A 68,210-nucleotide genomic window follows, 5' to 3' on the forward strand; every position below is an offset into this window, starting at 1 on the left:
TGGTATGGACTAGGTCTCACAGGTCAAGTCAGAGGGCAAGCTCAAAGCCACAGAGGTAAGAAGCCATGTGGCAAGGAGTACTCGTGGACCAGGACACAGCTGAGGTCTAGGGCCTGAGAGCTTTCATACAGGCGAGAAGTCTGGCCACCCAGGCTCTTGTGCTCAGGGGTTTCACTGTGCTTCTGTCCTGTGCCAAAAGGAAGAGCTTAGGCAGTCAGGAAACCACCAAGAAAAAGAGTTTTATGGAGAAAGCAACCAAAAATCAAGATGTAATTTTTTTAAAAGATTTATTTATTTATTTATTTGACAGAGAGCACAAGTAGGCAGAGAAGCAGTCAGAGAGAGGGGGAAGCAGGCTCCCCACTGAGCAGAGAGCCTGATGTGGGGCTCGATCCCAGGACCCTGGGATCATGACCCGAGCTGAAGGCAGAGGCTTTAACTCACTGAGCCACCCAGGCGCCCCAAGATGTAATTTTCTAAGTAATCAGTGCCTGGCTTGTGGTCTCGGCCAACTCTATGGCTGCTTGTGAACTGGTGTATTCAGGAACTGCTCTCTTGGCACCTCTGAGTCAGCCATTAAGAGCTGGAAGGACCTCAAAAGGCAAAGAAACGGAGGACCCTGGGGCAGCAGGACGTGGGCTGGGGAGTCAGGCCAGCTGGGTGCCACACCCATCTCTACCACACACTGGCACGTGACTCTGGGAGAGTGACACACTGACTCTGCATCCTCAGTTAGGAGGCAGGTAAAGACCATGGGTGGACCAACCCCAAAGCATGGTCAAGAGGACGGAACAAGACAAGGTATGCGGTTAGCAGGATGCCTGACGGAAAGTGCTTACGGATCAGATAAAGCAGAGGTACAGAACAAAAGAAAAAAAGAGGAAAGAAGGGAAGGAGCTAGAGAAGGAAGGAGCCGTACCTTAAACATTTTAATCTTAATTTAGAACACCAAGGGGTCTGCTAATCAGGTGGCAACTTTTTTTTTTACATAAACTTCATTCTTAATGCATTACCCACAATTTCCACTTCATTTTTAAATATTGTATTTATTTAAAGTGAGGCTTGAACTCAGGACCCCAAGATCAAGAGTTGCATGTTCCACTGACTGAGCCAACCAAGCAGTCCTCCAGTTGTTTTTATTTTTTTTTTTAAAGAATTTATTTATTTATTTGACAGACAGAGATCACAAGTAGGCAGAGAGGCAGGCAGAGAGAGAGAGAGGGGGAAGCAGGCTCCCTCCCGAGCAGAGAGCCCGATGCGGGGCTCGATCCCATGACCCTGAGATCATGCCTGAGCGAAGGCAGAGGCTTTAACCCACTGAGCCACCCAGGTGCCCCCCTCCAGTTGTTTTTAAACCAGAGTGAAAAGTCGTAGGTCTTGACAAAGCAATCTATATGCAGAATTCTTCTAAATGTTTACAAGTTTTGCCCCTATCTACAGCTGTTGATATACTATTGTAGAAATGACACTCATTTCAAAGCAACAAGTTGGTGTAATAACATGATAGTGGGCTCTGAAGCCCAGGAGATCCCCGTTCTGGAACTTTTGGTGGGGTTTGTTTGCACCTCTGGATCTGTTTCCTTAGTTCTAAAATGGAGATGCTATCCCTGCCTCGCAGGGCAGTGAGTGAGTGAATAAGCAAGCGTCGCCCACAGGAGACACACAACACTGGTTCCTCTCCCAGCACAGAGCTAATTGAGATCAGCGCTCTGGGGAGAGTTGTGTTGACCTCAGTTTCCTGTACTTACAGAAGTCAGGTTTCTAGCCCCTCTATCGCCACCTCCAGTGCTAACCGCCAGCTGATGATGCTAGAAGGGAAGTCAGGATCCTGCTTTTCTTCTCTGGACTCAAGCATCGACATCCTGAAGAAGAGGGCCCAGGAGCTGATTGAAAACATCAACGAGAGCAGACAGAAGGACCACGCACTCATGACCAACTTCAGGGACAGCCTCAAGATCAAGGTGAGAGATTCTCCCACACACTGCAAAACCCTGGTGGGCAGGGGGAAGGCATCCTCTGTAAAGGGTGAAAGGGGAGGGGATGAGCTGCTGCCACTGAGTGTCTTTGAGGTTCTAGGCCTGATGCTAAGCAAGCTGCAAATAGTACCTCATTTCCCCCTACAACAATCCTGCAAGGAGCTCAGACCTGTTTTATAGATGGTAAAGTAGGGTTTGGAAATAATTTGCCCAAATGAAAGAGCCAGGATGAAGAACAAAGGCCCATCTGCACCCACAGTCCACCCCTCTTATTTCATGCCAGGGCTGATGGCCATGGGAGTAGGGGCTGGGGCATAGCCTACTTTGTCACACACATTTGTCCTCCAGAAGTTGAATGGTTTGTGGGGTTCCCGGCTGGCATGCAACTCTTGATCTCAGGATTGTGAGTTTGAGCCTCACATGGGGTGTAGTAATTACTTAAAAATCTTCCCCCCACACAAAAAGAATGGAATGGTTTGTGATGGGAGGGTAGGGTTCCCTTGACATGGCTGGGCCTTAAAGTGTCTAACAAAGCCTGCTGTTATGTTCAGGTCCAACATTCATGATTGTCCCGGAAGCTTCTTTAGAATGCATCGTGAGTTCTGTGAGTGGGACAGCTTGTTGGTCACATAGGGGACACATGTCATGCATCTCTCAAAGACAGGCTTTTTCTCTTCTCCCTCCTCCCATCCCTACCAGTACATGCCCTGATACATCAGAGAAAACTTAGAAGGTAGAGAAGAGTATAACATAGCAGAAAAAATAGAAAACACTCCTGTGATCTCACTAAGCAGACACTACTTTGTCGCATGTTTTCTTCCAGTTTCCACTGCGTATTTTCTTCCTAACCTGTCTGAGCCTGTACTATATACATAATTTTGCATCTTCCTTTAAAAAAATTTTAAATATACAGGCAATTTCACTTCCAGTCACTGGAATTGTTGTTACCATTTTTATAAGATAAATTGCAGAAATCTTAGCGAGACGCTTAAAAACAAACATCTTGTGATGCCTCTTGTTTGATTTTCTAAAAACATGCTTTATTTTTTAAAAAGGTTTCAGACCTGACAGAGAAGCTCGAGGAGAGGATGTATCAGATTTATAATCACCACAACAAGATCATTCAGGACAAGCTCCAAGAGTTCACCCAGAAAATGGCAAAGATCAGCCATTTGGAAACAGAGCTCAAACAAGTGTGCCACACTGTGGAGACAGTGTACAAAGACCTGTGTGTCCAGCCTGAGGTATGACTAATGGCATATGCCTGTGGGCGCCACCGAGGAAGGCTAAGATGAAGTACATGTCAACACAAACCAAGGATGTCAGCACCGAGCCCAGCCCCAAACCCCACAGGGGCCACTATCACAGCAAAACCCCTGATGCTCTGGCCCCCTCACCCATGGCCCCAGGCTCCCTGAGGTGGTATGTCTGAGCTGAGAAGCTAGACAGTTGTTACTTGCCACCACTGTGTGGTCAGCTCTGTGGTGACAAAAAGGACAGCGGCCCCTCTGTCTACAGTCCTGAGCCCGGGTCAGTGCCTAACCAGGGTTATTACAGCAGAGCCCAAAACTCGGACACGGGCCACACCACTTGAGGGGGAAATCCCTGCATGTCCAACACCTCACAGTCCCCACACTTTTCCTGTGACTGAAATGACTTCTTGGGTGGTTACAATTAAATGTGGCCCAACACCCGGGGGTCACACATGCCGACTTTATTAGTCTTTTACTCTCTTTCTGCTCCAACATCCAGCATTAGGCATTCACCCACAAGATGGGAGGGTCGGAGGGCACACAGTGAACTCCCGGTGTGGGGGGCATTTGCTCAGTCAGACACCAGAGGCTGCCTCCATGCCACTCGCCTTCCCTCTTCCTGCTCCCGTCAAGAGAAGCTTCTGTTCCAAGATAAGTGGAATCCATTCCCGTCCATGGTTAAAAGTGGGTTGAGAAACTTGGTACAGAGAGTCCCATCTTCTTTTTAAGGAACACATTTGAATGACTTCAAAGGGAAAATTTTGATAATTAAGAATCAGTGTCTCTCACTTCCCACTATAAAAATTGGCTCCATCTGCCACCTCCCTGAGTAAGCTCAGAGCTCAGCACTTCCCTGGGAAGGAGCTTGAGACCATCTGGGCTCCCGGGTGAAGTATGTTCACTTGCTGGCCGTGAACGCCTGGATCCCTGTGATCGCCCTTCCAAGGATCAGAGCGTGAATGTCGTGAGTGCCTGGACAAGAGAGATACAGAGTCGGCGTGGAGTCTGAACAGCTCACAACCTCGCTTTAACGTCAGTCTTCATGTCCCTTCTCCCCCTAGGCTACTACTTCGGAAGAACCGGCCCACAGAGATGGCGAATTCTGAGAGCTACTGGGAGCGTCCCCTCTTAGTGACAGCCACCAAGAGAAGGCTGAGGCCACCACTGGCGCCATACTGAAAAATTTTTTTCACAGTTCTGTAATGCATCTTGGCAAAAATAAAAAAAAAAAAAAAAGAAAAAAAAACAACCCAACAAGGGTCCTTGTGCTAGACCCAGAACTTCAAGTCCAGCCCTGGCTGTGGGCCCAGCTTTGGGGCTCCCCACACTTGGCAGAGTCATCCCACCCAACCCTGCCCAGTTGGTTAAATGTTTGATTTTCAACCCATTCATGCTTCTTTCCCTGCGGGATAGGTCAGGCCCTTCCTTATCCACAGAAGCGATGGGAAAGCAAACACCAGATACACTGCTTGTCCCAGCTGATCTCCCCCATCCTACAGCCACGTGCTGCATCCCACATCCCCCTCTCTCCAGGCCGGGTAACATGTCAGAGCCCTCAGTGCTCTCCTTTGCTCTTTCTCAGTTTAACTGGGTGAAGAGATACTGCCTCCCTTTCATGGAGCAAAATATGTTTACTTCCCAAAGTGCCAATCTGACCCCATCCCTCCCCTGCGTAAAACTCCCTGAAGGCCCCCCTCTGCTTGTCCTCAGGGTCATCCCCACACCGGTAGTATCTCCCCCAACCCTCCGTCTTGCTGTTTCTGGAATGTCCCATCCAGAATAGCACCCAGAAGCTGTTTTGCTGTCCCAGGGAGCTACGCTTCCTTTCAGGCCTAACGTGGTCCCACTTTCTCCCCAAATTGAGCATTTGTACCCTTTTACATTTCTCCCTATTTCTGCCTGGCTCATACGAGGTGGTACTATTTTTTCCTTTTTTTTTAAGTTTTAAATTATCTTTTTCCGTGTCAGTTTTCCCATGAGGAAAGGGATTTGGGGCCCCATGCAAGTTACAACCAGTCACCAGGTGCAGACACCCCAGCCTGACTGTGATTTGTCTTTTTTCTCTTAACGTAAAATGGGGTGGTGATTCCTGTGTGTAGCTGCACGTTTGCTCCTGGGCACCCACCAGCTCACCAGGCACCGTCCCCCACGCTGGGGGGCACCCAAAGAGGTTGCAAAGCCCTGAACAGCACCATGGGAGAAAGGGCTGAGAGCATGTCACTGCCACAGTCCCTGTGTGAGCCACTCCAGATGACGAACACAGTGGGACTTGCCCCAGGTCACACTGCTCGTGATGACAGCTGGGAGGACGACTCAGGCCTGCTGTCTCCGCCCTTCTCCTCTAGACAGTGAGGCCCCTGTGACACTCACCGCCCCCCCCTGCCCCCCCGAGACCCAGCACCTACCTTCATAGGTGTTCACGGCCTCCAGGTTCATGGCATGGCGGATGACGTGATACTCATCAGAAATCCCATTCCCCCCTAGTATGTCTCGGGCCTGGCGGGCGACATCCAGAGCCTTCCCACAGTTATTCCTCTTCAGCAGGGAGACCATTTCCGGAGTGGCCCTGGGAATAGCCCAGACATGTCACAAGTCTCGGATTACAAAGAACTGATCCCAGAAGTCCCTAAGCCCTGCCAACCCAGCCAGAGGAGAAGATTCCCCAAGTTCTAGTCACAGCAGCAGACACTGAGCTCCCAGTGAGGGACAGGAAGGCAGCCCTGTCCTATTAAGGCCAAGAGGGAGCGAAGGGACAGGTCCCCAGGGGCCACCAGGGAGGAAAGACCTTTCTCCCCAGTTCCAGCCACCACCACGTCCATCAGGGGCACAGGGTCCCCTCCTTGCTACCTATCCCCTGCTCCCCCAACACAAAGCCCCTACTTGTCTTGATCCTTCAAGCGACCAAGCTGCAGGCAGGCGTGAAGGCCCAGCGTGATCTCAGTAAGCATGTCTGCCAGCTTCTTCTGAATCAGTTGGTTCCTGGCCAGTGGGGCGCCAAACTGGATCCTAAGCGGAGAAGTTCAGGGTTAAGTGTGGGCATGCTCACTCCCCAGTCCAGGAAGCCTTCCCAGGCTGCCTCGGCCCTCACTGAGTTCACCTTGGCCCTGTCACTAATTCAGTGTCACCAACGTCACTGAGCAGTCGGCCCCTCACTGCTCAGAAGGACTTCCCAGACCATTTCAGCCAGTGGGGAACTTAAGTCTGATAAGCAGCAGATGAGGAGTCGCTGGTAGGGTAAGGGATGGAGCCCGCGCCCCCCGTCACGCCCCCCAGGAGATCTCACGGCAGCCCCACACACCTATCCAGGCTGTACTGCCGGGCTGTGTGCAAACAGAATTCGGCGGCTCCGAGCACGCCCCAGGCGATGCCAAACCGGGCATTGTTCAGGCAGCCGAAGGGCCCCTGTAGGGTTGAGAGAGAGGCCTCAGCCCCACCCAGGAGCTCCGAGGCCCCGGGCAGAACTAACTTACGTAGGGGGAAGCCCCCTCCCCAGATGTGCAGTCACTGTAAACAGAGGCTTTCAGGGCAGCCATTTCAATCACACACGGTCCCGGCACCAAAGGTCACGCACACACAGTTCTACCCAGCCCAGGACCCGCGTCTCAGATGCTCAGATCTAGGGGATGATGTAAGGAGACAGAAAAGAGCACACGTATCAAAGGATTAAACTGGTTCAGACCCGTATGTGTCCTTGGCAGAGCCAGTATAAGTGAAATGGTCACCCCAAAAGGGCAATGTCCAAACATCAGTGAGCCAGGCAGAATCTCTCAGAATCACTCGTGTGTGGGTTCCTCAAGGTCTGGTCCCCAGCTGGGTCCCCAGCATGGGGCCTGCCCAAGGAAGCTGCACCAGCAGGTGACCTGATACCAGTTCCCAAGGTGGCCGCTGCTCACCGCCAGACCAGATACATCAGGCAGCACATTCTCCTCTGGCACCTCCACACCGTCCATGATGATCATGCCCGTGGACGAGGCCCGCAGGGAAAACTTGCCCTCAATCTTGGGGGCTGAGAGGCCCCGCATCCCCTTCTCCAGCAGGAAGCCCCGAATGCAGCTGTCTTCACACCGAGCCCATACTACAAACAGGTCGGCCACAGGTGAATTGGTGATCCTGGGGGAGGGATAGGCAGTGAGGGTCTGGCCACCTCCTTCCTGCCCCTGCCCACCTGCCTGAGACACCCAGGCCCCTCACCAGGTCTTGGTCCCACTGAGGGTGTAGCTCCTGTTGGATGGGTTGTGGCAGGCTCTGGTCTCCATGCTGCCAGGGTCACTCCCATGGTTGGGCTCTGTGAGTCCAAAGCAGCCCAGGAGCTCCCCCTTGGCTGCAGGGACAAGATAGGGTCACAAGTCTGCCTGTTCCCCACTCAACTCCTCAAGTGAAAACTGTCAGCCTCCCCATCAAGCCAGGCCAAAGGGAGACCCAACTCTGCCCCCATGGCACTCTCCAGTGGTGTCAGTGTGTGGGGATAGCCTCCCACCCCCCCAAGCCACAGTAACGATGCCATGATCGGGAGGGAGGGGCCCCACAGGAGCCAGGAAAGAACGAACCTGTCTTGAAGGCAGTGAAAAGGAGTTAAGCAGGAAGAGGAAGGGTGGAGAGGAGCAGTTCCACTGAGGGTACAGATATGCAAAGGCCCAGTGGTACATGTGGAGAATGCCAGCTGAGTCTGGCTGAGGAGAAGCAGTCGAATGGCCAGAGATGAGGTGGCATGGTCAGCAGGGGCCTGCCTATTCATGAGGGGCCTGGTGGACCCAGTCAGGAAATTAAGACTTTAAACTTTGGGCTGGGATGGGGACACACAGCGAATCGGGAGAGAGATGATGGTGGTAAGAAGTGGGCAGAGTGAAGACAGACCCAGGAGGAAATATTCAGGATCAAATGCGGGGTGAGGCCCACAGTCTGGCAGGGGATCTGGGTAGCCATTGGAGCTATCCTTGAGGTAGGGACAGAAGGCAGGCTCCGGGGACAGTCCCATCCCTAAGTTCCAGACCACTGAGATGGTCGTCCTTCCACCAGGCTCTACAGGCAACTGCTCACCCAGCCGGGGCAGGTACTTCTCCTGCTGCTCCTTGCTGCCGTAGGCGTAGATGGGATGCATGACAAGGGAAGACTGGACACTCATTGCTGACCTGTAGCCACTATCCACCCGCTCCAGCTCTCGGGCCAAGAGCCCATAGGCCACAGATGACACTCCAGCACAGCCATACCCTGGTGGGGGGGAGGGGGAAAGAAGACAAGGCAATGGGAGACAAAAGTCCCGCCCAGCTGGGACCAGTGTGATTCCCGGGGCCCAAGAGACAGGACTATATAGGGACGCCCCAGGAGGGGGCACCAAGCTGGTCCTAGTTTGGAGGTTTATTCGTTTTTCCTCACAGCCACTTTCAGATGGAGGAGTAACAGCCTCAATTTGCAGACCGGGAAACTCAGGCTCAGGAATAAGAAGCGGCTTTCCAGGGCACAGTAGGGGCTGCAGAGTGTGGAAATAAATCTGTCCCTACCTTTGATGGTGGGCCCCAGCACACCAAGCTCCCCCATTTCTGAGATGATCTCTCGGTGAAAAACTGCAAAACACAGATTCTCAAACTCAGGCCCAGCCTTAGCCCACTGGAGCCCCCATCCCAGGGACAGAGGGGGCCCAGGGCCCAGCTAAAGCAGGCAGAGCTGGTGTGCACAGGGGAGGGTGCTGCCCACCCGCACACCTCAGCACCTTCGTTGCGATTGGCCAGCAGGATTCGGGGCATAAGGCGCTCCTGGCAATAGGTGCGGAAGGTGTCCCTGATGAGGATCTCATCCGCCGTCAGCTGCTCCTCCAGCACCAGCGGGTCCCTCCAGTCAAATAAAGGACGCGAGGCTGGGAGAGGGAGCAGAGAGTGCGAGAGGGCTTGACTCGGCCCAGCCCACCCGACCACCGCACCCTCGTCTCCTGGAAGGCTCAGCCCCACTCCAACGCTCCCAACTAGCTCCTGGTGATGTGGGCAGTAAAGACCACTGGCAAGACGGCATTTCTCCGGGAAACTCACTGTCTCTGGCCCTGGCCACGCCCTGCCTCCCCTACAGGGCAGCCCTCGGATTCTGGGACAGAGCCCATCCTGGGCAGACAGTTGGACTGGGGCCGCAGACGCCCGGCGCAAGGAGGGGTCCTTACACTTAGTCGCTCGGTTCTGTGTCTTCCCGCCCTTTTCTGCAAACACAGGACGAAAAAGTCACTCCGGAAAGTCCCCCGAGCCTCCAGTTCCACCCTCCCCAACTCTGCCCCCGACCGGCACTGACCAGTCTGCGCCGCCGCCGACCCCCACCCGCGCAGGAAGCTCAGGCCTGGTCCCCGGCTCAGCAGCCGCTCGGAGAACCTTCTCAGAGCCATTTGGGCAGCGGACGGGCAAGCAGAGCAACCACGGCCAACCTGGAGGAGCAGGGGCGTCAGGGCGGAGTGGCTCCCACAGGCAGGCGCGGCCCTGGCGCCACTGGCCCCTCTCGCCCCCCTGACCGATGCTTACCTGGCGCCTCTCGCCTCACCCTACAGTCCACAGTACGACAGGCAAACTCATCTGACCTCTGGAGGGGGTGGGAGGGGCGGATGCCGAATGGGGCTTCTCATTGGTCTGTGCTAGGACCCCGCTCCTCCGCGGCTCCGCCTTTTAAAAGGGCCACAGCAGCCTTGCCATGGAATCGTGAACGCCCCGGCCAAGACGCGTTAGCGACTTTAAGAGGCAGAACAGGGAAGGGGCGGAAGGTGAGTGCGCCAAGCCAATTGGCCAGCTGTGTTCCTGTTCTGATTGGCCCTAAGAGGGGGCTCGGCCCACTCTTGATTGGTCAGTTGCAGGGACCTTGTGCCGAAGGATTCTGGAGTTAAACGAAGAAACCGAGGCACCAGAAAAATGAGTCCTGGGAGCCAGGAAGGCAGTCCTTGATGTCTCTCCTCTAATGGCTGCTGTGGGGAGCAGGTGGAGAGGCGGGCTCCTGTGGGCGATCGCAGCCCAACCTACCTGCCAGTCCGTCCTAGGAAGCACGTGTAGCCATGAGCGACCGTGTGTGTGACTTGGGGTGATTTCCGTGCGCTGTTGCTTCTTGCATCTCCGTGTGTGATCCTGCCGAACTGGCTATGTATCTGTACGCGGGTGTACCGACGACGTTGTGGGGCGGTTGACTGTGGCCGGTTGTATGCCACTGTAACTGGCTGTGGCTGTGTGCCTGAATGTCTTTGTGGTTTCTTGTAGTTGTGTGTAGTTGTAAGCTTGTGTATTGGTATTCCGTGTGATCGTCTGTCTGTATGTATGACTCTGTGCTGTGATGGTTTTCTCTCTAGATGTGGCTATTATTTTTGTGACAACATGACTGGATATTTGTGTGTATGTCTGTGTGGTTGTGTGCCCCCCATGTGTCAGTGTGATTTGGTCTATGTGCACTTGGACTGCACTGTGAGTGTGATATGAGTATATGCCTGAGTGAGTGGGTAGGCTCACCTAGGTCACTTTGATGAGCATTTGTGTGATGTGCATTTGAATCTGGGTGCGCTGTGCTTGACCATCTCTATATCTAAAAGGCACATATCTAGCATGACATGGCCTTTTCCCAGGTGGGGAAAGTAAGGCCCTGAAAGCAGAATGATCTTGCTCAAGGTTCCAGTAGGCCAAGTGCAGAGCAGGGATGAGTATTGGGATCTAGCCCGGTTTCCAGGCCGAGCCACTTCCTGCCCACCAGGAACTCATCTCCCCATATCAACATTCTGACTAACTGTGTGTGTATCATGTTCTACCTCACATACCATCTCTGAATGAGTGTGATGGGAGTAACAGTGGGATTGTGTTCTGAATGTGGTCACTGGCCTGCCTGTCCCCAAGTGCCTGGGGCCTGGGTATCCCTAGACCCTCCCACTTTCTGGGCCCTTCTTGCCCTTAACATCCATAAAAACTGGTTTGAGCCCTCCTCCTCACACCATAGGGAGTCCATCAACACCCTGAAATGCCCCTGATTCTGCATGGCTCTCATTCTTCTGGTCATCTCCCTTCTCCCGCAGCCAGTGGCCTCTCTCCCCCACCCCCTTCCTTTCCCCAAATCTCTCTACCCTGAAGCTGGTGTAGGTGTCAGAGGGTGATGTCAGTATCCGTACTGGGAAACCCAAACTGGGGTTCAGGCCTTGACACCCCGGGATGTCTCTCATGCCTCCAGGCCACAGGCTCCTAGGGGACAAATGCTTCCAGCCAAATGCCTCCCTCTCTCTGGACCCTTATCTTCTTTCCTCCCATTTTAGAGCCACACAGGCCTGTTTAGTGCCTTATCCCAAACCAAGGAGATCTCTCCCCAAGAGAGACTCTGCTTTCTTCTCTAGAAACCCACTAATTCCAGCCATTTTATTTTACTGAGGCAAAATTCACATAACATAAATGAACCATTTTAAAGTGAACAATTCACAGGCATTTAGCATTCACGATGCTGGGCAACCACGACCTCTATCTAGTTCCAGAACATTTCTCTCACCCCAAAAGGAGACCCTGTACCCATTAGCGGTCACTCCCCATTCCTCCTCCCCCTGCTTCTGGCAACCACTAATCTTTTGGTCTGCATGGATTTGCCCGGATATTAAATGGACTCATATGTGTGATTGTTTGTGATGGACTTCTTCCACTTAGCATGTTTTTGAGGTTCACCCACGTGATTATATATTTAGAATGTCATTCCTTTTTATGGCTGAAAGATATTTCACTGTATGGACAGACCACATTTTGTTTATCCATTTATCTGTTTGTGGACATCTGGGGTGTTTCTACCTCTTAACTATTGTAACTAATGCTGCTATGAACACAGTGTACAAGTATTCATTTGAATGCCTGTTTTTTTAAAGATTTTATCTATTTATTGATCGGAGAGAGAACACACAAGCAGGGGGAGCGGGAGCCAGAGAGAGAGGGAGAAGCGGGCTCCCCACTGAGCAGGGAGCCCGATGTGGGACTCGATCCCAGGACCCCGGGATCATGACCTGACCCAAAGGTAGACGCTTAACCAACTGAGCCCCCCACGCGTCCCCTGAATACCATTTTCAATTCTTTGATGTATATACCTAAGAGTGCAATTGCTGGGTCATATGGTAACTCTCGTCCAACTTTTTGGTTATTTAACTTTTGGAAGAATCATCAGACTTTCCCGCAGTAGCTACATTTTCCACTCCCCCCAGCGGTTTACGGGGTTCCACTTTCTCTTTCTGTGGCCCTCATAGTGACTGCGTGAGCTGGCTTCTGTATTACTTGCTTCCCCCTCCCCTTATGGCCCATGATAATATTTTGTCTTTTTGTGCAATGTACAACTTTTGCGATGCACCAACTCTGATTGTGCGTCTGTGGTAACATGTGCCTGGGCAGGGTTGTGTGTTTTTCACTATCAGAGTGTTTGATTCCATGTTGGCAGGGTTGTCTGTCTTTGACTGGCTCTGCCCCCTATGGTTGGGCATTGGTAACTATGCAATCGTGTGACCAATGACAAACTGTGACAGTGACAGGGGCGTGAATATGTCAGGTTGTAGGTTTCATATGGTGCCATGAATGGTTGTGTCTGATGTGTAGCTCTGTGTGTGTGTGTGTGTGTGTGTGTGTGTGAGTGGTTGTGTGCTGCTGTGTGTTTCTGGAGCAGTGTGTGATTGTGTCAGTATCCATCTGTGTGATTGTGAATTTTATGTCTGAGAGACTGTGCGACATATCACTGTGTAACCAATGTGGTGTATAGCTGTGTTTTTGTGTCTGGAAATTGGGTGTCTATGCCTGGTCTACATGATATGCAGACATGCAATTCCATGTACAGGGACTATATGGTCTGTGTGACTGGGGGACCAGGAACTGGGTCATTATGTAACCACCAGTTGTGTGTGGATGTGACTGTGAACTTGGTGTCTATGATGTGTCCATAGCATCCACCTGCACTCCCAGGGCACAACAGTGGAGGCCCCTAGAAGCTTGGATTCCTCCCCATGTGTGGCAGCAATCAAACAGCAGCCAGACCCAGAGCAGGGGTTGCTAAGGGTCTCCTGCATATCATCAGGTACTTCCTGTGGCCTGATCCCACCATCTTATTTCACCCAGCAGAGGGGGTCACTTCCCCTGCCCCAGCCCCATCACACCAGAGCAATTGTGGTCATGGCAGCCTCCCCCTCCACAGGGCCTGACTCCTCCCAGCACCACCCAGAGGGTCCATGGTCAACAGCAGCAGCACATTGGGAGGGGCTCCTCCCGGCGCTGGACTCAGACCCTGGGAACTCACAATCCAGGCAATTTCAAACCAACCCAATGTGAAGCCCCAGCCCCCAACCCTCCCACTCATCGGAACAGAGCTTCGGCTGTTCTGGGCCCCCACCTGATAGCAGCCTCCAACATCTGGGGTGTCTGATAATGCTTGGCTTGGCAGGGACTTCATGCCAAGTCCCGCCATCAACATGGTCGCTGCTGTTTATTGGGGAGGGGGAGAGCTACAGGGCCCCAGTCACAGCAAATGGGGTCTCGAAGTCTCTTCCCAGGATCCCCATTCTGCCTATCACCCCTTCTATAGGAAGGTAACTCAGAGGCCCCCCTTAGTCTCTCCTTTTGTGGAGACTTAGTGCCTCGCTTTACCCAACACCTGAACCCTCAACTTCTGAGCCCCCAGCCCCTGAACTTGACTTGGCTTTAGATCCAGGGTCAGTCCTTAAGGCCCAGCCCCTAAACAGGCTGAGATGAGGTCTCTTCCCCAGAAACAGTGACCCCCGCCTTGCCTGCCTCTTATCAGGGGCTGCAGCCAATCAGCTGAGGGCAGAGAGGAGCCCTCCAAGGGGCCATTGGTGTCTCAGAGCCCACGAGGCCACGGAGGGAGAGGAGGCCTGAGGCCCAGGGTGGGCACCAGCCGGCCATGGCCACAGCTGAGACTGCCTTGCCCTCCATCAGCACGCTGACCCCCCTGGGCCCCTTCCTGGAAACACAGGAGGACTTTCTCAAGGTGGGGCCAGGTCGGGTGTAGGTGGGTGGGCTGGGGTCCTGGGCTGTGGTTAGAGCTTGGGAGGGGCCAGGTGGGGTGTAGGTGGGTGGGCTGGGGTCCTGGGCTGTGGTTAGAGCTTCTGGGGTCTAGTCTCCATCTTGCTCTGAATCTTAGCTAAGACTGGGGGTCCTCAGTCCAGGCCAGGGCTCTGAACTTGGTCTAAGGACCTATTCTTGTCATATAAAACTGAGGCTTGGAGGGGCACCTGACTGAGTAGGTAGAACGTGCAACTCTTGATCTCAGGGTCGTGAGTTCAAGCCCCATGTTGGGCATAGAGCTTAGAAAGAAAGAAAGAAAGAAAGAAAGAAAGAAAGAAAGAAAGAGAACCTTGAGGTTTGAAGCCGAACAGTGCAGCAGTCCACAGTAAGACAACCCCAGATACCAGGGGGAAACAGCATTGCAGGAATTTAATCTTGGGAATTAATTTGGGGGGTCAGGGAAGGAGAGGGAGGGTCTGGGGGGAATTGAGGCAAGGCTGCCCCCCACCCAGCCTTCCATGCCTAACTCTGCCACCCCTTCCCCCATGCCTAAGTGTGGCTCCAGATAATGTCAGTCTTATCTTGGGTCTCCAGCCAGACCCATAGACCTCTGTCCCTGGACTTGGAGGGGGGCTGGAGGGAGTGTGCAGTGTAAGGGAGGGGGACAGACTGACATGACAGACAAGCAAACAAGACCCCTTCCCAGAGCCTCTGGCCAGCCTGCCCCCATCAGGGCATCCAGCCCTCTCCATCTCTGGGCAGGGTACCCTGGTGTCCACCGAAGCCTCACGCTACCGGCTCCCTCCCCAGTGGTGGCGCTCTGAGGAGGTGCAGGACTTGGGTCCGGGACCCCCTGATCCCACCGGGTTGCCCCTCCACGTGAGGCCAGAGTCGCAGGACGCACCCAGGGAGGACGAAGACGACGAGAGGGACTCGGCCACCGCCTGGGATCTGGATCTCCTTCTCACCAATTTCTCGTGCCCAGAGCCCGGCGGCGCGCCCCAAACCTGCGCTTTGGCGCCAGGCGAGTGCTCCGGGGTGCAATTCCCGCCGCCGCCGCTGCCACCCGAGACTCCCAGCCCGTATGTGGGCGGCCCAGGGCTGGTGGCTGGGCTCTTGGGTCCCGAGGAGCACCCGGGCTGGGCACGCCCAGCCCCAAGAGCTCCGGCCCCGGATGCCTTCGTGGGCTCAGCCCTGGGCCCAGCCCCCGAGCCCAAGTCACTCCCGCTGCAACCGGTGTACCCCGGGCCAGGTGCGGGCTCCGCCGGCAGCTACTTCTCGCGGACCGGGCTTTCAGTGCCCACGGCGCCAGGCGCCCCCTACGGGCTACTGTCTGGGTACCCAGCGCTGTACCCGGCGCCGCAGTACCAAGGGCACTTCCAGCTCTTCCGCGGGCTCCCGGCGCCCGCGCCCGGCCCCACATCACCCCCTTCTTTCTTGAGTTGTCTGGGACCCGGGACGGCGGGTGCGGGACTCCGGGGAACGGCAGGAGACCCCGGAGGGATCGCGGACGCCGCGCCATCCAAACGCAGCCGGCGATCGTGGGCGCGCAAGAGGCAGGCGGCGCACACGTGCACGCACCCGGGCTGTGGGAAGAGCTACACCAAGAGCTCACACCTAAAGGCTCATCTGCGTACGCACACAGGTGAGGGAGCGGGGCACGGGGGCTGGAGGATGGGTCTCGGGAGCCGCGAGTGGCTGGGGAGCTGGAAAATCCGAGCAGGTGGCGGAACTAAAGCAGAAGTTCGGAGCCACGGGCAGGGCAGAGGGAGCTGGGAGCCAGTCTAGGACCTCGGGAGCCCGAGAGGCAGCATTGCAGGAGGAGGGCGGGGGCAAAGAGACAGCCTGAGGAACCTGAGGAACGTTTCAGGGAACAGACGGGCTAAGACCTGGGCAGCCGAAGGGTTAAAAAGCAGAAAAGCCTGGCAGGTGACAAAGGGGGCAGGCTAGAGGAGGGACTGCGGAGAGGGAACAAGCTTAGAATGCTCAGCGCGAGAGTCAAAGACAGAGGGTTCAGGTGCGGGGCAAGCGGAAAGCCGAATTAGGGGCCAAGAGTATAAAGCAAGGGTTGCTTGTCAGGGAGGCGGAACCGGACTGTAGGGGGCGTGGCGGCACGCAGGAGGAGAGGCAGGGCCAGAGTCAGTTTCCGGAGCCCAGATGCGGAGGCAGGTCCAGAAGGATAGAGGGAATCGCTGGGAAAGGAGGGTGGGTATGGGGGGAGAAGCCGGGTCCCAGGGATCCCAAGACGGCGGCGGGGCTGTGGAATAGAGGATGGGGGGAGGAGGAAGGGTGAGTCTTAAGTTTAGGAGTGCCCAGAGAGGGTAGGGTCTTGTGTGCAGTGCTGTGCGGAGACGCAGGTGGAGAGGCCAGGAGTAGCATAGGGAGAGAACAGTCACCTGGGACATGGCCTGGATTTCGAGGCTCTAGGGCCAAGGCCGGGGCAGGTTGAGGGGCGGGGGGCAGAACTGGGCAGCAGCTGGAGGGTCCTACAAGGGAGGGGCTGGAACACAGGGAGCCAAACCAAAGGACGAAGGTGAGGATGGCTTTAGGACTCAGAGGCAGGATAATAGGGAACAGGAAATAAAGCCGATGGAGTAGGGAACACGACTTGGGTCCAGGAAATGAGAATGGGTTTGGCGCCAAGTGCAGGTACAGAAGAAGGGTCGAGGTCGCAGAGGCCGGACGTGAGTGCAGAGTCAGGGCCTTGCCCTGAGAGTGAGCGCCTCCCTACGTTTTGCGCGGTGGGCGCCTCCTTGCCTCATCCTAGAACCGAACCAAGGCTGAGCAAAGAAGTGCGACCAGACGCAGAGGCAGCCAGGGGAGGGGAGGGGCAGACAGGGGTGTTCAAGGCTTCCACATCCCCCATCCACCCCCCCCAGGGGAGAAGCCCTACGCCTGCACGTGGGACGGCTGTGGCTGGAGGTTCGCGCGCTCAGATGAACTGACCCGCCACTACCGGAAGCACACTGGACAGCGCCCCTTCCGCTGCCAGCTCTGCCCTCGCGCTTTTTCACGCTCCGATCACCTGGCCCTGCACATGAAGCGTCATCTTTGAGACCCGCCCCAACATTTGGACCCTTCCTGGGGGTTGGGGATGGAACAAGAGCCGATCCACACAGGGTGGTTTTCCCTCAGATGGACCCTTTCCTGGATTCGCGCGGCCCCACAGATCCACCCAAAGATCAAGGACTGGCCCATACACAGACCTGGGGGAGCCTCCAACCAAAGGTCCCACACGTCCTCAGTCGCAGGGGCTACACGGAGACATCCAATGGTCCCACAGATACAGCGAGACAGAGACCGCCAAATAAACGGACTCAGTTGGACACTCAAACATTTCGGACAGAGAGACAGACCCTCAGAGAGCTGGACCCTCAGACCAGCTTACAAGAGGCCCTGGGCAGTGGGAGTGGTTGTGGGGTGAAGGTTACCAGAGACTCTGGGCCTAGAAGGGGGGCTTCACACCGTGGCTAATGAAGCCCTGGATAGTGGCTGGATCTGCTGTGAATGGTTATGGGTCCTGTACCAATGCCCCTTCCAGATAAAGCCTTTCAGTGTTGGCCTGACTTTGTGGGTTTTGGGTGCTGGAAGATGGGAGGAAGCTTTACTCTCAGGGATGAGATTGGGGGCCATACACACCTTCACAACATCATGTAAACTTCAGAGACCCCTCTTGGCACTGGAGGCTTGCCTCCCCTCCCCACCACACCCCAAGTTTAGCCTAAATAGTGCTTGTCTCCTGCCTTGAACCCCAGGTACATTCATTGGGACCGTCTTCCTCCCCTCAGCCTTCATCCCGGCCCCAGAGCCCCATCACCCTCCACCGTGACCTGATCCAAAATATTCCCTTGAATATAGGTGCTGCCAAAGCAAGCACAAACTATTCCCTCGAATAGCTAGCTCAGGCGGGCCCCAGGAAAACATGTGGAATGAAAAGGGGGAGGACCAGGAGCACAAGCGCCCCTTAAAAGAGCAAAGATCACAAGAGGTAGACCTCAGGTTGTAAGACAGAAAAGGAAAAAAAAAAAAAAAATCCAAGACCGCTTTTGACCCAGGAGCCGGAGCAGCGCGGTACTAGCGGCGAAGAGCTGTTTGAGACTAACCACAGTAGAAAGAGACGGAGGCGGGGCCTAGCAGAGGGATGTGAGCTATGATTGGCCGGGAAAGGAGTCGAAGGCGGGAGAGGGTGGGGAAACCATGTGGCCGTAGGAGGCGTGGCCTGAGCCTTACCGGTGGGTGGAGTATATCGAGAGTTGTGTCTGCCGGAAGCGGGAGGCGGTGCCTGAGGGGAGTGACTGTCGGAAAAGAAGCCCCGCCCCCGGAGGCCCAGAACTGACTCAAATCTCAGCTTCTCTGTCTCGCGGGCAGTCTCCATCCTCGTGAGGTTCCGGCTGGGGTTCCCACGCCTGTCTGAGGAACTGAAAGTCGTCTAGGGGCCGGCCCGGCCCAGCTCGTGACCTGGCGTCGCGGGCCCCAACACAGATTCCTCTACCCAAGCGCATGGCCATGCTGAGCCCGCTGCTCCTGGCCGCGTTGCTGTGGGTCCCTGTAAGGACCCTAACCTGCTATGGGGACTCGGGGCAGCCTGTGGACTGGTGAGTGCGCAGGCGCCGACCGTCGCCCGGGGTGGGCCTGGGGGCTGCTTCGCAATTGGGTGAAGCCTGGGGTTCCCCGTCTTCCCCTCCCTCCATTTCTCCCATTCCTCAACTCTAAGGTTCGTTGTCTACAAGCTGCCAGCCCAGAGCGGGCCCGGGGATGCCGCGCAGAGCGGACTGCGATACAAGTACATGGATAAGGACTCAGGGGGCTGGCGCGACGGCGCGGGGTCCATCAACAGCTCGGCGGGGGCCGTGGGCCGCAGCTTGCTGCCGCTGTACCGGAACGCCAGCCAGGTGAAAGGGTGCCTGGGCTGAACCTGGAATAAGACTCTAAGACCCAGCTTGGGGGGAAATTTCAAGTTGCCCCATCCATCTCCCCTCAGCTCTCCTTCCTGCTATACAATGACCAGCCACCTAACTCCTGCAGGGCTCAGAACTTGTCTAGCCGGGGGCACACAAAGGGTGAGTCCCGGGTTGGGGTTGGGGAAGGGCTCTGGTGTTCCTATGCATTTTCCCCAGCTAACCCCTGCCCTGCCCAGGGATGGGGTGGTGGAGGAGGTGCTCTGTCAGACTCTGAACATTTGCTTCCTTATTATATTAATATTGTTTCTCTTCTTGGCTGCGGGAATTAACAGCTGCAGAAACTGAGCTCAGCAGTGGTTTTGACACTGCCCACACCTTCTCCAGGTCCCCTGCAAATGGAGGGTGTTCCTGGTGGCACACGTGCTTTTTGGGATGCCTTAAGCAGTCCTCCTGACCCCTGTCTTCTGGTTCAGGTGTGCTGCTCCTGGACCAAGAAGGGGGCTTCTGGCTGGTCCACAGTGTTCCGCGCTTCCCACCACGTGCCCGCTCTGCTGCATACAGCTGGCCTTCTAGCGCCCGAACCTACGGGCAGACCCTGCTCTGTGTGTCTTTTCCCCTCACTCAGTTCGGGAAGATTGGTGAGTGTGAACAGGGAGGCAAAGTGAATCCCTGATTCCCAGGCCAGAATGTGGAACAGTCCCTCATTTTCTCTACCTTTGCCCTCCAGGCACACAGCTGACCTACACCTACCCTCTAGTGTATGACCACAAGCTAGATGCCACCTTCGCTCAGAAAGTCCCCCATCTGGAAGATGTGGTCAAGGGCCACCATGTTCTCCACGGCCCCTGGAACAGCAGTGTAATGCTCACATCCAAGGCAGGGGACACATTCCAGAGCTTTGCCAAATTTGGAAAATTTGGAGATGGTGAGTCCTGAAGTTGAGGGTTGCAAAGCTCTTTTTCTGCAGAGGGGGTGCCTGGTGTGTCCACGGCTAAGGGCAGGTCAGGAATAAGGACTAGGACTCTTTGAGAACCACAGTCGATGAGAGGCAGACAACTAACAGACCTGGGTTCACATATTGGTTTCTGGCTATGTGATGTGTGATTTAACCAGAGCCTCAGTTTAACCCGTCTGAGAAATGGGGACACTAGTATCTACTTTAACGGATTGTTATGAAGTGATGCCTATAAAGCATTTAGTAAGGGCTATTAGTTTTAATGTTGTCATTCCTTGTGTCTCCAGGAATTGGCAACTGAAGAAACTGAGCTCAGAAAGGGGAAGTGGTCCTAGCAATGACCCTGACCCTGTCCATGCCCTTTTTCCATCCTCCACAGACCTGTATTCTGGCTGGTTGGCAGAAGCCCTTGGCAGTAACTTGCAGGTCCAATTCTGGCAAAACTCTCGTGGCATCCTACCCTCCAACTGCTCTGGGCTCCAGCATGTGTTGGATGTGACCCGGATAGCTTTCCCTGGGCCAGGTGGGCCAGCTTTCAGTGCCACAGAAGACCACTCCAAGTGGTGTGTGGCCCCAGAAGGGCCCTGGGCCTGTGTGGGTGACATGAATCGCAACCTCAGAGAGGAGCAGCGGGGTGGGGGCACATTATGTGCCCGGCTGCCAGCCCTGTGGAAGGCCTTCCAGCCTCTGGTGAAGGCCTGGAAGCCCTGTGGGGAGAAGAGAACCTTCTTTCCAGGAATCTGAGCAGAGCACAGAAGAGCTAAGGCTCAGAAACCTCTTGGGACTTCAGCTTGATCCCCAGTTTAATGCCTAATTGTGTGAGCTTAATCACGTGCCTTAACTTGTGACTCCATTTACTCATCTGCCAAATGAGAATCACAGTATGTGATTCAGGACTGTTAGGACTGTTGAGAAATAAAAGGAAATTGGTGGATGGGGCTATTAACCTTTTTCTTCAAGTGGGCACTGGGACTCCAGACAACATTACAGCCCTTCTTCTCCCCCTGAAGGTCTGGCGACGGCTGGTGCATAAGTGAGACCCAAAGTAGGACCACAGGAAGGGTATACCCAAGACTCACCTCCCTTCTCGATGGTATTCAGGCCTCAAGACGCACACAGGCAAGGGGCAGAAACACAATGTCTTGCCCCGCCAGGGGTGGGGTGAGCCCCAGAAAGCTCACACAGCACAGACACACTTTATTTATATGTGTACATATGTATACAGGTGGCTGTACAGAGCAGGGCCAGTGGCCCCCTCGGCTACGGGCCTGGAGGTGTGGGACAGGGGGCACCTTTTTTGGTCAGGCCTGCTGGGGGTATAGTTTCAGCAGGGCACCGGGAGGTCAGCCCCACCTCAGGCTTGGTGGCTGGGACCAAGAGGGAAGTGGGTGGGACTGGGGGCCCTGCACTGCTGGGCGCGTTCTTTGCGGGGGCTGGGGAGGGGGCTTGGGGTTCTGGAGAGAGTTTGGGGGAGGTAGGCTTGGAGCGAGGCCCGCTCAGCGTGGTCCGCTCCTCCACCACCTCCAGCACCCAGCACTCCCGACCCCGGGGAACCTCAGGGGCAGGAGGCGCCAGGGATGTGGATTCCTGCAATCCTTTGGAGTCTGCACCAGGAGGCTGGGGTGCCACGGCCTTGGCCCCCGGACGCACAGGCTCTACGACAATTGGCACTGGGGGTGTGCCTGCCTCACCCGAACTGCTGCGCCTGCCGGTCTCGTGTTCCTGCACTGGGCTCAGCGCGGCCTTTGCCACAGCCCTGGCCACCCCACCCACTCCATCCTCTGTCTGCACGCTCTGGTGCCGTGTGCCACTGGGGTCCCGCTCCAGGGTCCGGCCCCCGGGAGTCGTCGCACGGGGTGGGGTGCAGGCCTCAGCACCACCCGGAGACTCCTTCTCCTTACTGGACACCGGCGGCCTGGGGGCGCCCTCAGGCAGCAGTGGGTCCGCGCCCAAGCTCAGGGGCGACTCTTGGCGGCCCAGGCGACGGACAGCGACCTGCCTAGGTGTGCCAGGGCCCTCGACGGGGGGCGTCTCGCCGTCAGACTCGGCGAGGCTATGCAGTGCCAGCTCGCCGTGGAAGTCCTTGCGGAAATCCGGGTGGCCCACCTCGAGGCTGTGTTTGCGCAGTGCGCCCTTCTTGTCGGCGCCCAGCGAGGCTCCCAGCTTCTCTGCTGACTGCACGCGTTTGAGAAGCGGCGACCGCGGGGGCTCGGCACTCTTGGGGCGCGGGCGCACCACCGGCGGTGACGAGTGCAGCTTCGCAGGGAAGCTCTGCGTCGTGTGCGAGCTGCCCACCGTGTGGCCTGGCAGCGGCGGCGGCGATGCCTGTGTTGGGGACGGCGTGTGTGCCAGCGGCGACAGCGGGATGTTGCCGGCCGACTTGCAGCGCGCAGAGCGGTACTGGCGGTGCAATTTCGGCGACAGGCCGTGCAGCGTGCTGGGCCGGATGTGGTGCGACGCCGACGACGCTGGCGAGTTGGGCGTGCTCGAGGCCGGCGAGCTGCTCTGGGAGGAGGCGCCTGCGGGTGGGCGAGAAGGGCTGTCGCGCGCTGCGGGCACAGCCAGGGCACAGCCCCGCCACCCTGCGCCGCTCGGCCCGCCGCGCGCAGGCGCAGAGCGTACCTAGGTAGGCGGAGTCGGGCGTGGAGCGGTAGCTGTGGGTAGGCGAGCGTGCAGGCAGCCCGTGCGTGGGCGAGCCGGGGAGGCTGTCGCTGGACGACAGCGACCGGTTCAGCGACGACAGCGAGCGGCTAGTGTGCAGCAGGTTTGACTGCTTTGTGATCTTGCGGAAGAGGGAGCTGCGCTTCTTGCTGGGGGACAAAGAGGGGGCCACCTACCCTTCACCAAGTTCCAGAACTCCTGGCTTCCTTCCACTTTAGGGCCGCACGTCCGCCCCTGGGGCCCGCCCACCCTCCTAGCCCCACCCTCTCCAGCTGCCACCCACCTATCAAAACCGAAAGAACTTCCCTTAACGCTGGTCTCATTTCGCTCCTCCCAGCTCAGGCCCCCATTCCTTTCAGGAGGCTCCCAGCCCAAACCAGGAAAACACCCATCCAGGCCGGACCATCCTTTTCTGGCCCCGCCCACCTCTCTAGCCCCTCCCCCTCCAGCTGCCGCCTACCTAAGGAGGGCTGGAAGAAATTCACCTGACTCAAGTTTTGTCTGGCTCCTCTCACTCAAATCCCCACTCAACGACTTTCCAGGCCAAACCGCCAAACCCTCTGATCAAAACACAACAGTCTCCTGGCCCCACCCACCTCTCTTCGCTCCTCCTACCTCAAAGGGAAGAAATGATTTCAGTTGGCCCGGTCTTGCCTAGTGTGCTCATTTCACATGGAAATCCCTTCCCCAGTCCGTCTTTATCTATCCGACAGGTCAGGACCGGCTCCCGAACAGCACCCTCTTTAACTGACAAGTGCTGGCCCTGCCCACCTCCCAAGACACCTCCCACAAGGTTTTTCGCCCAGCCTAGAAACCTGGCACAGCTTCCTTTCCTGACTTCTCCCACTTTCCTAGCCCTTCTCTCTCTGTCCTCTTGTTTTTGCTTGATGGCCCGGCCAGCCACTTATCCTGGGCGCTTCCCTTCGAAGGTTCTCACCACCTCCCACCTTAGCCCCGCCCACTGCTCATACCACACCACCACCACAAAAACACAAGTGTTGGGGCGCCTGGGTGGCTCAGTGGGTTAAGCCTCTGCCTTCGGCTCAGGTCATGATCTCAGGGTCCTGGGATCGAGCCCCACATCGGGCTCTCTGCTCAGCGGGGAGCCTGCTTCCCCCTCTCTCTGCCTGCCTCTCTGCCTACTTGTGATCTCTGTCTATCTGTCAAATAAATAAATAAAATATTAAAAAAAAACACACAAGTGTTCCTCAGCCTGCTGATTATAGGCCTGCCAACTGCATTTGGCCCCACTCACCTCTCCTGACCCTCCTTGGCAGAGGGCCGCTTGTTCCTCCTAGCCATTTTGGCTTTGTAGCTGCTGCGCCGTGCAGGGCCAATGCGAATGGAGGTATTTTCGAAGGGCGTTGTAGTCACTGCTACCTTATTGCCACTCTAGGGGAGGAAAGGAGAGAAATGCTCTGGTGGAGGCTGCTCAGGCAGCTCCAGCTCCCCAGGATGTCTCCAACCCTCCCTGGCCCTCCCCGCAGGGTGCTCCCTCCCCTGCACGCACCTTAAGGATCAGCTCGACGACTTCAGGATGCACCATGCCATGCACAGGCTCCCCGTTCACGTGCGTAATGAGGTCACCAGCACAAAGCCCGGCCTCCTGGGCTGGGCCCCCCTCTTCCACGTGCTGGGGACAAGACACCCCACAGGGGTAGGGTCAGAGGACTAGTAACGAAAAATGCCACCCGCGCTTCTGTGCCAGATGCCGAGCTCTGTATGCACAGCAACCCTCTTAACACCTTATGAACCAGTAATCATTCTCCCCAATTGACAAATGAGGAAACTGAGGCTCAGAAATGGAAGTGAGAGCACAGGTCACAGAGGACTCTTATCTAGGTCCTGGTTCTACAGTTTGAGCTGTCCCTCAACCCTGGGGGACCTTCTTCCCCTCTCGCTCACCCACCCACCCCTCACCTCGGGACATAAGACTCCAAGCGTGTGTGCTCACCCAGACAATGTGATGGACACTGTAGACATCCGAATCACCCATGTAGACCCGAATGGCACGCAGTGTGAAGCCGTACTTCTTGCCAGAGCGTTGGATGGTGATAGGGGAGCGGAGCCCACTGACAGCCGGTGAGTAGTCCCGGCTGGGTGAGGAGTCCCGTGAGGATGGGTTAGAGGAAAGAGATCGTGGGGACATGGGACTGGCCAGGGGTGAGCTTCCATGGGGGTCCACTGCAGACACAGAATCATGGTCAGAGATGGGGCCAACAAGATAAAGCTCTCCCTGTAGCTGCTCCTCATTCCTCCCAAGTCAAAGTCCCAGAGTTCTCATTGGTCCATCCCAGAGCCAATCATTGTGAACAGGGAAAATACAGTGTTCTCATTGGCCTATCCTGGCGCAAATGGAGACAACCCCTCCCCTGCTACTTGGAGCCCGGCGTCACCTGCAGGAATCATGACTGACAAAGCAGTGGCGGAAGCTGACTTGATGACTTTGCCCCCGGTTCGAGAAGGTCTCTTCTCTACTGCGGGGTCTCCTGACAGCTGCTGGTGCCGCGCCCGGCGCAGAACCAGGTCATTGGTGGCCCTTGGACTGGATGAGTCCCCATCCTTCGAGGGTGGACAGAGGTCACCTGGGCGTGGGCGGTCAGCTGCAACAGAGCAGGTGGGTTAGGGGTCAGTCCAAGGCCACGGACTTCCTGCATGCTGTTCCCTCTGCCTGGAATGCTCTTCCCGCTTCTCTCTCTTACTTGTGAGTTTCACGAAAGCAGATAACATATCCATCTAGCACAGCTCCTGATACAGAGGAGTGCTCTAATACATTTGTTGACTGAGCATGGTTTATGGGGTGTTCCCATGTTGATGAGAATCCCCAGGCTGGAGTGTGAAGAGTGGGTGAGCTCTTGCATAAACAGCACCACGCTCACTGAAGTGCTCACTATATGGCCACTGCGGAATTGGGGAAGGCGACAGTAGGGGGCACTCACTGGCGTCCGGGTCCCCAGCGCTGGGGGTGCCATCCCCTTGAGCTGCCTCTTTCGCGGCCCGCGCATCCAGCGAGCCCGGGGGGTCAGAGCTGGGCCGGGGAGGCCTGCGCAACCGGCCCTCATCCTCGTCCTCTTGGGGGGCGCTGAAGCGGCTGGGCTCCAGCAGCGCGGAGAAACGGCGGCGCGCGCCCAGCGGGGGGCTGGCCTCCCCCTCCAGGAAACTGGCCTCGGAAGCCGAGAAACGCTTGCTGCAAGAAGGAGTAGTGATCAGAAGAGACACGCCCCTTTGGGCCCCGCCCCCAAACCCAGTCCTGAACTCGCTCACATCTCCGGGGAGCCCCCTCTCCAGGTTTTCTCGCGCAGGGTCAGGCCTCCCAGGCCCTCCCGCTTGCCGGCCGCCTTCTCCTCTGGGCCTTTGGCGCTCGGCTCCCGCTTGCTGGCCCCCGCTGCCGCCACCGGGGTCTTGGGCTCGTGCTGCGACAGTTGCTCCATGCTGCTATACACCTGAACCAGCCGGCAGGTGGTGGTGGTGGGAGGCAAGCCCGGCCCCAGTTCCCGCCTTCGCTCGCGAACCAATCCGCTCCCCACTACTGGACCCGCCCAAACTACGCTCCACCCCCAAGGCCGGGCCCCGCCCAATTCTGAGAAGTACCACGACCACCTACAATTCTTCAACTCAGGCCCCTCTCCACAACCGCCCATGCCCTCAAGAATATGGTCTCCTTCGTGCCCCACTTCCCCAGGCTTCACCCACCCTGAACCCCCCGCGCGCTGTTCCTCAAAGCGAGACTTCGCCCAGCCTTGCCATGTCTTCCTCCGGTCCCCCGACCCCGCCCCGTCCAGAGCTAGCTCCGCCCCACCGTGGGCCTCCTTTCCACATCTGTCCAGGTTCCCGGCAGATTCCACTCAATGCCACAGGCCAGTCCCAAGAACCCCAGGCTGCCTCTCCCGCAGGCCTTATCACCCCAGATCTCTTATCCCCTCAGTAATTCCCCCGCTTGAGACCTCACGCCTGGGACCCTGCTCTCCTGTCTCCTTAGCCCCGCCCCATTGCGGACCCACCACCCCTCGCCTCCTCGAGCGGTTGTAGGGGGAAGCAAAGACCCGCCTCCGCCCAGGACCCGCCCTCGCTGGCTCTCACCCCACCCCTAGTGCAGCCTTGGCCCACCTTGCTGAAGCGCGGGGAGCAAGAGGAGAACTGGCGTATTTCCACAGGCTCTTCTTCGGTCGTGTCATCCTCATCATAGGAGTTCACGTGGTGATACCTGTCTGAGCGGGCTGAGGATTGGGGGGTGGGCCATAACCGCGGGCACGGGTCCACGCCTCAGATCACATCCCCACCGGAACCGGATCCTCGTTCCAGCCGGGCCCGCAGGTCCCGCCACGCCCCTGCCAGGCCCCGGCCCTACCGCGGGTCAGATTCAGGCCCCGCCCCCAGGCTGGGTCCCCGCCCCACTTTCGGAGGCTCCAGGAAAGCCACACCTCCAGATCCCACCTAGGGCGCTCCATGCCAGGCCAGGCCTCTGAGCAATCCACGCACCACGCACAACCTCAGCCCTCTCCTCCGGCTGGGGCTGGGACGTCCCCTATTCAGCTGGGCCCTAACCGAGGGCCCCTCTCACCGGATCCCGCCCCCCGTCCCTGCTCACTGTCGAAGTAGCTCGTGTCGTCCTCGGACTCCAGGTGGGGGATGAACTCGGCTTTCTGCCTCAGCAGTCCTGTCCAGTCCAGGTCTCGAAAGAAACTGTGCTGCTTCACCTCAAAGGCACCCCCTGGGGAGGGAGTGGTGGAGGGAGGAGGGGAGGAAAGGAGGGGATTCCAGAGACCGCTGAAGGCCAGCCCTGCAGATGGCCTCAGACCACTTGGACTTGGAGTTCTGCTCTCTGGCAATAGCCCCCAGTCCTTAGTTTCTCTGAAAATCAGACCCCTTACCTGCCCCTAGCCGGACCAGGGGGTTGGTCTGCAGGAGGCTGGATATCAGGAGCTGGGCATCGGTGGGCAGGGCCTCGTCCCCCTCTGGCCACAGGATGTCATCTGCAAAAAAGGCAGGGCTGGGGGGTCACTCTTGGAGTCTACAAAACTTTGGGCTGGCCCATGTCCCCGCGCCCCCGCCTGCCCCCCATAGAGGCACGCACCACTGATGACCTGTCCAAACAGTTCTTCAGGCGTGTCGCCAAAGAAGGGTACGCAGCCCACCAGGAACTCATAGAGAATGATGCCCATGGCCCACCAGTCCACCGGCTTGCCGTATCCCTGGCGCAAGATGACCTCGGGTGCGATGTACTCTGGGGTCCCGCACACCTGGGGGCAGGCCATCAGCCTGCGCCCTGGCCGCAGGAGGGGCCTCAAGGGAGAGCCGAGCCCCCCACCAGGCCCTGGGCCCCGCGGTTCTGTCAGGTCACTCCACCCACAGTGACCCCCATGCCCGCACACACACCTGTTTGTCCAGGAACTCCCGGGCATCCTTCTCAATGTGGCCTTCATACAGGTTGGTGGTGAGGCTCATAAGTCCCATCTTGGAAAGGCCAAAATCCGTGAGCTTGATGTGGCCCATAGAGGTGATGAGCAGGCTGCAATGAGCGTGTGTGTTGCGGGGGGTGGGTCTCAGAAGTGAGGCCCACGTCCACTTCCCTCCTGGTCCTCTCAGGCCAGGGCTGCCTGAGGGGTGGGAAGGAGGTGATGGGAAGGGCTCACTTGTCAGGCTTGAGGTCCCGGTGCACGATGCCGTAGTTGTGCAAGTACTCCAGGGCCAGCACCGTCTCCGCGAAGTACATGCGCGCCATCTCCACGGGCAGTGCCCCAATGTTCTTCAGCAGGGTGGCGCAGTCCCCCCCTGTGGGGGAAGGAGTTGGCCCACGTGAAGAGGGAGGCACCCTCGGCCCAGAGCTGGGCACTCACCATGCACCATGTCCTCGCCTCACATGCCTCTCATTTTATAACTACAGAAAACTGATGCTCGGAGAGGGGCCTCCTCTCCCCAGGCCCCATGGGGAGTGCCCTCTACTAGGCTTCTCTCCTCCTCTTAGCCATTCCAGCCAACTTAATCTAATCGGCCAATGTCACACAGGAGGGGATTGAGACCCAGAGAGAGGTTGTTGGATCATGCGGGGAGTCCATGGTGGAGGTGAGATCTGGTCAGGATAAAAGCCTACCTACTTACTGAGTCTGGGAGCATGGCCCTTGATCTCCTGGAGTCTGAATCTTGAGGGTCTGGGGCCTTAAAATGTAGGTTCCTGGCCCCTACCAGGTTTACTATAAACAGCATTCGTATTTTGGTCTCCTAAGATCCATTCCTAACTTCTCTTACAAGGGCCGGAGTTTCTCCCAGGTACAGCAGCTGGGTCAGCATGTAACCCAGGTCGCTTCAGTGAATCAGCCCTCAGAACTTCCCTTCTATTTTCACAAAGATGGCTGAACTCATAGGATGTAAACTACCATCTGCAGGATGACAACTCTGCTATGTCAAGGCCTGTCTAGAGGAAAGTCCACACATGCAAAAGCAGAATCAAGAAATGAAGAGATTCCTGGTGACATGGTTTGAGCACCCAGATACAACCATTCCTGAAAGTGACATGATTTTTTTTTCATGTCAATTCCTTCCTTCCTTCCTTCCTTCCTTCCTTTCCCTCCCCCTTTCTTTCTTTCTTTCTTTCTTTCTTTCTTTCTTTCTTTCTTTCTGCTTCAGCCAGATTTAGCTCAGTGTCAGAAACTGACAAAATCAGACAGACTCCCTAAGGGTGAGGCTCAGGAATCTGCATTTCGCCACAATCCTAGGCAATCCTAACACACACTTATGATGAGAACCAAGCTGGATTGACTTCCAAATGAGACTTTGAGGCTGGGCCACACTCAGGAGGCACATGACCTTAAACGTGTGCTGTCACCTCCATCTTGGTCTCCTTGTCTCCTTGCTTCTGCCCCCTCACTGCAGCAGCTGATTGGATATCCTCAAAACATAAATCAGATCATATCAGCTCTGTTTAAAACATTATAGCTGAGGGGCACCTGGGTGGCTCAGTGGGTTAAAGCCTCTGCCTTCAGCTCAGGTCATGATCCCAGGGTTCTGGGATCGAGCCCCACGTCGGGCTCTCTGCTCCGTGGGGAGCCTGCTTTCTCCTCTCTCTCTGCCTGCCTCTCTGCCTACTTGTGATCTCTGTCAAATAAATAAATAAAATATTTTTAAAAATTATAGTTGATGTCTGTTGCACCAGGAGTAAAATCCGATGCCATTCGGGGCTCCAGAACGCTCGGCCTGCTTGGCCCCATCACCTCTCTATCTTCACCTCCCCCCACTCTCCCTCTGGCTTGCTCACTTGGCTCCGGCTTTATTGGCCTCCTCACTGCTCCTCCAAATCCAGACACCTTCTCACTTAAGAGACTTTGTGCTTGGGATTCCTCTCCCTGACGATGCCATGCTCATATAAGACATCACCTGGTCTCCTTTGGCTTGTTTATTGTCTGACTGCATAGACCAGAATGTAACCTCCACGAGGGAGAGGTGTGTCTGTCTGGGTCCCAACTGTGCCATCAGCACCTAGCACAGCACGTGGCATGAAGAAAACCATGACGGGACATCTGTTGAGTGAATGGATGGTTGACTAAAGGCTTGGGGGAGCATAGTATGACTCCATAGGACCATGTGTGTCTTAGTAACCACAGTATGGGTGTTTGGGGCAATGGATGAATTAATATTTGGGTGAACATAAGCATGGATGGGCGGATAAACAGATAAAAAAATGTACATTGGCGGCTGGCTGGCTGGATAGTAGATGGATGGATGGGTAGGCTGATGGATAAATTGGGGACGAATGGAGGGAGACGGCCAGGTAGGATGAGAGGATGCTAGAACAGAGTTGTGGACGGAGGAATCAAAATATGGATAGTAAATAGAAGGGTGGGTGATGGACTGATAAATGGATACATGGTTGTTGATGGGTGAATGAGTGCTGAGTAGGTGGGTGAACACATGGATGGGTGACTAAATGGCTAGATACATGAGAAGATGGGTAGATAGGGGGCGCCAGGGTGGCTCAGTGGGTTAAAGCCTCCGCTTTTGGCTCTGGTGATCCCAGGGTCCTGGGATCCAGCCCCGCATTAGGCTTTCTGCTCAGTTGGGGAGCCTGCTTCCCCCTCTCTCTCTGCCTGCCTCTCTGCCTACTTGTGATCTCTCTCTCTCTCTCTCTCTTAAATAAATCATCTTTTAAAAAAATAGATGTGCAAAGCAAAGAGTGAAGCCTACTGTAGGGACTTCCGTTAATAATCATGTATCTATATTGGTTCGATGAAAACAAATGTTCCATTATAACAAACACGACATATCAAGAATAGAGGAAACTGTGAGGAAAGGCGGTATGTGGGAAGTCAATGTACTTTCCAGTCAATTTGTTGGGAAATCTAAAATACTCTAAAAAATAATGTCTATTAATTTTTAAAAATAAATGGATAATGGATAACAGATCATCTGAATGGACAAAGGGATGGATAATCAAATGACTGGATGGGTGGGATGGATGGATGGGATATTGGATAGATGGATGGGATGGCTGGATGGCTGGATGGATGGACAAATGGGATGGATTGATGGATGGGATGCATGGATGGACAGGATGAATGGATGGATGGATAGATGGACAGGATGGATGGATGGATGGGAGGATGGATGGGTATTTGGATGGATGTCCTATATTGAATGAAATGCAAACAGATAATCCAATAGACAGCTAGGTTATAAACAGATGAGATGATAATCAATTACTGAATAGTTAAATAGGTAGATAAACATACAGGGGGATAGTCAATATGGTGACTAGGGCTCAGACAGGCTGCTGAGCCAGCATGACCAGCATGCATCCCCCCATCTTCCCTGCGGTCCTATAGGCAGCCACACCTTCCACGTATTCCATGACCATGCAGAGGTGGCGCCGGGTCTCAAAGGAGCAGAACATGCCGACCACAAAGGGGTTCTCAGCAAAGGTGAGTATATCACGCTCCACGAAGGCCTGCTGGATCTGGTTGCGCAAGATCAGGTTCTGTTTGTTGATCTTCTTCATCGCGAAGCGCTGTCTTGTGTCACGGTGCCGCACGAGATAGACAGCACTGCAGGGGGAGAGAGCGAGGACCGGCCATCACCTCCGAGACACCCGGCCTCCGCCACCCTCCCCCCGCCAGAGCCCCGGGTGGCTCACCCGTAGGCACCATTGCTTATGAGCTTGATGGTCTCGAAGTCATTCTCTCCAGGTGGTTTCTTAGCCTTGGTGGTGGTGCTGCGGCCCTGCAGGGGAAAAGTAGAGATGACCACCACCATCATCATAAGATTGGAACTCTTATTATTCCATTTACATGTGAGGAATCTTAGGCACAGGGAAGGGGTAGATGGGTCCTTCACCCAAGTACCACAGTAAGGGAGTAACCAAGTCAGGACTTGAACCCATACTGCCTGACTCTGAAGCCATATTCCTAACTTTTTCCATTAGGAAAGAAGCCTACAAAATAATCACCTTAATATATAAAGAGCTTCCAGAAATCAATAACAAAACGCCTAACAATTGAAGAGAAAATATAGGCAAGCTACATGAACAATTAGAGCTCTTAACCATAGGAAAAGGTGCTGAAGCTCATATATAGTGGCAGAAGAGCAAATTAAACTACCCAAAGACACAATTTTTCACCTAGGAGATTGGCAAAAAAATCCAAAGGGCTTACACACTCTGAGTAAAGCTGTGAAGGAACAGGTACTTCTATACCTTGCTATTGGGAGTATAAATTGGCACAACCCCTTGGAAGGTACTTTGGCATTCAAAAGAATTCCAAGTGCATGTTCCCTTTGATCCAGTAATTTCATTTTTGAATTAATGCTACAGATTTGCATGTGAAAAATGACATATGTATTACCTTGCCCATTGCAAGATTGGAAACAACCCATATGTTCATCTATAGGAAACTGGTTAAATAAACAAACGAGCGGCATCTGTGTAAAGGAATATTGTGCCACTATTAAAAAAAAATAAGGAATCTCTCAGTACCTTGGTTCAGAAGGCCCTCCAAAGTATTTTATTAAGCTGGGGTGGGTAGTAAGGAACGGTATGTACTGTATGTTTTTATGGCAAAATAGAGCTATCTAATCATATTTGGGGGTAGTCAGTAGCACATATACTAATAATATTTGGGGGGATATAGGTCAGTGGGGGACAAGGGTGGGTATAGGATACGTCACCGTATACCTTTTTTGAAAATTATGTTTATTTTTCTTTAGGATGAAGCAATTCATTCCATAAACATTACACAAAAATGTTTGATATAAAAATATTAAATGTCTCTGCTCCTTAGAATGTAGCCTAAAACCATCTGACACCAAAAAATTGATAGAATTACAGGAAGAAATTGCTCAAAACCAGGATTTAACAGTATTTCTCAGAAACTTAGATTAACCAGACAAAAAAGAAAAAGGAATAGGGAGATGGAAGATTTGAATCACTCAATTAACAAGTTTGATTGAATGGAATGAGTAGAATCCTACAAACAACAATTAAAGATAAATACCTTTTTAGAGTTTTAGAGTTTTGAGTGATGTCATTCCATTACCTATTCAAAAAATTAAACAAATGGCATGGGTAGTGAGATTCTGTTAAATATATATATATAAAGGAAAGATGTGTGTGTATATGAGAATTCATAGATAGAGTTTGAAACAAAGGGTCCAAGTTCAAATGCCTTCAGGGGCCAGGCAGGCCAGGTGGGAGTCACTGGGTGGCTGGGAGGCAGGTACCCCTTATCACAGGGTAGCCCCACCTTAGTGCCAGCTGGGTCCACGACGGTGTTATCAGAACCTCTGATTTTTTCAAAAGAAGGCCCCAACCTAGATTTTGAGTCAAAATCTTCTCTTTTCTATATTTTGCTTCAAATTTTTAAAAAACACTGCACAGTTCAGCGAAAACACATGTGTGGCCAATACCTGACATGGGGACCATCTGTCAGAGTGTGACTGACAGAGAGGCGGGACTATGGCAATTTTTACTATGCTGAGCTGTTAACACAGACAATCCAACCTACTCAAAACCCCATGCAGGCCTCCCACAATTACCAGTATGACCAGCAATTCTGCTCTTGGTTATATACTCAAAAGAGTTGAAACAGTTGTCCAAACACTTATACACAAATATTCACAGCAGCACTATTCATACAATTGCCAAAAGATTAAAACATTCCAAATGTCCATCCACGGGTGATGGACAAACAAATATGGCGGATCCCAATAGTGGAATATTATTCAGCCATGAAAAGGAATGAAGCACTGATTCACGTTAAAACATGGATGAACCTTGAAAATGTTATGCCGGATGCAAAAGGCAACAGAGTGAAAATGAATTTATATCAAATACCTGGAAATGTATAGGAAATATACAATTAGGTGAAATATGAAATTTATATGAAATATCCAGAATAGGCAAATCTATAGACAGAATGCAGATCAGTGGTTGCCAGAGGCTGGTGGGGGGAGGGTGAATGGGGACTAATGGCTTAATGGGGACACAGTTTTCTTTGGGGGTAATGAAAATGTTCCAGAACTAGATAGAGGTGATGGCTGCACAATATTGTAATTGTACTAAAACCCAGTGAATCGTTCATTTTAAAGTAGTTAATATGGGGATGCCTGTGTGGTTCAGTCTATTAAGCATCGAACTCTTGGTTTCAGCTCAGGTCATGATCTCAGGGTGGTGATATCAAGCCCCGCATTGGGCTCCACACTCAGCGCCAAGTCTGCTTGTCCCTCTCCCTGTGCTTCTACCCCCACGTCTCTCTCACTCTCTTGAATAAATTTTAAAAATTTTATTTTAAAAAGGTATTTATTTATGTATTTATTTAACAGAGAGAGAGAGACAGGGAGAGAGGGTACACAAGCAGGGGGAGTGGGAGAAGGAGAAGTGGGCTTCCCGCTGAGCAGGGAGCCCAATGCAGGGCTTGATCCCAGGACTCTGGGATCATGACCCAAGGGGAAGGCAGACACTTAACGACTGAGCCACCCAACCGCCCCGTGAATAAATACAAAATCTTTTAAAAATGTTTTAAAACAGGGGCGCCTGGGTGGCTCAGTGGGTTGAAGCCTCTGCCTTCGGCTGGGGTCATGGTCTCGAGCCCCGCATCGGGTTCTCTGCTCAGCGGGGAGCCTGCTTCCCCCTCTCTCTCTGCCTGCCTCTGCCTACTTGTGATCTCTGTCTGTCAAATAAATAAATAAAATCTTTTAAAAAAATGTTTTAAAATGGTCAAAATGGCACATCTTACGTACCATGTGTACACAGGTGTGCATTATGTGTATTTTACCACGAAAAGAAAAAAGCCCATGGAGGAACAGCTATTATTATTAACCCATTTCTCAGACGGGGAAACTGAGGCTGGGAGCAGGGACCAAGAGATCCACTTGGGCTGAAGGCAGAGAGCCAGGCGGCAAGGGCCTCTCCGGGCAGAAAGAGAGCGCTAACAGCTGGACCGCCGGGCCTTACCTCGGACAGGTCGTCCTGCTCAGGGGTGTTGGAGCCGCCGCTATCCTGTTCCTCCAGGTGCACCACATCTGGGAAGAGACCGACAGTGAGCAGAGGCTGGAGTCCGGGCGGGTCCACCCACAGCCCGCTGCGCCCACCAGCCGGCACCTGGAAAGGGGTCACGGGTGAGGCCCAGCTGGCGGATGATGTAGCGCGGGATGTCGGTCTTGACAAGGTGGCCCTCCTTGGCGTGGCCCTCCGCCGCCTCCAGCAGGTGGTAGAACTCCTCCGGGTTGAATTCCTGAGGCAGGGCAGGGACGGGCTGACAGCGGGCTCCAAGGCCGCTGCCCCTGGCCCCTCCCCCTACCCGTGCCCTAGGGCCCTCACCAAGCACTCCAGCAGCCTTGCGGGGCGCGAGATGATGATAAGCAGCTTCTTGACCAGCTGAGTGACGAAGGCCACCTCCATGCTCTCCGAGCGTTCGTAGGCCTGGGGTGGCGGGCACAGTGGGGGTGGGGGTCACAGGCGCCCTGCTTCGGCCCGGCCCCTGTCCCAACCCCACCGGGTACACAATGCTGCTGTTGCCCCATTTTACGGGCGAGAAAACTGAGGACCAGGCCACACTGTAAAAATTATGATGATGGGGGCGCCTGAGTGGACCAGTTGCTTGAGCCTCGGACTCTTGGTTTGGGCTCAGGGCCTGATCTTATGGGTCTTGAGATCGAGCCCCACAATGGGCTCCGTGCTCAGCATCGGAGTCGGCTTGACGATTGATTCCCTCCCTCTGCCCCTCCCCCCACTCACGTGCCTGCGCGCTCTCTCTCTACCTCGCTCAAATATAAATCAATCTTTTTTTTTTTTTAAGATTTTCTTTTTATTTATTTGTCAGAGAGAGAGCACACAGGCAGGCAGAGTGGCAGGCAGAGGCAGAGGGAGAAGCATGCTCCCCAGTGTGCAGGGAGTCTGATGTGGGACTCGATCCCAGAACAATGGGATCATGACCTGAGCCGAAGGCAGCCGCTTAACCGACTGAGCCACCCAGGCGTCCCATAAATCAATCTTTAAAAAAAATAATGAGGGTGCCTGGGTGGCTCAGTCGGTTAAGCAGCTGCCTTCGGCTCAGGTCATGATTCCAGGGTCCTGGGATGGAGCCCCGCATCCCGCTCCCTCCTCAGCAGGGAGACTGCTTCTCTCTCTCCCTCTCCCTGCTGCTCTGCTTACTTGTGCTCTCTCTCTCTGTGTCAAATAAATAAATAAATTCTTAAAAAAAAAAATAAAAAATAAAAAAAATAATGATAGGGACGCCTGTGTGGTTCAGGCAGTTAACTGCCTTCAGCTCAGGTCATGATCCCCAAGGTCCTGGGACCAAGCCCTGCATCAGGCTCCTTCCTCGGTGGGGAGCCTGCTTCTCCCTCTGCCTGTTGCTCCCCCCCTCCTGTGTGTGTTCTCTCTCTTTCTCTCTCTGATAAATAAATAAATAAGTAAAATCTTTCAAAAAATGATGATGATTAGAGTCAGCACTGTCCTAAAACCTTCACTCATTTCATTCATCTTCCAAAACAACCCTATATTCCAGGCCAAGTTCGAATCCCTCTGCCTGGCATGCTCTCCCCTCCAGTCCCTGGGCAGCTCCCTACTTCTGCTCCATGGTCACCTCGCCATGGAGGCCTCCCTTGACCCCAGCCCCACTCTCAAATCACACCCCATGGGATGCCTGGGTGGCTCAGTCTGTTAAGCATCTGCCTTCAGCTCAGGTCATGATCCTGGTGTCCCGGGATCGAGTCCCACATTGGGCTTTTGCTCAGCGGGGAGCCCGCTTCTCCCTCTCACTGCTGCTTGCCGTGTTTGGTCTCTCTCTCTCTCTCACAAATAACTAAAATCTTTTAAAAAATAAAAAATCAAATCAAATCACACCCCAGCTCCTGACTGAGTCCTCAATCACCATTACCCTACTACACTTCTCCGGTTTCCTACCCCACGAAGCCCCTTCTAACAGCCGTATATGAATTTCTCTATCATGCCTCTCAGGGCCAGGACCAGGGTGAGGCAGTGAGACACTCACCTTGACGCCAAAAATCTCAGTCTTCGAGATAATTGATATTTTAATGCAGTATTTGAAAAAAAAATAATGCAAAAACCTCTGACAAGCAAAATAACAGAATTTATACAAGGATAGGACCCAGTAGGGCTGTGTCAAGCCATATTGGAGGTTGAAGCAAAAGGAAAAGTGTATGGCAAACTATACATGGTTTTTCGATGACTAACAGGTTGTTGTTTTTTTTTTTTTAAGATTTATTTATTTATTTGAGAGAGAGTGTTGGAGGAGGGTTAGTGGGAGAGGGAGAGAGAGAATCTCAAGCAGACTCCCCAGTGAGCACAGAGACCAACATGGGGTTTGATCTTACAACCCTGAGATCATGACCTGAACTGAAATCAAGAGCCCAATGCTTAACTGACTGAGCCACCCAGGTGCCCCTCAGTGATCAACAGTTTTAATGAAAATATTATTGATGAGTTTGTTTTCATTAAAACCAGGGAAGTAAAATTCTAACAAATTCTGGTTTGGTTATAAATAAAATACTTAAAATAATGTTAAGTATTAATACACCTACTTTTCTGGGGCGCCTGGGTGGCTCAGTGGGTTAAAGCCTCTGCCTTCGGCTCAGGTCATGATCTCAGGGTCCTGGGATCGAGCCCCACATCGGGCTCTCTGCTCAGTGGGGAGTCTGCTTCCCCCTCTCTCTCTCTGCCTGCCTCTCTGCCTACTTGTGATCTCTGTCAAATAAATAAATAAAATCTTTAAAAAATATATACACCTACTTTTCAACAATTACTTTAATGTTTTGAGGGGGAAAAATCACTTGCCTCATCCTAGTCCCAGCCCTGATGCCTATTAATTATCTTCTGACTCTTCCTATTAGAATGTCAGCTTCCCGAGGGCAGGGACTTTTTGTTTGTTTTATTTCCAGGTAATTTTCCAGCTTCTAGGTCAGTGGGAGGCCCAGAACAGGTGCTTGATGAATATTTGTGGAATTAATGAATGAGCAAATTCCCTTTTTATAGCAGAAGGACTGAGGCACAGAGAGGTTAAGTAACTTTGCAAGGCTGCACAGTAAGTAAGTGATGAGCTAGATACGAATCTAGGCCACTAAGTATCTATGCCCTCAACTAGCGGCAGAACCTAGACTCAGGCCAGGTCTGATGCCAAAACCCATAAAGAGGGGCGCCTGGGTGGCTAAGGCATTAAGCGTCCCAGGGTCCTGGGATCGAGCCCCACATTGGGCTCCCTGCTCAGCAGGAACCCTGCTTCTCCCTCTCCCACTCCCCTGGCTTGTGTTCCCTCTCTCGCTGTGTCTCTGTCAAATTAAAAAAAAAAATCTTCAAAACCTATAAAGAGGGGTGCCTGGGTGGCTCAAATGGTTAAGTGTCTACCTTCAGCTCAGGTCATGATCTCCAGGTCCAGAGATCAAGCCCCACGTCAGGGTTCCCAGCTCAGTGGGGAGTCTGCCTCCTCCCTCTCCCTCTGCCTCTCTCCTTGCCTGTGCTCTTTCTGTCTCTCAAATGAATAAATAAAATCTTAAAAAAAAAGAAAAGAAAAGGGGCACTTGGGTGGCTCAGTCGGTTAGGCGTCTGCCTTTGGCTCAGGTCGTGATCCCGGGGTCCTAGGATGGAGCCCTGCATCGGGCTCCCTGCTTGACGGGAAGCCTGCTTTTCCCTCTCCCTGCCATTTCCCCTGATTGTGCTCTCTTTCTGTCAAATAAATAAATAAAATCAAAATAATAATAATAATAATAATTTTAAAAAATAAAAAGATTAAACCCATATGACACCAATACTGCCCTTCAGGTCTGAATGGGGGCCTGCAGCCCAAAGCTCCATATTCTGGTCCTTGTGCACTTATCCAACTTCATTTCAGGAGGCAGCACGGTCACTTGGGTTCTGTGCCCCTGAAACTTCCCAAACTCCCTTCTCACCTCAGGCTGTTTCCCCTGCTCGGCGCACATTCCCCCTCCCTCACCGGGCATTTCTCATAACTGTCACGTCCTCATTATTCTTGCCCCAATTTCGATGTCACCTCCTCCAGGGAGGCCTCCTGGACATTACAAGGGAGCCCCTGACACTCTGTCTGGGTGCCCTGTTCTATTCACTTCATAGCCCTGAGCATGGGGTGAAATCATGGAATTCCTTGATTTGTCTGTGTCCATGTTTCCTATCCCCCTCCCACATTAGAATATCAGCCCCAAGGGGGCACCTGAATGGCTTAGTCAGTTAAGCGTTGAACTTGATTTCATTTTGGTTCAGGTCATGATCTCTGCGTCATGAGATCAAACCCCGAGTCCAGCTTCCTGCTCAGTGGGGAGTCTGCTTGTTCCTTTCCCTCCATTCATCCCCCTGCTCGCTCTCTCTCTAAAATCGATAAATAAATACAATTTTAAAAAAAGAGAGGCACCTGGGTGGCTCAGTTGGTTAAGCATAGGACTCTTGATTTCCACTCAGGTCATGATCTCAGAGTCCTGAGATCGAGCCCCACATGAGGATCACTGCTCAGCGGGGAGTCTGCCTGAGGTTCTCTCTCTCACTCCCTCTCTCTTGAAGTCTCTCCTTCTCAAATAAATAAATAAAATCTTAAAAAAAAAAAAAAAGAGGGGAGGCTGGGTGGCTCAGTGGGTTAAAGCCTCTGCCTTCGGGTCAGGTCATGATCTCAGGGTCCTGGGATAGAGTGCCCCATCCAGCTCTGCTCAGCAGGGAGCCTGCTTCCCTGTCTCTCTCTGCCTGCCTCTCTGCCTACTTCTGATCTCTCTCTCTCTCAAATAAATAAATAAAATCTTTAAAAAATTTTTTGAGTAAGTGAGGGGCGCCTGGGTGCCTCAGTTGGTTAAGCATCTGCCTTCGGCTCAGGTCCTGGGATCGGAGCCGCGCATCGGGCTTCCTGATCCGTGGGAAGCCTGCTTCTCCCTCTCCCACTGCCCCCGCTTGTGTTCCCTCTCTCGCTGTTTCTCTATCAAATAAATAAATAAAATCTTTAAAAAAAATCGAGTAAGTGAGACAAGAAATAAGACAAATAAAAATATAGATCATGCCAGACGGTGCTAAGTGCCAAGCAGAAAACTAAAGAGACAGTAGGTGGTGAGTTGGAGCAGAGGTTGACATTTTAAATAAGAGGGTCTAGAGGCCACCTGAAAAGGTGACATTTGAGTAACGACGGGAAGAAGGTGAGGGAGGTTAAATTCTTGCCGCCCCCATCAGACCTAGATGAGGACCACAGCCTTCTCCTAAGGACCACGTCCTTCCTGTCCACCCCTGGAATCTCAGCTCCACACCGGCGCCTGGTACGTGGTAGGCGCCCTCCGAACGGAAGTGGGGTGAAGGAAGGCATCGGGCACGAATGAGGCCAGCGGCCCCGTGCACTCACGTCCTGCAGCAGCTTCTCCAGGTTCTCCTGCAATTCGTAGAAGTAGACGGTGGTGATGAGGCCGTCGCGGGACTTGGTCAGGCAGTCCCGGGCCAGCTCGATGATCTGGTGGTGGATGAAGCTGAGCACGCCGTCCGCCAGCGGCAGCACGCTGTCAGGTTCGTAGGCGCGGGCGAAGTCGCGCAGCTTCTCCTCCATCTGCGCGGTGGCCTGCGGGAGGGACAGAGGCGGGGCGGGGGTGCCGGCGCCGGGGGTGCGCCTGGAGGCTGTGGCCGCCAGGAGCCTGCGCTGCGCGCGCCGGCCACCAGGGGGCGCGCGGAGCTAAGGCGAGCGAGGGCTCCCGCCGCCCGGCCTCCCAGCGGCCGCCCCCCGCCCCGTCTCACCTTCGGGAACCTCTCCTTGTAGACATGGTTCATCATCACGATCTCGTTGTCGTAGGAAGAGGGGGAGCGCCCAGGGCTGCGGGGAGAGAAACCCATCCTGTCCAGCCCCCTGCTTCCGAAAACAGCCAGGCATCAGATCCCCTCCACACCCAACCCCGGTAAAACCTCACCCATCGTGTTGCAACCCATTTAATCATGTGGACAGAGGTCTCGCAGTACACAGTCCCCCAGATCATCAACTTGGGTGGGGGTGGAGGGTGTTTGCCCACCTGAGGCTCCGCGAGCGAGGCCGCACGGCAGGAGAGCGGCGGCCACCATCTTCGTCAGTGATGCTCTCCGTGCTGCCGAAGTGTTTGGAGAGGAAGTGGAGCTCATCCACGGTGGGCTGGTAGGGCAGCTGGTGCAGGCGCTCCTGGGAGGAGCAGGAAGACTGGGGGGAGGAGCGGGGCCCGGGTCAGAGCCACCGCGGTCCCCCCAGATCTTGCCACCCTGGGCTGGGATTCCTGGGGCTGATGGGCCACTGGGCAGGGTCGGGATCAGGACCTGTTTTATGATCCTTGGATCCCAGGGTCCAGGTTGGGACTCCTGGAGACAGATAGGGGGACAGGGACAGACACAGATGAGAACTGTGACACTCACACAGATGTGGCCAGTGGGAGCCTGTTAAAACCTGAGTCAAGTCACATCCCTCCTCTGCTCAGAACCCTCCATGGCTCCCACCTTACTCAAGATGGACCCTGAAGTCCTTCCCAGGACTCACAACGTCCTACAAGATTCGGTCCTGTCTCTCTGCCATCACCTCCTTCCACTCTCCCCATCATTTACTCTGCTCCAGCTGCACAGTCCTCCTTGATGGTCTTTGAACAAGCCACAAACACCCCTGCCTCAGGGCCTTTGCACTAACCCTTCCCTCTGCCTGGAGCATATCTACTACTGATTACTTCTCCTTCACACCTTTGCTTAAATATCACCCTTCTGGGTGGCGTTCATCCCTCTGAACACATATCCATCACTCACTACCCCTGCTCTATCTTGTTTCTTCTTGCTACATTTATGTCCTGACTTACTATATCTTTTTTTTTTTTTAAATTTTTTTACTATATCTTTATTACTAATTTTTATTGCTATCTACTCCTTGAGGCGAGGATCTTGGTTCTGCTTGGTCCCTAGTCAGGGCCTGGCATACACACAAACCCACAGATATCAGTGGAGAAAACAAGGATATCCACTCAATTCTACAGGCAGAAGGATCTTTTGAAATACTACATTACTCATTCCCCATCCCATCAGTTATCTACTAAAATAATTTCTTCAATGCACATAACCTATAATCTACAGAACCACAATCTCAAACAGTTCAGGCTGAAATTTTAGTATAATATACAGCAAAAAAGCCTTTGTATGGCTTCACACCACATTAAGAATAAGATCCACTTCTCGGCCCTCGCTGAGAAGCCCCAGTATGACCAAGGGCACTGCCTGCCTCACCCCGGTTCAACCCAGAGCACCAGCCACTCAGAGCTATTTTCAGCTTTCCAAAAGTAACAAGTTGTCTTTTCAGCTTTCCAAAAGTAACAAGTTGTCTCTTGTCTCTGGGAGTTTGCACATGCTGTTCCCTCGTCCCCTTCCTGAAACACACTTCCTTTCCTTCTTCCACCTGCCAAACGCCTGCTGATCTTTTGTCTTGGCTTCAATTCCACCTCTTCCAGGAAGTCTTCCTTGACCCTCCCCCCAGCTAAATCAAGTCCCCCCCACACACACACACTGCTGTCACCTCGCCTGTGGTTACTCCCATAACAGCTCCAACCACCCCGTGTTGTGAATGACTTCTTACTGATCTGTCTCCACTCGTGAGGGCCTCGACAGTCCTTGGATCCTGGCCCAGCTTCTAGAGCCCACCCACCATATGACAGTGACATAAATGTCTGCTGAACATCATACCAATAGATGGATGAGTGAACCAGAGACACAGGTAGAAAAGGGGGCAGGTGAAGAGAGAGACTTAGGGTAGCGCGGTGCAGAGCAAATGTGTTCTGGGTGAAGGGTATGCCGACCTCGGTCAGCTGAGCCCCTTGGGCAAGCAGCCCAACACATGAGCCTTAATATCTTTATCTGTAAAATAAGTCGGTGACAAGTAGGACCCCCAAGAAGATATGTTGAGGGTGGAGAGCAGGGCTATCGAGGGGACCTGTAACTTGCCAATAGATGGACGGGTGACACCTTGGAAAACAAGAGAAACCCCAAACTCTCCTTAAGGCCAGCCTGACTACTGGCCTGGGTGTGGGCCTCCAGGCTGGAGGGCTCCCCAGCATCTCCCACCCACTCGCCCACCTGCCAACTCACCGAGACGGTGGAGCTGGGTGTGTTGGTGCCATAGCCAGACGAAGGAAGCGAAGCCAGAGACCAACGGCGTCCATCCGCCCTGGAACCCAGCCGAGATGCTCAGAGGCTACGAGGCCCCACTGGTCCCCCCACTCCTCAGGATGTGATAGAAGCCACTGGCCACCACCAGGGTAGGGAATGGGAGGGGATATATCTGTGCTCTGTCTGAGATTTCAAAAGGGCCTCAGAGCCAAGGGGGTAAAAAGGAAGTCTTCGAGGCAGGTACCGGGGAATCTCAACAGTTGCTCCCCATGAGAAAGCACTCAGAGTGAGACCACTTGAGTCTTCTCAGAGAAGAAGGTCCCTCCCTCAAACACACACACACACACACACACACACACACACACACACCATCACTCTCATGGCCACAGGTACCAGTGTTATTGCAACTAGTGCGGTCAAGTTCACACACTGACAGTCACACACATTCACACAGGACTCCTCAACACAAACACTCACACACACTCACTGTCCCATCCATGGACCCAAATACCCCACTTTCCTACATTAACTCCCCCGACGCATGCAAAATCAGATACACACTCACACACAAACACATGTACTTAGAGACCCAGTACTCACACTCTGACACAAAGACACGCACTCCCTCACACCCATTCTACATTTCCATGTTCACACAGACGCATTCAGGAAGCCTCACGCACTCAGTCACACATTCGAACTCCCACACAGCCACACATTCATTCACACGCCCACCAGATTGCACACTCACATGGAGACATTCATGGAAGGGCACGCTCCCTCACATATTCACACACGTTTAACAAGGTACAGATAAACCCTCACACCCATGTCCACACCCATGTCCACACCCATGTTCACTGACGCATACCCCCATGGACACATATGGAGGCACAAGCTGCCTCACATTTGCACAGTCTCACAAATTCATACTCACACATCCACATTGGCACACGGATTGTACATCACGGGGACACGCACTCCCGAGCGCGAGACTCGTCCCTTATTCCTCCCTCCAGGGAGTGCCCTCCCACCCAGCCCAGGCAACTGCATCAGCCCCAACCTTAGCCATTTTCTGGCTCCCTATTGCCCTCAGCTGAATTCCACAGCCAAGGGGGTCTTCCCCCACCCACCCCAGGGAGCTATCCTCTGTCCCCCACAGTCCTGTGTGAGTCCCACACGACAGCCTTCACCAGCCTTTGTGGTGACCGAGGTTTTCTGGAGTGCCACCCAAACTCAACTCCGAAGATAGAGACGGGGAGTCATTCACCTCTTATGCTCAATTCCCAGATCACAGCACGTGTTCAGACAACGTTTTCAGAATGAATAAAGTTCAAAGAAAAAGAGAGCCACCCAAACATCCTGGTGACTCCCAGAAGTTTCTCCAAAACACATTGGATGAATCTTTCTGCTTCCCCCAATTTCGCCAAAAGCCCGAGGAAATTCATTAGCGACACTCCAGAAACCCCCAAAGACCCCAGTTAGGAAAACCTGAGATTCCTCCCCTTCGGCGCTCGAGAAATTGCCCCAGGTGCCCTTCCTCTTTCGGGAGACCAAGAGTCCCTCGGTGGGCATCATGCAGGCTGCGCTTGCGCACCTCATCTTCGCTCCCTGTCCTGTTGCTATGGTAACGCTCGGCCGGGAACTAGAGGCTAGGGAGACTGAGACCCTGGGCTCAGAGCGCAGGCGCTTTCTCTCCACTGCAAAGGAAGTCCCACTCCTCCTTGGATTCCGGATAGGAGGTTGGCCCCGCCTCCTCATAGGCCCCGCCCCTATGGCCGGGCGCTTATTCCCGCTGGGACGTGGGGGCACTCTGCGGGTCCCTCTGGCCCTGGCTCAGGTGCAATTAGGCGGGGAACAGATGGTGGCCCAGACGGTGGGTCGGGAGGGTCCGGCCAGGGTTCTAGGGCCCTGGGGAGAGGGACTCACCTTCGGGAGGAGGCAAACGAGAAGTGGGCGGGGGTGTTGGGGGAGAAGTTGCGGGGGCTGTCCAGGGGACTGCTACCTGTGGCGGAAAGAGGGGGATCTTAAGGCTTGGTGTGGGAAACAATCCGACCAGGCCTTCCAATCCTCAAAGAGGGTTGCAAACAATAGCTCCTCCCCTCTTGTGTCTAGTCACAGCTTACCTGAGTGGATCGCGCCCCCTTAGCTGTGGTCCCGCCTCTCTAAGCTGTTTTGATTACCGAGTCAGCCCAGCCCCCCTCCAGTCCGGTTCCGTCTTCATCTGAGATGGCCCCGGTCCTCAGGTATGGTTCCTCCCTTCAGCCCCATCCCTTTTTCAATCTAGCCCCGTTTGGGCCTCTGCCCACCAATGCCTGTCCCTCAGCCGACTGACCAAGGCCACACAAGGATGGTCCCGCCCTTTGCCCAATCCGGGTCCTCCTCTGTCCGGACTCGTCCCAGTCTTGCGGCACGCCCCTTGCCTGTGCCCCCTCCCCTACCCTGTGGCCACGCCCCTACCCTGTGGCCACGCCCCTAACCGGTGGCCACACCCCCTCTGGTCTGGTCCACACCCACCACCTGTCTCACCCAGGTGTCCAGGCAGTGGGGAGTGGGGTCGCGGCAGCGTGGGCGAAGTGCTGGTCAGGATGAGGCTTTTCCGGTTACTGGTGCGGCAGCTGCAGGGAAGGCGAGGCAAGGGGACCGGGCCAGGGCACAGCCCAGTGAGTTTGTGAACCCAACCATCCACCTGCCCATCTCGGATCCCCACCTGTGTCCTATCTGTGGGTGCTTGGAGGTGCCCCCAGAGCATGGCTTAGAGGACATGCTAGAGGTCCCAGCATGTATGACCATGTGAGCACAGTGTCAGTCATGGAATAATAGACATGTTGCCCATGCGACACCATTGGAGATACTGAGTGCCTGTGTGTCTTTGGGGCTGCACATTACATTCTCTGTACGTATACATACACATGTGGTACCCAGAGTGTGAGCTCAGCACTGGGTTGGATTTATCTCATAAGATACAACCTGTACCTTTGTGCGTCTGTGTGACAGTGTGTAATGCCACTTGTCCGTGGCTAGATGTGGCATCGTGGGCTGTACCCCATGAGTGCATGATTTCTGCTACATGTGTCTATGCCTTTGTTCGGCATTCTAAGTCTATGTGATATCCTGCCCTTGTGTTTGTGACATTCACGACGTGTAACCACATGTGGCATCTATTGTGTCCGAGTTTCACACCTTGTGATACTGGGCATGTTTGAACCTGCCACCATGTGTGGCATTCCCTAAATGAGTCTCCCATGTGATAACATGCGACACTGTGTCTATCTCTGCAAGATTCCCTGTGTCGTGTATTCTGCATCCGTGTAACACCGCATGTGAAATGCTTAGGTGATATGATGTGCTGTGACATCGTTAGGTGCATGGATGTCTTTGCCATACATATGTCTGTGTGCATCTTGGATGTCCGAATCGTGTGTGTGTGTGTGTGTGTGTGTATGTATCACCACACATGTAACATCTTACTGGGTGTACACGGCACTGTACCTGTGGGCTTACTCGTCTGTGTGTGACACTGGTGGTCCCCCTGTGTGTCTGGGCATGACTCAGACCTATGGCCACTGCATGCGTGATGGCTCCAGGGTGTATCTGGGCCACTGGGGCTATAGTGTGTGTATGTGTGTGACATCATGTCCTACGTGACGCTGTGTGTCACTATTTTCCTTATGAGGCTGTATTCTTGGTGGGGGGTAGTTTGTGCTTTGATAAAGCCCCCCTTCCCCTCTGCCCCTCAGGGTCCCAGCTTCCGAAGACGGAGCCCCCAGCCCCTCCATTTCCCTCACCCCCCGCCACAGTGACGGAGCATATTAGCGAGGCCAGGAACACGCGGCATGGGGGGCGGGGGGGAGGGCAGGCTGCGGCTATTGTTCCGAGGGTGCCAAGTCCCCCACCCTCCCCTTCTTCCCCTACCCCCACTGGGTTGCCGGAGCCCGCAGCGCCAGTAGACAAAGGCGCGGCAACCCCCCACCCGGCGCAGCCTCCTCCCCCCACCCCGCGGCGGTCCTCTCCCGCATACAGTCTCCCCCAGTCTCGGCCCACACAGTCCCCAATTCAGCCCCCTCCCCCGTAGGAAGGGGCAGCATGGGCACCTCTGGCGCAGCTGGACCGGGTGCAGCATCCCGGGCCCCGCCCTGCGGCAGCGGCCAGAGGGACGGCTTTGGTGGGGAGGGCCGGGTCAAGGTCTGAGGGATGGGGGTTCTACCTCTTGGTGCGGCGGAACATACTGCCGCCAGGGAAGGAGGGCATCGAGAAATTGGAAAGCGCGGTCCAGAGAGAGTCAGACATGACCCGGCGGCGGCGACATGGTGGCAGGTGCGGCAGTGGCGGCGGCAGCGCGGGGAGCGAGCGCGCGGGGCGGAGGCTGGAGCCGCAGCGGGTAGGGGAGGGCGGGGGAAGGGAGGGCCGTGCCACTGCCGCCCGCCGGAAGGGGGCGCTCCTGTGCACCAGTGGGCCAGGCCCCGCCCGCGCGCGCCCCTGGCGCCCCCACCCGGGCTCGCGAAGGGACCGCCAGCCCTGTGCATCTTTCCCCAAGGCTCACCTGCTGCTTTTCCGGGGCAGAGGCAAATCCTTCTGGAAGGCAAAGGGGCAAAAGGATGAGGTCAGCGAGGACCAGCAGGTGCTGTCTGCAAGCCCTATCACCCCCTGGAGGAGCAAATGTTGGGTGGGACGAGCCCCTCATCAGCAGCCTCACCTGCACCCTTCCTTATCCCCGGAAAGCAGGGCTCTTTGGAGGAGAAGGTGCCAGAGTGGTTTCTCTCCCGACCCCAGAGACCAGCCTGTACAAAGCCCCAAACAGGACTCCTGAGTTGACATCTCAATGTGCATTTGTGCAAAGCAAACAAGAGCCTATTTGAAAATGCTTCTTGAACTCCTCTTGTATGCCAGGCCCTGTCCTAGGCACTGCGGACACAGCAGCGAATGAGAGAAAAATTCCTGCTCTTTTGGGACTGACATTTAGAGAAGGGAAGCATACAATACACAAGATTAATATAGAAGTGAACAAGCTAAGCTTAAGCATTCATAAGTGTCATGAATAAAACTAACATGATGTGAGGGGGAAATGGCAGGGAGAAAGACAAGATGCTCAGAGGGCTGCTCTGGGGAAATGACCTTTAAGACAGTTGTTGAAAAAATAAAAGCCAGCCATGGAAGGATCTGTGGAAAGAGCATTCCAGATAAAGGGAACTGCAAAGGTCCCAAGGGAGACAGGAATGAACTTGGCATGCTCAAGCATGAAAGGTTGAATGAATGAATGACTCCACACCCCACCCCAAGGGTTCTATCCCACTCCCAGCCAGATTCAGTGTTGAAGGTGAGGTAGTTAGGATGGCTCAAAACTAAAACTGAAAATGGGAATTAGATGATGGCCAAGAGGTCTTTTTGATCTGTTGTGAGGATAATAATTGCTAAATATTAACTTTTTTTTTAAGATTCTACCCATTTATTTGACAGAGATCACAAGCAGGCAGAGAGGCGGGGTGGAGGGGGGCAGGCTCCCTGCTGAGCAGAGAGCCTGATGCAGGGCTCAATCCCAGGGTCCCGGGATCATGACCTGAGCCAAAGACAGAGGCTCAACCCACTGAGCCACCCAGGTGCCCCGCTAAATACTAACAGTATGTGTCCACACCAGAGGAAGGTTGTGTTCTGTTTGTCAAGCACTCAGGAAGCCACTACAGGGATCAGAAGTTATGGAATTTGGTGCCCTTTCCCGGGAGAGCAGTGGGGAAAGGGAGTGTTACCTTCCAGTCTGTTTTCTGTCCACAGGCCAAAATGAATAAAGGAGGTTGGGTGGAGCCACAGATGGAAAGATTCTAGTGATTCTAGTGAGGGTTTCAAAAGCATTTTGGTGGGCACTCCAACATGGGGAAAATGAGGGACATTCTAGATCCTTTCTAGGATCTCTGACAGCAGAAAGCCCTGGGTTCAAATCCCTGCTTTGCCTCTTATAACCCTGGCAAATGACCTCCCAACAGTCCATTTCTCCTAGAGGATTCTGTGAACTGATTCAGGTGCCTGGCACCTTAGCATGATGCCTGGTACACAGTAAACACTCAATAAATATCAGGTCGTAGGAACCGGAGTTATTGTGAATGGACATGCTCCATGAAAGAGGATGGGCCAAAGGGACCTCCCACTCCCATGTACAGAGGATACACATACGGTTGGAGTCAAAGAGAACGCTGTCCATTTGGGCAGCCCTGCCTTCCTGAGCCACGGATGACCAGAAATCCATTCCATGTTTTCCCTCTGTTTTTGCAGGATCAGTTTGAATGAGCCTCGGCTGGCCGGCTGGGCGGGACGACCGCAATGGCCCAAGCGAAATCTAGACCTGGATTTTCCGGCCACGGAGCCCAGGATTCCAGATCCGGGTACACTCAACCTTCGAGGGTGAGCCCCTGGGGTTCCTTTAAACACCTCCGGGAGAAGTCCTGGAACCTAGCTCCATTTGCTAGCGCCCCTAAACATCCTAGAGTCTAAGAAAAGGGCAAACTGGAGCTGTAGAGGATTCGGATCCTCAGCGCCAGAGTAAAGAGACGCCACCTCCATCACGAGCTGCAGAGCCGCTCAGCCGAGCGGATTCTGCTTCTCCCTGGGATTGATGGACGGCGCTGTGGACAGGGCTTTCGAACTCAAGATGCTGTAAGTATATACGATCCCAGCTGCACACAGTTGGGGGCCCTCGGGCGCTCCGCAGTTGTGGAACAGCTCCTAAGGGGTTGCATCAGTGTGTGAGGATGTATCCAAGGCAGTGAAGTGGTTAACCCTGCCAGAGGGGAAGAGGTAGGGGCAGGACTCCGGAGGGTAGCCTGGCCCAGAGGATGCCTCAGGAAGGAAGGGTGGGGGAGTGGGCGGATCCCGGGCTGGGGGCGGAGCCTTGAGGAGGAGATGGAAGGCCCGCGTGGCGCTGAGCCAATGGGAGTCGGCGCCGGCCCGGAGGGCGGGAACACACCCCCTTGCAGGCCCCGCCCCTTTCCGCCCTTTTCCTGGGGACCCGACTGCGCGGACCCAGACTGGCTGGTTCAGCACCTGCTCTGGCTTTGCCGCTGCTCCCTCCCTTTTGTCAGAACCTCTTCTCCCACCCCAGCACTAAGATGAGGTGGGAATCCAGAGGAGATTTCGAGAGCCCAAGGCTCTTAGATGGAGCCATCTGGGTTCTGTCTGAAAGCAAATTAGTTTTCCAACCCAGGTCTGGCTCCCGCATCATCCAGACTACCTGGGAAGTCCTTCCTATCATCTGACTCAGATTTTTCCTGCTGCAAAGACCGATCAGTTAACCTTGGTCTCCAACCTCAGGGATAGTGTGGGTTAGAGGAGTCCTGAAATGGACATGGCCCTGGGGGAGGGTTTTAATCCTCCCCTTTTTTCAAGCGCCAGGCTAGGTATGTAGCTTGAGTCTGGGGCCACCTAGGCTTTATCTAAACTCTTCCAGATTATTTAGCGTGGGTCTGGGCTCCAAGAAGCCTCACTAGGACCAGATCCCAGGCAGGCCTTGGGGTGAAGCTTTGATCAGTTTCCTTGCTGGGGTCAGTTTAAGAGCAACATCAAACCTTCCTATTAACCCTTAGAAGCGCACGAGGAAGATAGTAGAGGAGGACCCTTTTCAGCCGGAGTCCCCACCCATCTTGAAGGTGGCAGTTCCTGAGGCCTGGATTTCCCCACACTCCGCAATCCTCAGTGTCCCACTCTGTGCAGTGGACTCACTCCCGCGCCTGCGCAGCCTAGAGACCAGTATCTTCTAAGGCTGCAAGGAGCTAAAAATCGCTCCCGCCCACCCACAAGCTGGGCTGGACTTGAGGATCTCGAGGCGGGGGGGGGGGGGGGGCGGGGGAGGGACGGATGGGTAGTGAAAGGAGGGGGAATGAAGAGTGAGGAGGGAGGCTGTCTAGGGTGTCTGTCCAATTAGGGCAGTAGGAAGAATCCTGGTGGCCGGGCAGATGCATGGAGGTCGCAGGGGTTCCCCACGCCTCAGAAAGGGGTTCCTAGGGTAATAAGGGGAGACGCTGCAGCATAAACATGTTTACGGCCTCTGCAGCGCCGGTGGCCCCGAGGGGCGCGAGCCCTGGGGCAATAACTTTGCTCTGCGCCCCCTCACCCCTAGCCTGGCGTTGCGCCAGGGCGATGACTTCGGTCCCAGCCCCCTCCTCCTCCGGAGGACCAGGTGCCCCTCAGGGCTATCCTCGAGGGGGAGCGCTAGGCTGCACCCCTCGGTCAGCTCCCTGGATCCCCGGGCGGCGCCTGAGGGGCGGGGTCGCCAGCGCGGCGGGACGCGCGGCTACCGTGTTCCCCTCTGGTAGCATCCCGAGGCCGTGGGAGGGGGCGCCCCGGCCGGCCCGGGCGCAAGTTCTCCCACCCCCTGCCGGGCCCCGCCTCAGGGCGCCGACCCCTTTCCCACCACCCGGGACCCGGGCCGCCGCGTACCTGCAGCCTCCGGCGGCGGATCAGGCCAGAATCGTCCATGGCGGCGGCGGCTTCGGCCCCGGGGAGGGAGGAGGGAGGTGGCGGCAGCGGCGGCGGCGGGAGGAGGGAAGAGGGAGGGAGTGAGAAGCCGCGGGGACCGCGGCGGCGGCGGCGGCGGCGGCGGCGGGTGAGGGGGGGGTTGGGGGGTGGCGGGGGCGGAGCAAAGTGGGGCGGACCCGGCGCCGTCACTGCGTCTGGGCGCCCGAGCCTGGCCTCAGCCAGGGCTGCCCGCGCGGCGGGGTGGGAGGGGGCAAGCGAGGGAGGAGCTTCCCTATGTCCCCAAGGGAGTCAAGCTATGGAGATACCCCTATAAGTAGAGCCACCCCAGGGGAGAGACATGCCCATGGGTAGACCTCCAACCCAAGAAACACCCAAGGGAGACATTCTCACTAAAATTATTCCTTATGCGGATACCCACCCCTCCCCGCAGCGACCCCCTCAGGGAGACACATTCCCACGGGTTGATAGTCTCCACCGGAGGTCCTCTTCAATCAGAAACTCCCCCCACACCCTGAAAATTATTCCTAAGGCAGATGGTCTCTGAGAGGTAGCGCTTCCTCTCAAAGCCCCCTGCCGCCCCCAAGAAGAGACACTTCCGCAGAGAAAAATCCCCACGGGTGACATTTTCCTTGGAGAGCCTGGTGAAGATACCCCCAAAGAAAGACCCCCTAAAAACCATATTCTCTGTGGGAAATTGTTCCCACCCACGAGACCCTCACATCCTGAGGAGATACATTCTTACAGAGTGACATTTGCATCGAGGACACCCATCCTCAAGGCAGTTGTTCCCACAGACAAACATTTTGCCTGCATATCGCCCCCCTTCCCAATCAGAGCCTCCTCGGGGAACGCTGCAGCCCCTCTAACGACCCCCTCCCTCACCGTCAGGATTAAGTAGCCAGGTCAGGCTGGGCTGTATTTATAGGACCGATTAGTGGTAGTTTGGGAGGGGGGGCAGCTGACGCGATTTTCACACACACACACACACACACACACCCGCAGTGTTCCTATAGCTGAGGTCAAGCCGACATGCTTCCCAGAGTTGGTGTGGAAAGCATCGGTGACCTCCCCACTCTAGGCATTAGGGGACAGGGTGGGGAGGGGGCGACCAGGAAAGCCCTGGAGGGCGCGGTCACTGGGCGGGAGCGACCCCTGCCGGCCAATGAGTGAGACGGCAAGGTCTAGGTCCAGGTGTTTCCCAGACATTTGTTTCCTCATCTCTGCGCCTTTGCCTGAGTTATCTCAGTGTTTCTCTCTGTCTCTGTTTGTCGGCATGTTTGTTTGCCATCCCGCAAAGTCTGTTCTTCGAACTTCTCTGTCAAAGTCCCAGACTCCGCTCTTGTCACCCCTTCTAAAGCAAGCTGTCTCGGGAGCTCTCCGTGGTGCTGATCTCACACGCTCCTGTCCGCGGTGCTGAATCCCGGAGGGCAGGTTTGGGGGCTGAGGTCAGGGGAGGGGAAGGGTTGGCAGGAGGCACAGCCCAAAGACTGGACAGATCTGACACACGAGCACCCTGGACTACCCAAAATGGGCTAGGGGAAGGCTAGATCCACTAGGTCTTGGTTGCTGACGCCCATAGGACATCACTGTGTGGGTACCCCTGGAGGGGCCAGGAGACATGGCCTTCTGATTCGTTAATTTACTCAATAAGTACTGAGCACCTACTGTGTACAAAGTAGTGTTTTGAGATCTGGGAGTTCCGCAGTGAAAGAGACAAGACAAAAACTCTTCATTAGACTGAGAAGGGAGAGAGAATTGTGGTAGTGGTCATTGCTCACAAAAACGCATATGCCACACTACAAGCACAGGTACACACACACACACACACACACACACACAGCAAACATACACACAAACACGAACATACCAACACATGCTCAGGAAACAGACTCACAAACACATAGTCACACACTGCAAATATGCACTCCTCAAAAATACACACTCACACACATTCTCAGCAAACACAGACTCACACACAAACACACATACACGTTTCCAAATATGCACTTAGCAAATGCAGACACACTGAATCGTATGCAAACACAGAAACACAGAATACAGACAGATAATCAGCAAACACAGGCACACACAAACACATATACACATAAACTCATGCTCTGCAAAGACACACACATGCAAGCACCTACTGAGAAAACAGACATACACACACTCAGCAAATGCAGACACACACAAGTAACATGTACACTCAACAGACACAAGCACACACACATAATACAAAAACCAAGCTCAGCTACACACAAACACTCACCCAATACACAGACACAGTATCCTACCCACACAACACATGGACACACATATACATTCACATACACACTGCAGGACTGCTCTTCTCACCAGGGTCTCCCACTAGAATGTAAGTTCTGGGAAGGTGAATTTTTTAGAAGATTTAGATCTTTTTAGAAGATTTTCTAAAATCTTTTTAGAAGATTTTATTTGAGCACCTGGGTGGCTCAGTTGGTTAAACAACTGCCTTCTGCTCAGGTCATGATCCCAAAGTCTCGGGATTGAGTCCTGCATCAGGCTCCCAGCTCCACGGGGAGTCTGCTTCTTCTTCTGATCTTCTCCCCTCTCATGTTCTCTCTCACTGTCTCTCTCTCAAATAAATAAATAAAATCTTTTTAAAAAATATTTTTTAAGGGGCGCCTGGGTGGCTCAGTGGGTTAAAGCCTCTGCCTTAGGCTCAGGTCATGATCCCAGGGTCCTGGGATCGAGCCCCGAATCGGGCTCTCTGCTTAGTGGGAAGCCTGCTCCCTCTTCTCTCTCTGCCTGCCTCTCTGCCTACTTGTTATCTCTGTCTGTCAAATAAATAAAATCTTTCAAAAAAATTTTTAAAAAGATTTTATTTATTTATTTGTCAGAGAGAGAGTGAGTGCACACAAGTGGGGAGTGGCAGGCAGAGGGAGAAGCAGGCTCCCTGCTGAGCAAGGAGCCTTATGCAGTACTTGATCCCAGAACCCTGGGACCATGATCTGAGCCAAAAACAGATGCTTACCTGACTGAACCACCCAGGCATCCCAAGGTTGAGGTTTTCATTTCTTGATCACTACTGCATCCCCTGAACCTGACACACAATAGGTGCTCCATAAACATTTGTTGAAGGAATGGATGAATTGAAAGAATGTTTGCAAAAAACTCACATTCTCAGAAACTGCAGAGGAACACACACACACACACACACACACACACACACACACACACGTTTCAGATACAGACACACCCTCTCCACACAGGTCAACACCCCCTTGTTCACTAATGGTCACCATTCATGGTCAACAGCCTTTATCCACTGACTCATCCATAATATTCTCACAGGATGGCCATCCTGACCCTACATACCCCCCCTCACATTTATTATATCTTACCCAATTGGACACACTTGGCTTGGAACACATAAAGACTTCCTCACCCAGATTTTGAATACACACACACACACACACACACACACACACACAACCAGTCAACCAAAAGACACACATACTATACCCTCACACAACAAACACACTCTCTACACACACACAGCCATACAAACACACTTTCTTAAGATTTTATTTTTATTTATTTGACAGAGATGACAAGTAGGCAGAGAGGCAGGCAGAGAGAGAGAGGAGGAAGCAGGCTCCCTGCCGAGCAGAGAGCCGGATGCGTGGCTTGATTCCAGGACCCTGGGATCATGACCTGAGCCGAAGGCAGAGGCTTTAACCCACTGAGCCACCCAGGCACCCCCAAACACACTTTCACCCAACACACATACACATAGAGTTTAAGCCATCATCTCAACATAAAGGTCAACGCAAAGATATATACAACGCAGTCCCAGGTCCCCTGGCCTTTGGTCAGTTGGAGCAGGGGGTGGGGCAATGGGAAACTCCTCCTCTGCACCAAACCACACCCCTTTGGCTGCCACTCTTTCCTGCACTTGACCCTGCCGTGTCTCAGCAGCGCTCTAGACACCCGTCCAGTTAACAGGTGAGGGGTGGCCAGAGGGGACAAAGGAGGGGAGGGAATTATCTTGTCTCCACAGACCCTCAGCTTCCCCTACCGTACAGCTTTAGTACCCCAGCGGCAAAACTAGAGTCCTGCCACAGCCAAGCTTGGCTCCGAAGGACCAGCCCTGGTGGCAGCCCCTAAGCCGATTGTGGGCCGAGAGAAGGTGACCATGAGAGGGGCCAGCACGGATCAAGAGGGAGGGAGGAGACTGGGCAGAAGAGAGAGAGGAATTACTGGACAGAAGAGAGAGATTGAAAGAGCTGGGGAGTCCCTTTAGTTCTGAAGACAGAGGGGATCACCTAAGGGCCAACAGGGTGGGAGACCCTGCTGGGTGTGAGGGGGAGGGGCACCACGGTCCAACTAGAGGAGGGGGCCCTTGGGCCTAAAGGGAGGGGACATGAGTCTGATGGGTGAAAAGGGACTCCTGGGTCAGAGGCAGGACTTGATGATCCCCTGGGATTTGAAGGTTCTTGATCATTGCCTCCCCATCAACTGCTCATTCTCTGCTCTCCCTGGCACTGTCTCCTGGGTCGGTATCAGGAGGGTACAACCCTGAGCTCCCGGATAGAGTCAGCCAAACCTTACCCCATACCCCAGCTGATTCTTGTCTCAGGTGGACATGGCCTGCAGGGGCCACACTCAACCCAAGGGCCTGACCTGGGCCCTAGGACTGACCCTGGCTTGGATCCTGCTGGGAGCCTGTGGAGGAAGCCGCCCACTCCCAGCTATGTCCCGGAGACACCACAGGCTGGCAGCCGATCTTGGCACAAGCCAGCTGCACCTTGCAGGTGAGCACTCCAGACCCTGCCTAACCTCCAACACCTAAGAAATCCCATTTCACCATAGCAATACCAGAATCTCCTTATGAGAGGGGCTTGGGGTGACACATGTGTGGGGGAAGATGGGGAGTCAGGGCTTGTGCTAAAGAATGGTAGTTAAAGGGGCACCTGGATGGCGCAGTTGGTTAAGCTTCTGCCTTCAGCTCAGGTCATGATCCCAGGGTCGTGCTTCTCCCTCTCCTTCCACCTGCCATTCCCCCCTGCTTGTGCTCTCTCTCTCTCTGTGTCAAATAAATAAACAAAATCTTAAAAAAAAAAAAAAGAATGGTAGTGAGGCACCTGTGTAGCTCAGTCATTAAGCGTCTGCCTTCGGCTCAGGTCATGATCCTAGCATCCTGGGATCTAGCCCCGCATCGGGCTCCCTGATCAGCGGGGAACCTGTTTCTCCTTCTCCAGCTTCCTCCTGCTTGTATTCCCTCTCTCGGCGCTACCTCCCTCTGTCATAAATAAATAAAAATCTTTAAAAAGGAGGGGGGGGGATGTTCGTTAAAGTGCAGATTCTGGAGTCAGACTTCCTGGATTCAAATCCCAAACCCAAGTCTGCCACTTCATAACTGGTTGATTCTGAGCAAGTCACTTACCTCTCTGGGCTTCTTGTAGACCTTTAAAAAGGGGGGGAAAAATAGACCTACCTCATAGGGGTATTGTAAAGCAGCATATGTAAGTATATGAAAACATACCATTATCAGGGACATAATAAATAATAAGCTGATAATGATAAACTATTATTATTATTCAAAATTGCATTTGTGTCCCAAGAGAAGTGTCTTTATTTAAGTTTAATGTTTGGGCGGCACTGACATAACTGGGGTTATGTTCAGGGGACCCCCATGCCTTGCTTCCCCAATCCTGAGGATACAAGACCCTAACTCACAGGAGTCCCCTTCTCCATGCTCCTATTGTCCTATTGTCAGAGATGGACACACCAGAGGCATTGGACCCTGGGATGGCCCCAGAACGCTGTGGGGACCCGAGCCCCGGGTGAGTACGGTACTCGCCAGCCTTTCCTTGTGTTCGTTGCTCCAGTTAACCCTGCCAGGGACCACCGCCCCTGAGCATCCTTACCCAAATGAGCCTATCTTTCCCAATGTTCAGGTGCGAATCCTTTCTGGGACACCTCCAAGTTGCCCTCCACAGTCGCTTCCGCCTGCTATTACTGGGGATACGCCAGGCGCAGCCGCTCTGTTCCGAGCTCTGCGATGTCTGGTATGGGAGGCGAGGCGCGGGGGGCGTGTCCTATGGTTTGGGCGGGACCAAAAGCAGGATGGGCAGTTTCCTCGGCCTAGTGTTTGAAGGGGTGTGGCCTGCCTCCAACAAGGCCACGGTCTAAACCGGAGGCCTAGTGTTTAGAGGCCAGGAGGAAAGGGGCGGGGCCTGTAAAGGACCTGGCTTTTGAGGTTGGCGGTACGGAGGCGTGGCCTTCCATGGACCTGGGCTTTTAAGGGGCGGGGCCTCCTGATAGAGAAGAGACGCTAAGAAGGTGGGGAATGTAAGGGGCTGGCCTAAATGAGATGGTCCGAAGTCTGCTGGGATGAAGTCAGCTGTGCCAGGGCCCTGGGTGTGTGTGGAGAATATAGGGCAGGGTGATCTGGGGGCGGGACATACACGGAGCGAAGACTTGGAGGGCAGGAAACCCGCTAGGACGCGACTGCGGAGACTTTACCCACTTTCTCTCTACACACCATCCACAGGTTTGCCACATGTGAAAGCGATATTACCTGCGGCCCGACTTGGCTCCCAATCCTAGAAAAGAGGGACTGTGAGCCTGGCTGCCCTACCTATGAGCAGGTGAGCTTGAGACAGAGATGCGGGAGAGAGACTGGGACCTCCACTTACTATGTTCTGTCTTAACCCGCCTAGGCCCCGGGGTCCTGACTGACACTCCCAAGGTCCCTGCCCCACCCTTCCCCCGTCCGCACCCCAACCTCCATAATGGGATAAGTCTGTAAGCTCCCTAGAGGCTACTGAGTCTGGATTTGTCCTCCCCAAGGGGCCGTCTCTGCTCTAGGCCCATCCACAATTCCCCCTGGAAGACCCAGAAGCTCAGATCACCTTCCCTAAGGCTCCAGCCTTAATCTGGCCCTCCCCCACCCCAACCATGGGACCCAGTAAAAATAACTCGCCCTCCCAGGACTCGGCTCCTGTTATGGCCCCGCCCCCTCACTCTCCGTAGGACCCAAAGCGGGTACTTGCCCACCCCTAGACTGCACCTCTACACTGGCCCCTACTTGCAAAGTCCGGGATTTTCCTTTTCCAAGGCCATGCCCCTCAGCCCTCCCTCCCCTCAGCCCGAAGGCCACGCCCCCAGAGTACCTGGCCTCCGCCCACTCGGACCCTAAGTCCACCCCCTCCCCCAGACCTTCGCTGACGGGGCGGAACTTTGCCGCTCGGTTCTGGGCTACGCGATCCCGGTGGCAGCTCCTGGCGCCAGTCACTGCCTCAACATTTCCATCTCGGTACTGCCGGGTTCCAGACAGGAAGGGAAGGCCGGAGAAATCACCTTCCTGCGTTCCCGCCGCTCACGCACCTGGATCCTGGATGCCGCGGGCAGCGGGAGTGGCAGTGGAAGCGGCAGCGGCCCCTAGGGGGCGCCGGGCCTTGGATGGGAGATGGGAGTCCCTTCCCCCGACCCGGCCCCTCAAGATACCCAAAGCTCCATCTCTCTCCCGCTCTGCCTTCTAGTTTCCAGAGTCCTGTCTCTCCTTCCTGGAGTCCCAGAGACTCGTCCTTCTCCAGGTGACTAGACAAAGAATCCAACTCTAGCTCATTTTCCCCTCTCCTCCTTGAATAAAGTCTCCAACTAGAGCACTGTGATGTGGCTGCTTCTTGGGGAACTAGGTGGCAAAATAGCTGGCAGAAAGTGATCGGTGTCTAACTTCAGATCCTCGGGTCCCACAGTTAGCAAGTGATACACACCAGCATGTAAATGACAGCCTGTATTCTGAGCACTTTCACAACTCGGAATATCCAGGTGTCAGAAATGGAGAGCGGCTGACGAGGGCAAGAGCTATGCTCCCCACTGTGTGCCATCAGGCCCGTGAGGAAGCTCCTTGACTTGTAGAGACCTCAAGACAACCTTTATGGCCCTCCCCTCTGGTTAAGCCGACCCAGCAGTTGCTGGCGTGATCTCCCCATCATTATTTCTTCCTCCCTTTTCTTCCAAATCTCAGTTCCCAACCTAAGACAAAGAACTTGACTCAGATTTCAAATTTGGGATATAAGTGCTACTCCGGATCCTGCTCTTATCCCAAAGCCTTAGGACAGCCCATTTCCTCACCAGGAAAACAGGGGCAATGTGCCTTTTAGTTCTATTCAATAGAACAAGATTGATGGATGGCGCCTGTACCCAGACACAGCTGTGATAGATCAGGTCCATTCTCTGTCCTCAGGAAAGATGGAAATGCATAAGAGAAGAGCCTCACTGGGAGAATAGCAGATAGGCCTCTTTCAGCTGCAAGAGACAAACTCAGTTCAAAGCACCTTTAGCCAACAGTGAGAAGTTTCAGGAATGCTGTATCTAGGTCCTTAAATGGTGTTAGGAATCTACTTGTATCTTTCTCTCTCCCTTTTTTAAAAAGATTTTATTTATTTATTTGACAGACAGAGATCACAAGTAGGCAGAGAGGAAGGCGGGGGGGGGGGCAGCAGACTCCCCCCTGAGCAGAGAGCCCAATGTGGTGCTTGATCCCAGAACCCTGAGATCATGACCTGAGCCAAAGGCAGAGGCTTAAGCCACTGGGCCACCCAGGCACCCCTTTATCTTTCTCTTGACTATACTTCCGGACGGGAGCTCCTCCCAACAGCAAAGATGGGACCAGCAACTACATGATTCCGTGGTTAAAATAGGCCTATTTCTCTGTAAAGCCAACAACGTTTCCAGTGCTGGCACTCAGAAACCCTGTCTCATCATGAGCCCATCACCAAACCAATCACTGTCCCCAGAGGAATGCTTGCTCTCGCTGGCCTGATGTGGGTTAGGGGCTTGTGCCTGAAGGCCCACGGTGGGCTCAGTTCCATCTGAACTGCACGGACTGAGGATGGTGGAGAGCTGCTCCCAAAGGAAAATCAGGTGCTGGGACCCAAAGGGAAAGGAGTGCTGGGGAGGGAATCAAGATATATGGGCCGTAGAGACGTGGCTATGACCTGACTCTGGAGTAGGTCCACCTGGGTTCACATCCCAGTTCTACCAGTTACTCATGCCACAACTTTGTGAATGTTTCCCAGTCACTCTGTTTCTTTATCAAATGGGGAGAATCGTTCCTCTCCAAGGGTTGTTGGGATTCAATTTTAAATTAAATTTAAATTAATTAAATGAGCAAATGCAAATTGTTCTGGTTATACATTGCTGTGTAGCAACTCCAAACTTAGTGGTAGAAAACAGCAATCATTATTCTTTCTGGGTTTCTTTTTTTTAAGATTTTATTTATTTATTCGACAGACAGAGATCACAAGTAGGCAGAGAGGCAGGCAAAGACAGTGGGGGGAGCAGAGAGGGAGGCAGGCAGAGAGAGAGGGGGAGGCTTATCTACTTTCTTCCTTGAATGCTTATCCTTGTCACAATAATACATTATATAGCAGCAAGAGTGACAGCAGATGATGTCTACATTTATCGAGTGTTAATTATGTGCCAGGCGCTTTCTAAATATTTTATGTGACCTCCCTCCCATGAGGAGGTGGAGTCTAGATGCTTCCCCTTAAATAAAAGCCGGCTCTGGTGACACATCAGCAAACAGAGAGGGGAGACGATGCTGGTTTCCAAGGCTAGGGAGTCAGAGAGGAGACCGCTTCAACCAGACTTGGAACTCTTGCCCTTGGAGCCCAGATGCCATACTGTGCGGAAGTCCAAGCCACAGGGACAGGCAATGTGTAGCAATTCTGGTCGGCAAGGTTAAAGGCAAGAGTCAGTGCCAGCCACCGGATGTGTGAATGAAGACGCCTTTAAGGGGATTCCTAGCCCCAGCCAGCATTTAGGTGAACCAGAACCATCATCAGAACTCAGAAAGAGGGGCACCTGGGTGGCTCAGTGGGTTAAACCTCTGCCTTCAGTTCAGGTCATGGTCTCAGGGTCCTAGGATCGAGCCCCACATCGGGCTCTCTGCTCAGCGGGGAGCCTGCTTCTCCTTCTCCCGCCAATGCTCCCCCTGCTTGTGCTCTCTAGTTCTCGGTCAAAATAAAATCTTAAAAAAAAAAAAAAAATCACATTTGCAAATTACATCTTTAGGTTGCTGACTAGCTTCTGCTTATGGCCAGCTGTGAAGAAAGGGGGAGAGTTTATCTTGTCCTGGCAAATTCCATCAGCAGTCAGAAGAGCCTATAAATTCAAGATAAACTGTAATTATAACAATTTGAGAGGGGAAAAAATGGAAATCCAAAACTGAAAGCATACATTTACAAATTTACAGCATGGAAAAGGACAGGGCAGAATTATTAATGGACTCTGGATGGGTAAACATTTTGCAACTGCAGTGATAACCAGAGGCTGTGGCTTGAATAGAAGGATCCCCTCAGGTGGGGAAATGGGGAGGCCACAGTACCCCCCCCAAGGTCTGCCTTCACTATCCCCGCCCTCAGGCGAGCCCTCTTCCCCCTCCTGTTCTGTTCCACCCCTCACCCTTCAGACCTCCGCCATTCAGCTCCTTGGGCTCTGGAAGTCAGGGCTGCCATCCCCACCATGCACTCCTGAGGTCCCCTGGACCTCAGTGCATACTCAGGGACCTTTTGTAGTTGGGTCAGTGCTGGCTTCCTGGTGACCAGCATGAGACCTATATGGAGTGGAGAGGTATCCAGTTATGGGGCTGAGTTGTATCCCACTCCCCAAATGCATGTTGAAGTCCTAACCCCAGTACCTCAGAATGTGATTATATTTGGATAGAGTCTCTAAAGAGGTCATTAAAGTAAACTAACGTCATACCGACTGGCCATAATCCAATTACTGGAGTCCTTAAAAGAAGAGATTAGGGGCACGTAGGAGATTCAGTCGGTTAAGCCTCTGCCTTCAGCTCAGGTCATGATCTCAGGGTCCTGGGATCGAGCCCCATGTTGGGCTCCAGCCCCACGTTGGGCTCCCTGCTCAGCGGGGAACCTGCTTCTCCCTCTCCCTCTGCCCCTCCCCACCACTCATGGTCTCCCTCTCACATAAAGGAGGAGGAGGAGAAGAATTGGACACAGACATGCACAAAGGGAAGATCTTGTGAAACACAGGGAGAAGATGACCATCTACAAACCAAGGAAAAGGCCTCAGAAGGAATCAACTCTGAGACGCCTGGGGGGCTCCACTGGTTAAGTATCTGCCTTCAGCTCAGGTCATGATCCTGGGGTCCTGGGATCAAGCTCCATATTGGGCTCCTTGCTCAGCAGGGAGTCTGCTTCTCCCCTTCCCTCCTGTTCCTTCTCTCCTTGCTACGTCTCAAATAAATTAATCCTAAAAAAAAAAAAAAAAAAATCAACCCTGCCAACACCTTCATCTTGAACTTCCAGCCTCCAGAACTCCGAGAAAATAAATTTGTTTAAGCCACCCAGCCTATGGCACTTTGTTATGCAGCCCTAGCTGACTAATACCCACTCCATAAATAATATTCCCACGATGCCCTTGGCTTCTGCCATCAGAATGTTTACTAACAAGTGAAAAGCCATCCTCTTCTTTCCGTGAAATTGCTACCGCTCAAGTCAAGGAGGGGTCAAGGATGAGGGAATGAGGGGCGCCTGGGTGGCTCGGTGGGTTAAGCCTCTGCCTTCGGCTCCGGTCATGATCCCAGGGTCCTGGGATGGAGCCCCACATCGGGTTCTCTGCTCAGCAGGGAGCCTGCTTCTCCCTATCTGCCTGCCTCTCTGCCTACTTCTGCCTAACTTGTGATTTCTCTGTCAAATAAATACATAAAAAATCTTAAAAAAAAAAAAAAAAAAGGATGATGGGATGCCTGGGTGGCTCAGTTGGTTAAGCAGCTGCCTTCGGCTCAGGTCATGATCCCAGGGTCCTAAGATCAAGTCCCGCATCGGGCTCCTTGCTTGGCGGGAAGCCTGCTTCTCCCTCTGCCTCTGCCTGTCACTCTGTCTGCCTGTGCTCGCTCTCTCTCTCTCTCTCTGACAAATAAATAAAATCTTTAAAAAAAAAAAAAGGATGAGGCAATGAAGTGGTGGGAGGAGGCTACTGGGTCTCTCCCACCTCCAGGTACCAGTTCTTTTTTTTTTTTTTTTTTAAAGATTATTTACTTGTCAGAGAGATAGAGAACACAAGCAGGGGAGCTGCAGGCAGAGGAAGAAGCAGGCTCCCCACTGAGCAAGGAGCCCTATTCAGGTCTGGATCCCAGGTACCTGGGATCATGACCTGAGCCAAAGGCAGACACTTAACCAACTGAGCCACCCAGGTGTCCCTCCTAGGTACCAGCTCTTAACTGGTTCTTTTTACCCCAGATATTCCATTCCCCCTAACAGTGATTGTTTTGGGCATAGATATGTCCTACTTTCAGCCAGAAAGTGACAGAGCAGCTGTTTGGGGGTGAGGTCTTTGGAGGTTGAGATGTGATGTCTGGAACTGTGGCAGCCATAGTTGGCCCATGAGAGGCATAAAACACCAAAGATGGCAAAATAGAAGACAAGTTTTGTCTTTTTTTTTTTTTTTTTTTAAGATTTTACTTATTTGAGAGAGAGAGCACAAGCAGGGGAAACAGCAGAGAGAGGAGAAACAGACTCCCTGCTGAGCCAGAAGCCCAGCACAGGGCTTGATCCCAGAACCCTGGGATCATGACCTGAGCCGAAGGCAGACATAACTGACTGAGTCACCCAGGCGCCCCTAGGTGAATTTAAAAAATAGTGTCCTTGGGGCACCTGGGCAGCTCAGTGGGTTAAAGCCTCTGCCTTCGGCTCAGGTCATGATCTCAGGGTCCTGGGATCGAGCCCCACATCGGGCTCTCTGCTCAGCGGGGAGCCTGCTTCCCTCTCTCTGCCTGCCTCTCTGCCTACCTGTGATCTCTGTCTGTCAAATAAATAAATAAAACCTTAAAAAAAATAAAAAATAAAATAGGGGTCCCTGGGTGGCACAGTCGGTTAAAGGTCCAACTTTTGGTTTTGGCTCCGGTTGTGATCTTAGGGGTTGTGTCGGGCTCCAGGCTCAGCAGGAAAGTCCCCTTGACATTCTTTCTCCATCTCCCTCTGCCTCTCCCTGCCCTCGCTCCACACACCCACGTGCTGTCTCTCTCTCTCTCAAATAGATAAATCTTTTCTTTTTTTCAAATAGATAAATCTTAAAAAAAAAGAAATTAAAAATAAAAAATAAAATCAATCAGCCGGGGCCCATCATGTTTATGTTCCACAAGTCTGTGGCTGAGTCCAGCCGCCAAGCACACTCCCAACCTGCTTCCACCGTAGAGTACAACCAAATACCGAGCTTTCCGTAAAGAACTTTAATCACAAATGGGGCAGGGATGGGCTGGGGTGAGGGGGGCGTATCAAGGGAGAACGGGCTGGTTCCTAGAGAGTGGTGGCCGACTCCAGGCCTCGCTCCTGGAAGTACCGGTGTGGGAGGCGCGGGAGGGTTTGGGGGCTTTTGCTGAAGTAGGACATGATCCTCCCGGGTCCCTCCTGATCCCCCGTCAGCGAGTCCTCCCTGTGGGAGAGGTGGTGACACTGGCCGCTTCGGGGTGTGGGAGGAGGGGGATTCCCAGTGGGAGCTGAGCCCTGGCCTCCCTCCCGCTTTCGTCACAGCCCCTGCAGGACACCCACCACAGAACGCCTTCGGCCTCCGTCTCCAGGATGCTCTGGGCTGTGCGCCAGCTGAACCGGACAAACTGGGGGAAGCCGAACACAGGGTCCACGTGCTTCCTCAACCATGCTTTTGTCTTGGGATCTGAGGGACAGGAAGGGTGGGGTGGGCAGCGGCAATGGCCCTTGAGCCCTGACGCAATGTCCGAGTTCCTTGGCCTGGCATCTGAGGTCCCACTACCTCAGCTCAGGCTGCCAGAGTACCGGAGGCCTCCCCCACTGTTCGAGACCCATTCCTGCCTCAGAACCTTTGTGCGAGGAGCTGCTCGACTCTACCCGCCAACGGGTGCTCGAGGTAGTTCAGGGAGACTGCCTCTGAGACATCCCTTCACCCCCATCAAGGACAATGGTCATTAAATGAGCATCTGTAGACCATGGTGTTAATGGCCATCATCCCCCCCAAAACGGGGACCTCAGTGGGGACAGTGAGGTCCTTGTTTATCTTGTTCATGGCTCCATCCCAAGGGCTCAGACACATACCAGGCGCTCAGTAAGCACTGACTGTGGCCCAGGCTGTCTTTGGCCTGGATCTGGTTTCCTTACTTTGGCCTCATCTAAGTTCCAATCACACACTTGCCATGTCTCCCCACCCAACTGCCCATCCCTCCCTGGGCCTGAGAAGGACCAGAGGGCTCCTTGAACCCAGCCACTGATTCTTGAAATCTACTTAAGGCAGGGAGATGGGCACGAGATCACCTACCACACAAGTGAGGAGAGCGCGCCTCATAACTGGGAAGAAAACACTAGATTTAAGCCAGATTTAACTGGACATGGGCTGGCACCCCTCGCCCTTGCCCCTTTCCCCTTAACAAATAGACAGATGCCCACTAAGGGTGTCAGGCCCTCAATGGAGCTCCAGAGAGAGGCGGGAGGGAGACAGGAGGGAGGACTGAGCCTGCCCGCTGGAACCAGCTCTGCTACAGGCTGGCCATAGGCAAGCGGCTCCTGTCTGAGCCTCGGGCTCCTCCACAGCGCAGCAGAAGGAGCGCAACGCAGAAAACTGTAGAAGTGCGCTCAACCCTGCCCGGTCAGTGTTGCTGCCACTACTACTGTCTCAAGGCAGCTCTCATCTGCTCACCATTGGGGTAACCGGAGCCATAATCCGCATCCAGGCCCTGGAGATCTTCCACAAAGTGCCAGTTCTTTACAGCCTGGTCTCGGGCTACCTGTGGGCAAGATAAAAACTTGGGCTCTCCCTCCCACAAAGCAGGCACGCCTGCCCTCTGCCCAGGGGGACGCTAGGAACGGGCCGCGGCCAACAGGAGCCTAACCTTGGCGCAGATACTGGCAGCGCTGACCACAGGGTAGAGGGCATCCGCCTTGGCCTTGACTGTCACCTCAATGCCGGGAAAGTGCTGCTGCAGCCGCTCCTGGTAAGTTTCTGGCGGCCCTACAGTGTCCACAAATACCTGCCATGGTGACAGAAATGTATCCGGTCAACAAACATCTGGAAAAACAACTGTGTAAGTGATCCAGCCTCACGGCATTTACACTGGCTGCTCCTGTGCCTGGAATATTCTTCTCTCAGCTCATCCCCAGGCTGTAGCCCTCTCAGGTATCTCTGCTCAAAAGTCCCCTCCAGGGGCACCTGGCTGGCTCAGTTGACAGAACATGTGACTCTTGATCTTGAGGTCATGAACTTGAATCCCACATTGGGTGCAGAAATTATTATTTTTTTTTAAAGATTCTGTTTATTTAGGGGCGCCTGGGTGGCTCAGTGGGTTGAGCCTCTCCCTTCGGCTTGGGTCGTGATCTCGGGGTCCTGGGATCGAGCCCCGCATCGGGCTCTCTGCTCGGCAGGGAGCCTGCTTCCCCCTCTCTGCCTGCCTCTCTGCCTACTTGTGCTATCTCTCTCTCTCTCTCTCTGTCAAATAAATAAATAAATAAATAAAAGAAAATTATTTTTAAAAAATTCTATTTATTTATTTGTGTATGGGATAGAGAGAGAGAGAGAAAGAGAGGCAGGCAGGGGGAAAAGCAGGCTCCCTGCTGAACAGGGAGCCTGATAGGGGACCCAATCCCAGGATCCTGGGATCATGACCTGAGCTGAAGGCAGATATTTAACCGACTAAGCCATACAGGCATCCCCTAGAGATTACTTTAAAAAAAAAAAAAAAAAAGTCCTGGGGCACCTGGGTGGCTCAGTGGGTTAAAGCCTCCGCCTTCAGCTTGGGTCATGATCCCAGGGTCCTGGGATCGAGCCCCACATCGGGCTCTCTGCTCAGCGGGGAGCCTGCTTCCCTCTCTCTCTGCCTACTTGTGATCTCTGTCAAGTAAATAATAAATAAAATCTTAAAGAAAAAAAAATAGTCCCTTCCAAAAGAGGCTTCCTGATCGAGCTGAATCCATTCTACACACTCACTGAGCACCTAATGCATACCAAGGCTACACCAGATGCTAGGAATATGGCAGTAAACACACCAGGCAAAAATCTGTCTTCATTTAAAAAAAAAAAAAATCTGTCTTCATAGAGTGGACACCCTGGTGAGGGCCACAGACAAGAAAAAGGATAAATAATAAAGGACAGGGGAGAGTTGGGCAGTTGGGAAAAATGATCATTTTATTCCTTCTCTACTTATTTTTTTTTTAAGATTTTATTTATTTATTTGACAGAGACCACAAGTAGGCAGAGAAGCAGGCAGAGAGAGAGGGGGAAGCAGGCTCCCTACCAAGCAGAAAGCCCGAAGCGGGGCTCGATCCCAGGACCCTGAGATCATGACCTGAGCAGAAGGCAGAGGCTTAACCCACGAAGCCACCCATGCGCCCCTCTACTTAATTTTCTTAAAGTAAGGTCTACGTACAACTCGGGGCTTGAACTCACGACCGAGATTGAGAGACCCATGCTCTACCAA

The 68,210-nt window shown here is 53.9% G+C and overlaps 6 protein-coding genes across 8 annotated transcripts in view; 3 read left to right on the plus strand and 3 right to left on the minus strand.

Annotated features, from left to right (window-relative positions):
- Positions 1–2,997: 2,997 nt before the first annotated feature.
- Positions 2,998–9,776, minus strand: GCDH (glutaryl-CoA dehydrogenase). Of its 3 annotated transcripts, XM_080801532.1 has the most exons (12): positions 9,724–9,776; positions 9,500–9,629; positions 9,375–9,410; positions 8,937–9,080; positions 8,728–8,790; positions 8,267–8,437; positions 7,421–7,550; positions 7,123–7,339; positions 6,528–6,631; positions 6,110–6,235; positions 5,635–5,795; positions 2,998–4,201 (listed from the first exon to the last, which is right to left on the minus strand). In XM_080801532.1, the coding sequence occupies exons 2-12, from the start codon at positions 9,588–9,590 to the stop codon at positions 4,128–4,130; spliced, it is 1,317 nt and encodes a 438-aa protein (XP_080657658.1). In that variant the 5' UTR covers positions 9,591–9,629; positions 9,724–9,776; the 3' UTR covers positions 2,998–4,127. The 3 variants fall into 3 exon arrangements, with proteins under 3 accessions (XP_080657658.1, XP_080657660.1, XP_080657659.1); XM_080801534.1 differs by lacking the exon at positions 9,375–9,410 and having other exon boundaries at positions 9,724–9,772; XM_080801533.1 differs by lacking the exon at positions 9,724–9,776 and having other exon boundaries at positions 9,500–9,704.
- A 4,319-nt stretch (positions 9,777–14,095) lies between these two features.
- Positions 14,096–17,764, plus strand: KLF1 (KLF transcription factor 1; the record flags this gene model as incomplete). Its single annotated transcript, XM_080801623.1, has 3 exons — positions 14,096–14,182; positions 15,010–15,844; positions 17,079–17,764. 3 exons carry the CDS (start codon positions 14,096–14,098, stop codon positions 17,252–17,254), a joined length of 1,098 nt encoding a protein of 365 aa, XP_080657749.1. The 3' UTR covers positions 17,255–17,764.
- Positions 17,765–18,516: 752 nt separating this feature from the next.
- On the plus strand, positions 18,517–20,995 carry DNASE2 (deoxyribonuclease 2, lysosomal). The gene is made up of 6 exons (XM_080801609.1): positions 18,517–18,794; positions 18,914–19,091; positions 19,181–19,259; positions 19,574–19,738; positions 19,828–20,025; positions 20,435–20,995. The coding sequence occupies exons 1-6, from the start codon at positions 18,700–18,702 to the stop codon at positions 20,797–20,799; spliced, it is 1,080 nt and encodes a 359-aa protein (XP_080657735.1). The 5' UTR covers positions 18,517–18,699; the 3' UTR covers positions 20,800–20,995.
- Positions 20,996–21,315: 320 nt separating this feature from the next.
- MAST1 (microtubule associated serine/threonine kinase 1) lies at positions 21,316–47,581 on the minus strand (the record flags this gene model as incomplete). Its single annotated transcript, XM_080801507.1, has 26 exons — positions 21,316–22,574; positions 22,678–22,865; positions 23,972–24,108; positions 24,227–24,349; positions 24,671–24,900; positions 25,113–25,319; positions 25,656–25,903; positions 25,981–26,159; positions 26,824–26,933; positions 27,305–27,427; positions 27,588–27,689; positions 27,791–27,956; positions 28,093–28,225; positions 28,350–28,488; positions 31,543–31,751; positions 31,841–31,926; positions 35,153–35,220; positions 35,300–35,432; positions 35,519–35,620; positions 40,545–40,754; positions 40,928–41,003; positions 41,197–41,357; positions 43,271–43,349; positions 45,221–45,296; positions 45,821–45,909; positions 47,499–47,581. The coding sequence occupies 26 exons, from the start codon at positions 47,579–47,581 to the stop codon at positions 21,316–21,318; spliced, it is 4,716 nt and encodes a 1,571-aa protein (XP_080657633.1).
- On the plus strand, positions 45,880–59,186 carry RTBDN (retbindin; the record flags this gene model as incomplete). Its single annotated transcript, XM_080801632.1, has 6 exons — positions 45,880–45,954; positions 56,376–56,550; positions 57,516–57,582; positions 57,697–57,807; positions 58,293–58,389; positions 58,959–59,186. 6 exons carry the CDS (start codon positions 45,880–45,882, stop codon positions 59,184–59,186), a joined length of 753 nt encoding a protein of 250 aa, XP_080657758.1.
- A 5,696-nt stretch (positions 59,187–64,882) lies between these two features.
- Positions 64,883–68,210, minus strand: part of RNASEH2A (ribonuclease H2 subunit A) — a 6,038-nt gene continuing 2,710 nt past the window's right edge. Inside the window, exons 6-9 of the mRNA XM_080829608.1 lie at positions 66,630–66,767; positions 66,437–66,524; positions 65,320–65,443; positions 64,883–65,203 (exon numbers count right to left, since the gene is read on the minus strand). Of these exons, the coding sequence (XP_080685734.1) occupies positions 65,068–65,203; positions 65,320–65,443; positions 66,437–66,524; positions 66,630–66,767 (486 nt within the window). The 3' untranslated portion in view covers positions 64,883–65,067. The remainder of the gene's footprint in view (positions 65,204–65,319; positions 65,444–66,436; positions 66,525–66,629; positions 66,768–68,210) is intronic.

The sequence above is a fragment of the Martes martes genome (assembly GCF_963455335.1).
Source record: "Martes martes genome assembly, chromosome: 1".
Taxonomy (NCBI): domain Eukaryota; kingdom Metazoa; phylum Chordata; class Mammalia; order Carnivora; family Mustelidae; genus Martes; species Martes martes.

Excerpts from the sequence above, each read along its gene's own strand:
- DNASE2 (XM_080801609.1), top strand. The coding sequence starts at position 18,700 with ATGGCCATGCTGAGCCCGCTGCTCCTGGCCGCGTTGCTGTGGGTCCCT. Across the intron at positions 19,260-19,573 it reads TAGCCGGGGGCACACAAAGG|GTGTGCTGCTCCTGGACCAA; the intron begins GTGAGTCCCGGG and ends CTTCTGGTTCAG. Across the intron at positions 20,026-20,434 it reads ATTTGGAAAATTTGGAGATG|ACCTGTATTCTGGCTGGTTG; the intron begins GTGAGTCCTGAA and ends CATCCTCCACAG.
- GCDH (XM_080801532.1), bottom strand. The coding sequence starts at position 9,590 with ATGGCTCTGAGAAGGTTCTCCGAGCGGCTGCTGAGCCGGGGACCAGGC. Across the intron at positions 9,081-9,374 it reads ACAGAACCGAGCGACTAAGT|CCTCGCGTCCTTTATTTGAC; the intron begins GTAAGGACCCCT and ends TCCCTCTCCCAG. Across the intron at positions 8,791-8,936 it reads GCTGGCCAATCGCAACGAAG|TTTTTCACCGAGAGATCATC; the intron begins GTGCTGAGGTGT and ends TGTGTTTTGCAG.